The sequence below is a fragment of the Serinus canaria genome, chromosome 1 (assembly GCF_022539315.1).
Source record: "Serinus canaria isolate serCan28SL12 chromosome 1, serCan2020, whole genome shotgun sequence".
Taxonomy (NCBI): domain Eukaryota; kingdom Metazoa; phylum Chordata; class Aves; order Passeriformes; family Fringillidae; genus Serinus; species Serinus canaria.
Genome location: NC_066313.1, coordinates 49,517,675 through 49,578,622, shown reverse-complemented (window position 1 = coordinate 49,578,622; position 60,948 = coordinate 49,517,675). Strand labels below are relative to the sequence as shown.

General features: G+C 43.0%; 2 protein-coding genes across 2 annotated transcripts; one reads left to right on the top strand and one right to left on the bottom strand.

The window, feature by feature from the left end:
- Positions 1 to 802: 802 nt before the first annotated feature.
- SMAD9 (SMAD family member 9) lies at positions 803 to 43,970 on the top strand. Its single transcript, XM_030234731.2, has 7 exons — positions 803 to 863; positions 15,823 to 16,461; positions 22,849 to 23,106; positions 25,144 to 25,281; positions 27,058 to 27,279; positions 31,456 to 31,712; positions 36,184 to 43,970. The coding sequence occupies exons 2-7, from the start codon at positions 16,050 to 16,052 to the stop codon at positions 36,325 to 36,327; spliced, it is 1,431 nt and encodes a 476-aa protein (XP_030090591.1). The 5' UTR covers positions 803 to 863; positions 15,823 to 16,049; the 3' UTR covers positions 36,328 to 43,970.
- Positions 43,971 to 49,274: 5,304 nt separating this feature from the next.
- RFXAP (regulatory factor X associated protein) lies at positions 49,275 to 58,206 on the bottom strand. Its single transcript, XM_050976483.1, has 4 exons — positions 58,200 to 58,206; positions 54,097 to 54,752; positions 51,431 to 51,538; positions 49,275 to 49,504 (listed from the first exon to the last, which is right to left on the bottom strand). The coding sequence occupies exons 1-4, from the start codon at positions 58,204 to 58,206 to the stop codon at positions 49,394 to 49,396; spliced, it is 882 nt and encodes a 293-aa protein (XP_050832440.1). The 3' UTR covers positions 49,275 to 49,393.
- Between the last annotated feature and the right edge of the window lie 2,742 nt (positions 58,207 to 60,948).

The following is a 60,948-nucleotide window of genomic DNA, read 5'->3' as shown; positions in this document are numbered from 1 at the left end:
CAGAAAGGACCTGTCCCGGGGCGGCCCGGCGGTCATACACAAACGCCTCGGCGGCCCCGCCCGGCCCCGAGCAGGGCAGTGATCGGGGCATCCCCTCCGCGGGCAGCTCGGGCCGGCGGAATGGCGGCCCTCGAGGCGGCTGCGCTCCCGCGGGGCGCGGGTCTGGGGGCGAGAGGCAGCGGGGAATATGAGAAGGGCGGGTTCGGCGGGGATGGCTCGTGTGTGCCTGTGCCTGCGGGTGATCTCTGTCACGGGGAGCCCGTTCGCCGGAGGGGCAGAACTCGGTGGGTGCGGAGCGGTGAGCCCGGAGAGGGACGGCGTGCGGTGGGTGCGGGTGCGGGGACGTGCATAGTATGAGTGTGCGTGTGTGAGTGTGTGAGTGTGTGTGTAACTCACATGGGCGTGTGCTCGTCCGGGTGTGCTTGAGCGTGTGCGTGTATCTGTATCTGTATCTGTGCGGATGCGCGAGTGTGTCAGCGGTGCCAAGTGTTCGAGCGTGTGCGAGTGTGTGGAGGTCCGCTTGTGTGTGAGCGATCTCGGGTGTGTGAGATCTTGTGTGTGTGTGACAGCGTGTGTGAGCGATCTCGGGTGTGTGCGATCGTGTGTGTGCGAGCGTGTGTGAGCGCGGCCGGGGGGGCGCGGGGGCGGGGGGACGAGGGGCGGGCCAGCGGCCGCGGCGCTGCTGGCCGCGCTCCAGCCCGGCGCACTAATACAGCCTGGCGGCTCCCGCCTGACTGACGCCGGCCGGGGCTGCTGCTGCCGCTGCCGCTGCCGCTGCGCCCTGGCCCCGCCGCCGCCGCCGCGCAGCTGCAGCCCCGCTCCCGCCAGCGGCGCGCCGAGACCCCAGCCCGCGCCCGTGGCAGGTAAGAGCCGGGGCTCCCGGCCGCGTCCCGGGAAGGGCGGAGAGGGGAAGCAGAGAGGACGGGGAACGGTGCCGTCGCTCCAAACTTCGCGCCGGGGCTGTCCCGCATCCTTCTCCGAGAGGTGCCGGGTCGCGGGGCGGCGGCGGGCGCAGCATCCATCCCCCCGTGCGCCCGGCGGAGCAGCCGCGGCGGCGCCCCGGGCCGGTGTCCCCCCGGCTGGCGGCCCCGGCCCCGCTGCGCTGGGGCGGTGTGCGGGCGGGGGCTGGGGCCGCAGAGCAGCGAGATGAGACAGACCGACGCCAGGACGGCGAGCGAAATGAGGAGCGCGGGGAAAAACATTTTTATGGATGGCTAAACGGTGACAAGTCTTCCCGCTGTCAGGATTTCTTTCTTTCTCCCTTAAGTAGGAGAGGGGAGGTTAAAATAAAAAAAAAGAAAATAAAAGAAACAACTGAGCCCCACATGACACGTTTGGAAATACTTTTCCTTTCAGAGGTTATTTTCTGTTCAAGAAATCCCGCTCCTGGACACGCTCCCGGGCAAAACGGAGCAGAATTGCTGGGATTCGGGGTTTTTATTCCAGCTACGAACGGTGACTCTGATTGGCTTCTTGTCTATTGGCTCCGAAGTTAAAACGTTACACGTTTGTTGGTTAGCAAGTAACCAACATTTCCAAAAACAATAGCTCTCGATATGGCAAATTACAAATCACTGTAATTTTATCTCTGTGCCTAAGTGGGGGGCTCTAAGTGGGGGGAAATTCGGAGTTCGGCTCGTTGGTAACAGTTCGGATATTGTTTGGTGACTTTGTGTTTTCCTAGTTTGATTTTATGGGTAAATTTATTTAATTCTACCCAGGTCTGCTTTAAAAGAGGCATTAGTGAGAATAAAAATAAATGACACACACATGGACACGTGCAGATGCACAGACATGCACTCCCGCTATTAATTACTTGCATCTTATAAATTAGTGAAAGAAATATTTCAGCCCAGAATGGTCAACTATTTAGTGAAGGAGGTCTCCCTTGGCAGAAGTAGGAAATTATGTGCATGGTTTGGGAATGTATTCAAGTTTGCAGTGGTTTGAGAAGGGCACTGCAGATAACGCAAGTCTCAGTACTCTTCAGCATCTCTGATGTGAGGAAATATGCCCCTCTACATGTGCAAATATTTATGTGGTAGGACTAATCTTACCATCTTCAGGAGCACAACACGAAAAAAGTGCTGCAAAATTCTTCTCAGCAACGGTAGGACAAATGTCATCACTCAAACAAACCTCATCTGTTTTAATCCAGCCAGACAACTCCCTTCTTTCAGATTTGATAAGTACCAGTGTCTGGCTGGTTCATCTTTGCTTCCTGTTAGATTCTAAAGCAGACGCTGGGGATGTTTGTGGTTTGTTTTTTGGTTTTTTAAATATTGAGTTAATTTGACTTAGTAGCTAAAATAAACATGCCTAAAAATACATTTTAAGTCAGTTGTATCAAGAAGGATATCTTGCATTTACAGGGTTCAGAAGTAGCTCCGATTCCCATCTGTCCTTTGTGATGGAATTAGAAACATTTTCTTCTTCACTTTATTACCTTGCACGTAAGCTGATAAACAGTAATTCTGCAAAAGTGCCTGGAATAAGGGTCAAGTGTATTTTATAACAAATCCTTATCATATTCATATTATATATGCAAACCAGGAGATTTCCTGATGGATGCATCTAATCCGTGTCAGTATTTGTAAACTGATACGAGGTGGAGAGAGCTTTTATTTATTTGCAGCAACTGAAACGAACATGCACAAGGCAGTCAACTGCACAACTTTGTGAAAAAGTTGAGAATTAGTATTTCACTAAAAAGTCATGCACACACATGCCAAGTATCTGCAGAAGGTGGGGAGATGTGGTGTAGAGGAACTCAGCAGCACCTCGGGTTTGAAAGCTACTCTCATGAAAACAGGCAGCAGTGCTCCATCTTCGCTTCAGTGGGTACAAGATGAGGCCCAGCTCACTAAAAGAGGAGTGTGGAAGTGTCACTATAATGTATCACATAACATCTGCACAGTTAATTCTCCTTTCTCTCCTTTTACTCTTTTACAGGCTTTCTGCATCTCGTGTTTGAATTCTTAGCTATCTGCTGTTATCAACGGGGAGATAGTGTGTCATGCAATCCTCTCTCCTGAGTGCTAAAGTGCTGTAATTTTGATGGCCAGGCTAATCTGTCGCTATAAAGTTTTATTTTTCCATTGTTAAATTCAAAGGACAATGACTACTAATTACAAGTGACCTTTAACCAAAACACTAGCTGGAGTTTATCACCAGTGCTGATACTGACTAACAGTAATTCCAGAATCAGCAGTATTGGGGACCCTGTTTCAAAGAAGCTTAAAAGAACAAGGGGAGACAAATATACATATATGCATATATATACATGCTCTTTAATTTGTCTGGTGAAAAAAATACAGTGATACTGTAGAGAGATTCCATTTTCTGTGCAATATATACCATTTACAAATAATACTTACAGGGCTGGGGAAGACAAAAAAAAAACCCAAATAATGCATCACAAATATTTTAACTGAAAACAACACAGCAGAAATACAGGTAGTAAAGGTTGTTCTGACTAACTGCCTGGTTTCTTTGGGTGTAAAGAACCATTAGTGTTACTGTGCATGAGCAGCAAGGGATAGTAATAACAACAACAATTTGAGATAATCATTGTGGTCCTATTAGTGTCTTTGAGAACAGTTGTGAGAAGCACTAGACTTTGAACACAGTGCAACAAAATTAATTTTTCAAGAATATCCCAAATTATTTCCCATCTTATATTTTGTCTGCAGTGTTTGGTTAATACTGTGGGAATTTTACAGTTGGAAAGGCGACTTAAAGAGACTTGGGCCCTGTGTATTTATTATAGCAGCTAAAAATCTGGCTGTGCTTTTGCAGATGAGTGGATTTAATAGATTGCAGGATCAGAGCCCAGACAGAGAACCTGACTAATACAGGTTTGCATTTTAATTAAAGCAGGTGAAACATCAGGTGGATTGTTCTACAGGACCATTTGCAGGTTTCTGCACCTTAGACAGATTATAAGGTTGAGCAGTTCTCTTTGAGGTTCAGTTCTTCTAAACAGGGGCACAGCAAGAACATGGTGGAGGTGGACATGGAGTGAAGGAGACTTCCCAATCTATGCAGCCACCCCTACATTAAAAACCAAGAAAAAAACAGAAGAAGAAAATCTGAAAATTGATCTCTCTTTTTCTGAGACAGCATTAAGATCGAAGTGTGTTTCTGAGTGGGAGAAGCAAAGCCTTATCTTTCACATCTTTCTATCCAGAACTTGTTTAGTTCCCACTCTTTTTTCTTTGTCAGTGGCATCACCATCCTCCCTCTGCCAAACTTAGCATTATCTTTGCTTCTTCTATTTCCTCACAGGTTGTGATGCTTCCAGATATCTCTTGACAGTTTTTCTTCATGTTACTTCTTACATCCCTCCTTCCTTTTATTTGCAGCTGCCAAAGCATTAGTCCATACTGTGGCAACATTCCAGCTTGGTACTGCAACCTCTCATTTCCCAACAAGATCTCTTCTCCCACCTACGGTCTGTTCCCAGATGCAAAATCTGCATCTTTTGCTTTTCTTCCTGAAACATCTCCCATTCTAGAGTCTTTCTATATGCCTGGCCTTTGTATAGATTTTGAAAATATTCCCCACATCCTGAGTTCCCCACAACCGTTGGCCTCAAATTCACTGTCCATTAAAAGAGAGAAATGAGGAGGAAAGAAAATTAGCAGACCCGTGGGTCATTAGAGTTTGTTCTGCTTCAAGCTTCCTTTCACCCTCATTACCTGGCTACAATGGGAGTCAGATTGGCCACTTCTTGATAAGGGTGGTTCTGTGTTTGCTCTGCCTGGTGGTGAGCTGGGTCACGCAGCTGCCCTGTGCAGAACAGCAGGCAGGAGCTGGCCATGGAGGTGCCCTTTCCAGAAGGCCTTGTCTGCCAGCAGCAAAGCTCCACCTAATGAAGAATCCTTTATAATGCAAATAACCCTGCAGCTGAGGTCAATACATTTTAACAATGCCTAATCTTTTTTTATGTGTGTTTTCTTGCTTGCCTTCCCTTAACAAAAAAAAACCACCCCCCCCCCACAAGAAAACAAAACCAAAAACAAAACCCCAAAAACCCTACTTATTTTTTTCTTTTAAGCATTTCTTTGCAGCATTACTCATCAGATCATGCTTTACAAAGCCATCCCTGTCGATGCACCTGTGGGACAGATGCAGAAATAGAGGCACCCGAGGAAAGGCTGTTTACCCTGAGGCCTGTGGCAGGAAGCATCCTGCACACTGCCCAGTGGGCACAAAACTGACCAGAGGCACAAGCAGTTCATGTGGCTTTTCAAAACTCTCTTTTGGTTACTTGCTGGTCTTGCCTATCCAAACCTACTTGTCTCTGTCAAATTACTCTGGCCCAGCTGCCAAGGTGCAGTTTCTCACCCTGCAGCGTATGGGAGGTAGCTGATTTATCTCTCTCTCATCAACAGATCTTGGATTACTTCACACAGGGCATGAAACCTTCACAGAGACATCTAGAGTAGAGAAACCAAAATCTATTCCCATGGGAGGCTGCAGCTCCCATGCCCGTCCTGCTGCATGGTCGTACAGGACCACCTCAGGCTTCTTGGTGGTGTCCTCCATGGGAGCCTTGGGCTGTAGGGGCTGCATGGGCCAGAGCTGAGTGTTAGGAGGGGGGAGGAAGGGCAGCAACAGCCATGAAGAGATGGAGTATTCCTTGGAATCCTGAGATGGATTTGAAGAAGAGTAAAATATTTCCTCTAAGGACTCAGGGCCTGATATATGCCTTCTGCTCAGTGTTCTCTGAAGCTGGTAGTTAACATGGCATGTCATCTTAGATGCTAAAGAGAATCCAGTCTTTGTTTTTTATTCCCAGGCTCAAATGTAGGCATATGAAACCTGTTTAATCTCCTAAGAAGGTGTTCTGGTTTACAGAGAATCTGAGCACCCACATCTTCATCTGAAGTCCCTGGGAATGGCCAGCTATCTCCTTCTTTCCCCCACAGGGGGGAACTAGATAGGCAAGTTCTCTTTCCTTTTGTTCTTAGCCCTGTTGTTGGGAAATAACTTCCACAGACAGTCCAAGTACATCCAGATATTTTTCATAGAAAATATCCTGGTCCCTTGACCAAGGCAATCCCTGCCAGACCTTTGCATGGATAAAGCACACTAATACTAGTGTTTACCTCTTCTCCACACAGTTATTTGCTGCAGCTCTCCAAGATGTGGATGTGTGGATGCTCCACCCTTCCTCCCCCCTGCAGGGTTTCACAAGCCACCGAGGGCTCAATTAGCACAGATTACTGCAGATGTTCATGCAGGAGAACCTATATGTCAATCTTATTGCATTAGCAATTTCCCACAGTGATGCACAATGGAGGCCTTTTAGGAAAAACAGATTTGCATGTGATGTGGTTTGAACACAGTGAAATGCTAATGTGATTCCGTGGACAACTGCTAGTGTGATGTGTACAGAAAGTGTCTTGTGTGTGAAATCTATCCCCCCTATGCAGCTGGCCAGGCTGTCTCACCTGCAGAGAAGGAGATGTGGCCAGCAGTGCTGTTGCTTCCTCCCCAGGCCTGCTGCCAGTCAGAGGGGAAGCACTTCTGGAAGTTCTTCCTCTTGAGTTTTTTATCCAGGATCCATATGATCTATTGATCTGTATTTCACTTTCTAAGCTGTGAGATGCTAAATCATCTGCCAAAGACGTCTGCTATGTTAACACCGGAACTGAGTAATGCTTCAGACAGACCTCCTTGAGGTGGGATGTGCTACCATACAGTGTGAAGGGAACATTTGCTTTGTCCTTTTTCCCTGTGTGCACTGTAAAGACACAACCAGGTATGCAATAGAGTACTCTCTTCTCACAATTTAAGACACTAAATTTCCAGAATAGGTTCCCGTCACACTAGAGTGCCACATCCTTGGTGAAGTAATTTTCTTTAGATGTATCCTTATTCACAACATTCTTAATATCTAAATCTAAGCAAATCCTTTTCCTAAAATGAGTATTTGGGAATGACTCCAAGAATGCCAGTGATTGATAACAAGGATTACAGGATCCGATTATTGTGGCTGTAAACTTTAGACCAGCATGGAAGCTGAAGTTCTTCTCAAGTCCCCTTCTTCCTCTGTGAAGTGTTTGCTCTGCAGGCACTTGGCTTCATACTTTATATCAGAGACGAATCAGCTTTTATTTTAAAAACGGAAATTCTATTTTTTGCCTATTTCTAACCCTTCCATTTTTAGAAACACCAATGGGCTTTGCTGCAGTTTCTCTGGGAATGGTGGGTATGTGAGGAATGCAGGACCGGCTGGCTGTAAAATGGGAATAGCCAGAGCCATGAGAAGACATTTCATCTTCCTAGGGCAGGTTGATGCACCCCCTCATCACCCCAATGCCTTCTGCCTTCCCCCACAGGTACATCCTCAGGTCTCCTCCATGGCATGAGTGCTCCTTAGCCTGCAGCTCTGCTGGAGGGAAGTAGCAGAGAGAGGGGCTCTTCCTCGGAGGTGCCTGTCTGAGTCTGAGCAAGGCAGCCTCAGGAGGGGGTAAGGCAGGCACTGGGTGGATGGGTCTTCTTCCTGCCTGCAGGGAGCAGGGTGTGAAGCAGAGGAGAGGATGTGTCCCTGTGGGATTGCATCTTAGAAACTTTGGTGGGGCCCAGACAGGGAATACTGTGTGGTTCACTCTTTATAAACATCACAGTCACTGGTTTCCTTTAAAAATTAATACCGAGGAAGGAAGTGCAGTCAGAGAGAGATCATAGTGATAAATTGGTCCAGTTTAATATTTTTACATAGACTTTGATTGTGCTAATTTTTTGGGGTGCCTTCAGATATTGTGGGAGATTTTCAAAGGCAAAATTTGGTGGGAACATCAATCCCTCTGGTTTGGGTTGCCATCCTCAGCAGCTGGATGCAAGCAGCCCAAGGATCAAAGCCAGTGTAGCCCTGTGCTACACCAGAAGAGAGGGACCCTTTTACTTGGTTGTAGTAGGGGATGTAGGGTCATAAGGGCTCATCCCAAGGTGTTTTCCAGTCCATTCTTCCTCCCCAAGGCCAGCACAGTTATTCTTGAAGCAAGCTGTAAAATACACTTGCAGACAGCAGCAACTGTCCCAACACGGATCTATCCTACTCGTATGCTCTCTCTTATTTTTCAAGTGGACATGAAAGACAGATTGCCCCTTTCCTGTCTGCAGAAGACTTTGCACATGGGGGTGCTGTCACCATGCCCATGCACGTCTGCTCTCCCCATCTTATGCCACACCAACGAAGCTTTGTTGAAGCATCTGCCAATGTGCTCATCCACAGTCCCACAGCAGTCCTACAGCAGGAATTGCTTCCTAATCAGGCATCATGGGCATACCAAACATGACCTGGGTACTTTATTTTCTTTTGTGACAGAATTTATACTCCTGAAAAACAGGAGTATAAACACTCCTGATGTTTGTTTGTTTGTGTGGAAGAGCACATAGCTGTGTTAAGGTGTGCAGCTTATATACTTGAATCTTTCCTCCTTTGTATCAAGTAAGAATGTGTCATTCCTGTTAAGAGAAGCTAAAAGATGCTGAGTAGATGAGGTAATACTTGAGTGGTTACATGAGCTCAGAACAATTATGTGGATGCCTGAAATTTTTAGTCACTAGCATCAAATTTGGTTCTTACTTTATTTGGGAGGCAGTGAGTTCAGGTGAAGGATCTACAGGGTGAACAAGTGGCTGGAGAAGCATGAGGTGCTGTGAGATTTGCTTCTTAATAATGATGCCTGCACATAAAGGTCACAGTAGAAGGGTTTTCTAAACAAACTTGAAAAATACTCAAGGAAATTAGTTTCAGAAGTTTGCATTATTCATTCAAGTTTATACAAATAAATAAAATCTTGCCAGGGCTGTGTGAAACATGGATAAATTTCAACTTCAAACACTCTACCTCCTATCATTGGATCTTTTTTTAGTTGGAGCAGTCCAGGGTCAAACTGGGAAGAAATTTAATTTCTTAATTAAAAAAACCCCAACCTTCTTTTCATCCTATTAAATTAAAACCCTAGGTGTTAGGTTCTGTGATTGTGGAAGAAGTTGGGAACACTGCAATGAATAATTCATTCACTGTATTTTCTTGTGTGTGAAAGACAGTGGTTTCAGATAGGTTCATAACAGCACCCTTGTCCCAGGGGTGGGTCCCAAGAATAAGAAGAAGCCTTGAGGGATCCCAGCTGCTGCTGAGGGTGCCATGAGTGGAACAAGTGATTTACATGCTTCAAAAATGTGGCCACTGTTGCTGAGCCATGAGCTGATTCCTGGACTGTGCTGCTCAGGCTGTGCTTTCACACTGCTCTCCTGGAATGAGTGTACATGTGAAACCTCTGCTGCCCAGCTCCAAGTTGCTGTTCAGGCTAAAAAAAAAAGGGTTGGTGCATGAGGCCCAAGGCAAGGTTGGTGAGGTTTGCCACTCATTTGAGACCCACATATTTGTATACACATTTGTTTGTTTGTTTGTTTGTTTGTTTGTTTGTTTGTTTGTTTGTTTGTTTGTTTGTTTTGAAATCCTTTTCCCTGCTGATGTGTAGAAGATCCCCAGAGTGAGTAGCAGTGATGATTTGACTCGGGAGGTTCTTTGCCAGCCCTGGGTGTGTGCAGGCTGCTGCTCATTGGGCACATTTGAAAACATACCAAGAATCATTTAAGAGAACGTGCTTCTCTCTTTCATAGTAGATAGAAGTAAATGAATCAGTGCTAGGTAAAAATAACTAACCAAGAGCATGTTCACTGCATTCCTCTTCACACTGATCAACTGAAACAATTTTCTCCCTTCCAGTTCTGTTGTGATTTAGTCACTGAGTGTCAGACTTCCAGCTATAATTGTCTCACTGCTCCGTTTTCCAGCCGCATGCATCTCCAAGAACTGCATGGCTTATGTCTAGACGACCCTCTGAGAAGTCTCCCTCTGTGGCCCTACTTTGCTGTTGCAGTGACACTGAGACTGATGATGTCAGGCATTCTCAAGACAGATAACCATGCCTCTCACCAGGCAAGTGCTGGAGTGGAGTCAGCACCTTGAAGCTTTATGCTGAGACTAGAAGCAGATACACATCTGCCCACTCCATACACATACACAGATATGCTTTTGAGGGATGTTGGACACTTTGCTTTTACACAGTGGTGTCTTAAGTCTGTTGTCATTAGCATCTGTGAAAGTTTTCCTTTTTGACTTCTGCAGAAAGCTTAGAGTGAAATTTAACAAGGACTGGTACAATTTCTCTGCTGTGCCTATGGGAGTGAAATTCCCCCAGCCTAAAGAAATGGTGTGAAGCTGTGTCAGAGGAGGTTTAGGTTGGATATCGGGGAAAGTTTCTTCACCCAGAGAGTGATTGGGCACTGGAACAGGCTCCCCAGGGACGTGGTCACAGCACCAGCCTGAAAGAGTTCAAGAAGTGTTTGAACAATGCTCTGAGGCACATGGCGTGACTCTTGGGGTGGTCTGTGCAGGGCCAGGAGTTGGCTTTGATGACCCTAGTGTGTCCCTTTCAGCTCAGGATATTCTATGATTCTGTGATTCTATGACAACTGAATTAGAAGAAACTTCATCAGCATGTTGGACTGCACAGGCATTCTGCTGAGGTGTGATGAGAATCTTCCCTGACATGATGCATCGTTTTAACATTAGATAAAATCTAAACTTAACAAAATCTTTCCATGTGGAGATGTCAGCATGTTTGCACTAGACAGAGAGGAGGGCATGTTTAATTTCCATGAACTCCAGAACCCCTCTTATTGGCTTCATCAGGACCTGGCTCCAGTTAGGAAGTTGTAAGCCCACAATAATGTGGGGCTTTTCTCTGCTCCTGAGAAAAGCCCCTGTGGGGCTTTTCTCAGGAGCAGAGAAAAGCTCTCTAGTACTACAGTAGAAGTGAAGCTCTTGGAGCAACACTAGTTGCTGAAGTGAAGCTCTTGGAGCAACACTAGAGTGTCAGGCTCTCTAGTACTACAGTAGAAGTTACTGAAGTGAAGCTCCTGGAGCAACACATTTCTCCTGTTGACCTGAGGACCTACAGGCTATTTCTACATCGGAAGGTGAAAAATAGGCATAGGAGGAAGAGAAAAGATCCTAGTCCCTTCCACTTCATATCCATTTTGCCGGCTCTTAGCCTTGCAGTCATTCAGACTTGAGGTGCCTCATCTCACACAGCATGAGCTGCATGCAGTGCCTGATTTTGATTTTTTTTTCCTAGTTGTTTACCTTTATGTGGAATAGTCCATGCTATGTACACATATATTTTTCTCAAATATAGATTTAGGGACTTGGGGATGCGTAGGACAGATATGGGTGTCAAAAATTTGGACGTGTTTATGTGGCCAAGTAAATTCTCCTGAAAGACTGCTTCTTTATTAATAAATGAAACATGCCTTATACTGTTCTTGGCCTTGAGGCTTACTTCTGTGCAATGGTTGTCTCACCCTTCAAACGTGGTAGCTGTATGCTGCCTTATTAGGAGTGACCCCTGTTCCCTCCTAACTCTTGAACTATGCACAAAAGTGGTTTGGGGTAGTGCTGCTGGCACAGAACAAAGCCATTCCAGATGCTGTGGTAATAACATGCTACAGGTAATAAAGTTCCTGTGCCCAGAGATGTTTCCCACTGCTATTGTGCCACAGCAATAGTAGACAACCCTATGTTTAGTGAGAATGGAGCCAGTGAACTGGGCTGACATATTTCCAGTCTGACCTTCTCCTGCAGGCCACAGGAAAAAAAGGGTGGGTCCATGCTCATGTCCCATACGTCTTCTACCTCTTCCCTCAATCAAGCTTCAGATCTTATGCTATACTCAGTGATGGAATAAAGATCTACAGCATGGAAGACTGACTGTGTTTAGTGTTGACCATTCACTTAGCTGACAGATAGACAAAGCCTTCCTTGTAGTCCCAGAGGAAGGAATTGGGTTAGGAATATATCCTGAACAATGCCTGAGTCATCCTCAGGATAGCACATCATATTGTCACTGAGGGAGATAGAGCTCACCAGACCAGAACTTCCATCATTGTATGATGGACATGTGCTGGGAATATGGATCAAAACTGTAACACTTCCCTCCCCACTGCTACTCTAAACTGCATCGAGCATCAAGAAACACAATGGGTCATCAGCACAGAAAATATATCAAGTGTGGGTTTGAAACATTCCAGTTGGGTAGTCAAGTTGCTTGTTACCAAAGGCATATGGCTTAAGCAACCGCTGTCCTGAAAGACTGTTAAAATTAAATTGTGAACTGACATCTCTGTCGCTGCAGCCCCGGAGCAGAGTGGCTGCCTCACTATTTCGCAAGGGAGAATCTAAGCGTAGCAACACAGAGTTTAGTTTGCTGAGTAGTGTGCAGTATTATGTAATTTAATAGCATTAAACTAGGATGTTCTGATAACATTATTTGAAAGCTGTTTAGTTTATTTAATACCATTTATATTTTATATGTCAGTTGAATTTGGGGAAAAAATATTTTAGAAGAAACTGGGGGGAGCGCAGTAGGAAATTGTGCAATGTACTTATCTGAGACTACATCACATGGTCTGCAAAGCACAGCTTTTGCTTTTATACACATAGTTTTGGCGACTCTCCCACCGGCAACAATAGTGCTCAGACTCATACTGATGTCACTGTTGAGTTATTTAATTTGACTGAACGAGATTAATGTGTTTATTTAAAACCTTGGTCAAAATGGAAAAGAAAATCTCGGGACAATACTTTTATGTGAACATGTATGTTTCCACATCTGAGGATTGTAATGTTGCATTAACTTATCAGGAGCAGTTGTTTACACATGCCAATGCCCAGGAGACCCCCTCAGATAAGAAGTGTGAGCCATTTTCCCTCTCAGCATAGAACAGAGACTTCTACACTGCTACTGGTCTGGTGGGCTTTCATCGCAGGCTTTCCTTGCTTCTCCTGCTGCTTTCAGGGTTGATCCACAGTGATCCCAGCATTGTTTTATTTTCTCATGTGCGGGTGGGTTTTGGTGCCACCAGGAAATGACAGCAATATGATGGTGAATCTTCCGCAGGTTCTCACCAGGGCAGCGAGGGACAGACATGTCCACTGCACGGGATGTCTGGATGGGGCTGGTGCTGGGCTCTGCAGCCTGAGCCTGCTCCTGCTGGAGCCTGCCTGCTAAATTTTATCCAATTTATGTTTTACAAACAGATTGAGGGTTTTTTTTTTCCCTGTGATAAATCACTCTGATTTTCCTTCATTCTCACATGTACCCTCTAAGTGTTTGGAATAGACTTTGGTTTTGTCTAGAGGTATTAGTAACTATCCAGTTAAATACTCCAGGTCATTGGACTTTTACTAAACAGAGCAGGGGAAAAAAAATCTGGAATCTGAAGTTTCTTTTTGTATGGTGGGTTTCCACAGTTCCATGGAATCAATCTATGACTGATGAAGGGCACAAGTGAGGGGGTTTCTGCCATGCTCTGTCAAGAGCCTATCTTGACAGTCGAAGACAAATGGACACACACAGAGGTTGACAGTGTAGAAATTGCATAAGCCAGAGCTCAGTGCTCTGGTGTGTAGCCTCTCTCCTGCGGCTGCGGGGCTGTGTGGGTGCCCGGCTAGAGTGCCCCCGGCCTGACCGAAGCTGGCCACACCAAGTGCCACTCCCGGATTCCCTCCAGAACCCTGGCAGTGGTTACCGTCTGTGGCGTGGGTGGTGCAGGCGGATCTCAGCTACAAGGTACCGAAGAAAAGGAAGGAGGAGGGACACCCGTATAAGAACCAAGGATCTTTTAATCTTCTTTCCCAGTGGGTTCAAGGACAGGCAACAAAGGGGGTAGCGAGGGGGGGTGCTGATAAAGGGAGTGGGTGTGATGGGAGGAGACACAAAGCTAAGCAATAATGAGGACCCAGGGAGGAGTGTGGGTTACAGCTAAGCCACTGAGGATCACACAGGGGAGGGGAAAAACCCCAGGGGCAAATCATACATCAAATTAAGGAATGACTGACACAGAGAATTCTCGAGATAAGGGGAGTGGTCACCATGACAGACAGGGGAGGGGGGTGCAGCTCCAATAGGGAGAAACCATTGTGAGGGAAGTACCTGGGGGGAACTGAGGACCGAACCATTATTGAGTTACAGAAGGAATAACTGATTCTAAAAACACACAATGCCACACTGGTGGGTGCCTGAAGCAAGGTGTGCCTGTTCGCTTTCTTGTTTTGTAGCTCCTTTGTGCATATTTTCATGGTGTTTGGCATATGAAAGTCTTAGGGAGGAGCAGCTGCTGCTGCCAAAGAGTTGATTTAATGATTTCTCCTCTGTGGGGCCAAGTGCTTCCATCCTCCTAGTGCAGTGGAAAGCTTGTGGGACTTTGAGCCCCTTCCCCTATCACTGCTGCTGTTGTGGAGGAAGGGAAAAAGCTTGTTATGTTTCCATGTATCTGCATTTCTCAGGGTGACGGGCATCTTTTAAAGGGAAATGCAGTGGGGCATAGGGATGGACATGAGAACAAAACAGAAGAGCTAGGAGAAAAACAGCTCTAGGCAGTCCTTGATCCTCAGTAAACACCACAGCCTGTCCAAGAGGCTGTGCTGCCCTGGGCCACGTGTGCTCACACTGCTGCATGCTCCAGAGCTGCATGGCACCAAGGGTATCCGAGTATGCCAAAGAGCCAGTCCTTGGGATTGGCCTCTTGTCTCACTGTGTTGTACCTGTGCCTGCACATGGTGTCCCCAGGAGCCCTCTGAACTCTTACAAGACCTGTATATTCAAGGAAATTGCACAAAAATATGGTTTGTGAAGGTCTGCCACTCCCTGTGCTGGGCAACATCTGTCTCCTCAGAGGCTGCATCTAAGTGGTGCTGAGGACTGTGAGCAGGCCTTTATTAGTTGGGCAAAAGGGTCCACAAGGGTGGACTAGGGCACTCATGGAGATGCATTTCTAGAGGCATCCATTTGGAAGCTGGCCCCATCTCCTGTTTTAAGTGCCCTCTGTGTAGTTCAGACCTTTGGACTTGCTATGCACAGGGGGTCCATGAAATATGTTTAAAGCAGTAAATAGCTTGACATACAAGGACATTTTTTCCTCAGAGTTCCAGTCAGTGGAAATATGTAATTTTCAGCTAAAATTAGACTGGCTCCAGCTATATGAAAAAAAAAAAAGGAAAGCCCTCAAGAGCTAAACTCTTTCTGTTGGACTTTGTCAGATGTAGCAACTCCTAGCAAAAATAACTCAGGATCCATCCAGCACAAACTGTGTCCAAAAGTCTGTGATTTGGATCCAGAAAGCTGTGAACTGTTGAAGAGAGAGAAACAGACTGTATAGGCAAAAAAAGCTTTTCTCTTCCATGTAAGAAAATATAAATAAATTTAGAGAATACTAGTAAATCTTTCAAAAGCCTTAAATGAAATCTAGGAGAAGTTTAAATTAATTTTGCAGTTAATATTTTACAACTCTTGGCGGTGCAGTGAGATTGGAGTGGCAGAGAGCGAGTTGAAATCAGAACAGTGTTCTACTCATTGCTTCCATAGAATTTGATATCACAGATTTATTTTCATAGTAGTTGATTGCACTGAACTTACAGCTACCAGCATAAAAAAAAGAGGGTAAATTTTGTTTTGTACTAATAATAATCTTAGTCCTGCAACCATTTGCCTGGTGCAATAAACTCTAAACACAAGTTGAAGGACTGGATACTTTACAATTTCCATGGTCCAACTCTAAAATAAGTGGGGTGGATAGTGTGGAAGAGAGGCTTGGGCCCAAAATAAACATTAAAAACCAAACAGAAAACCACTGAAAATTAACTACACATTTTGAATGATTTCTCTTTCAAAACATTTTATTGAAGGAACAATGGAAATAGTGTGTGAAGCCTAACCATGTATTGTGTTGCTGTTCCAGGCTTCATCAGCAGTTTCTTGATGTTTGGAAAGTTCTGAGACCCACCCTGTTGGACTACTAGTAACCAGTGCCTAAGACTACAAAAACGTACGTGTGAAAGAACCTCTCTTCCTTCCTTCCACTAAAGGAAGTGTCCATCACAGCACTGTGGAAACTCTGTGCAGGCCTTGCAAGACAGGAGAACAGTTTGTGCTTCCCTTGACGCTCGCGCGCAATCTCTGCTTCTTATGCACTCCAGCACCCCTATCAGTTCCTTGTTCTCCTTCACCAGCCCAGCAGTGAAAAGGCTGCTGGGCTGGAAACAAGGAGATGAAGAAGAAAAGTGGGCAGAAAAAGCTGTTGATTCCTTGGTGAAGAAGTTAAAGAAGAAGAAAGGAGCCATGGAAGAACTGGAGAGGGCTCTGAGCTGCCCGGGTCAGCCCAGTAAATGCGTCACGATCCCGCGTTCCTTGGATGGGCGGCTGCAGGTGTCTCACCGCAAGGGGCTTCCCCACGTCATATACTGCAGAGTGTGGCGCTGGCCTGACTTACAATCACACCATGAGTTGAAACCACTGGAATGTTGTGAGTTCCCTTTTGGCTCGAAACAGAAAGAAGTGTGCATCAACCCCTACCATTACCGGCGGGTGGAAACCCCAGGTAATTATGTCATCTGCAAATGATTCGCATCTCTGTGATAGCTCTTGCTTTGGCAGCTCTAGTCTTGGTGCATCCTACAGCAGTGCTCTGAAATGTGAAAAGGTAGGCTCCATCTGATGGAAGGGACTTGGGTCTTACTCTGTCTGCTGCTATGATAGCTCTGGCAGCCAGCACTAGGGAGGGAGTAAGGAACCCCTCTCCCCTTGGTGTCTGCATCCCATAGAACCCCTGAGGGCACCCGGATCTTGTCCAAGGTGCTGAAAGCAGCTTCCTCTCCCTGGACGTGGGGTCTGAATCCTCCCCATATGAACTGGTTTGCATGAAGTCTGGGCACCAGCCTGGCCTCACCACCGTGGTGAGATTTATGTCTCATTGAAATCCAACAGCTGATTCATTAAGCCCCAGGAAACGCTTTCTCTTTAAAGATAAGAGTTGCAGTAGAATGGCATATTTTGCAGTGAATACAAAACCAGGCCAGTTGATTCTTCCTAAAATACCTGGTGGTCTGACTTAAGTGGGATTTTCTTACCTAAATTGAGAGTTTATGTGAGATAAATCCATCAGGTTCCCATAAAACTTTGACATTTTCTACTGATAAACCTCTTTGGACTGCTCTAAAAACTTATGACCTCACTGAAAGGATACTTAATTGGGCTTTATGTCAATGAAACAGCTGTTAAAAAATTGTAGTGTTCAGTGTTGACTTCTATAGGGATCTTGGAAAGCAGGACTGGCAAAGATCTTGAGCAGTCATCCTGTTTTCCTCTGCCCAGACTCCTGAACAAAACCAAATTACCGGGTACGTTCCTGACAGATATTTTCCTAATGAGCTCTAAAAGTCCCATGTGATAAAGGCTCTACAACCTCCCCAGGCAAGTGAAGCTATTGCCTTTCTATCCTTACAATTCAAAATGATTTCTAATGTCTAACCTAGCTCTCCCTTACTGCCAAAATTTACGGTAATTTAATTTACTAATGGATACAGTTGGTAAGTGTATACTTTTTATTCTGAGATTACTCCTTGTCTGGCATGAATTTTACTCTGAGGTGACATTAGGATCAGATAAGTGAACTGTGGGATGTTTCTTTTCACACAGATGAAATAAGGGAAAAACATTTGTTAACATTTGTTAAACACCAGGGGCTGCTTCCTCTTCTGATAATCCTTCCAGTGCAGCAGCGCTGTCCCTGTGAAGTTGTATCCGACCTGCTGTAAACATTGTCAAAACTTTTATATTTTACAGCTACACTGAGTGGTGCTTGTTGTCAACAGTTTTCAGTGGAAAAAGCTGATCTCACACCTTGCTAAAGTAAACTCTTCAATAATTTAAGAAAAGATGCTCATAAAATATCTCATTTTTTTGTTTATTGCACTTCTTTATTTGCATGCTGCAGTCTTTAATGTCTTCTCATTTCTTCTGGTGTAACTTTGGTGCAGTTAATGGTGTCTCCTCAAAGCTTACAGATCTCAACCCCAGTTTTCTCATCTGTTCAGTTCCAGCTAACAAACACTGCTAATGGAATAGTCCAGCAGCTGCCAAAGCTTGCTGTTCTGATCCTGAAACTCAGAAGCTTTCAGCTGTGAATGTGTCTCTGTTGTCTGTCTGTGCAGCAGACTGGCAGTATCTGTACTAGTAAAGTAGAAGGGGACAAGATGCAGGTCTGGGTACTGCTGAATTGGTAACATGATCCCAGGAACAGCTCTCACCCATGTGGACTAGCAGCTCTCAGAGTGCAGGGTTAGCCCACTGGAGGGATTTTGGGCACTTTGGCCACTTGGCCGCCTTGTTCTGGAGGTGAAAGTGAGTGCAACTGTGAGGATACAAGCTGTGCTGTGCCAGTTCTCCACAGGACCCAGGAATTGTTCTCAGGCTGTTGTATTCACTCCTATAACTCTGCTTACAGGGACAACTCAGAAGCTGAAGCTCACAGCTATAGAATATATTTGTACAGTATAGCAGAGTGCAACCCACTCAGGTGTTCTGGGGCAGCAGCAGGAGAGAGAACTTGCACCACTGCAAGTGGTGCAATGCAGCTCCAGTTAGAAAGCAGTGCTGCAAGGAGGTGTTGGCAAAGCAAGAGAACGAATGAGCTTCATGAGAAAGTGGTAGCAGTGAGATCACCACAGAAAAGGCTGGGAGTGGTTGATTTAGGTGCCAGTCTGTTTAAACAACAGTCCTCTTTTAACTGCAGGAAATCTGCAGCTTGGCTGTTGGTGATCTTAGGCTTATATGAGATTCTCTGAGTTTCATCCTTTGGAGCTAAACAATCCCCCCGCTGAATAAGTCAACGCTGTATTTTTTATAATCCACATATTATTTTCATACAAATATCCACCCTTTTGGGGATCATTTTCCATCACTGCAATCTTTCTTGCTGAGTGAACCACTCCATGACCAGATCCATTAACTTCAATCCAGAATGAATGAATTGTGTCAAAGCCTGGCAAATCCCTAGACCTCTGTTACTAGAGTACAGCTTTAAAATCTGGCCAGTGATTCAGGGATTTCATTACTTCTGCTGTGTCCTCAGGCTGCCCAGTCCCATTTTAGGCACTGCTACTGAAACTGCACAGATTACACATGGCTTTTATTGCTGCTACAACTATTCCTGGCAGATTTCTTCTCAGCTCTGCTGAATAGCAAGTGCCACTTAAGAAAAAAAAATCAGGAAATATTTCCTCTATTTGTGCAACATCCCATTGCAGAGAGGAGTTAGGCCACCTAATCTGAAGGAGGTAGGTATGTTGGTTATGCTCTGCTTCCCCCTTCATTGTTGCCTTTGAAGAGCTTCTCAGTGGTTTGTTGACCAGACCAGATCTTTTCTCTGGTTTGTTGTCAGCAGAAGCTGCCTAAATATGTACCCTATCATTTTTATAAGAGATCATTCATATGTAAGTATTGCAAATTTGAGGGTGCACCATTGCTGTAGACAGAATTTTTGACTTAGACTAACTGACTGCTTTCATGAAGCCTGAGTGGAACTAAGATATGAGAGCCTCCCAGGTGGAAGACCACCTCATGGCTTCAGCATTGGCCATGTGTTTGGGAGTAGTCATGGGCACAGGGAAGAAATGGATCTCACAGGAGAGTGGTCTCCAAAAGTAGTAAACAATGCGGAGATGGATTAATGTGTGAGAAATCACAGTATGGATGTTGTACCTGAAATTAAAATGAGGCAGAGAAGTTTGCTTGCTAGCACCTGAAGTTACAGGCACAGCCAGATTCCCAGCAAGAACTGTTTAAGCTAAAGGGAATGGGAGAAAGGTACAAAAAGCAGTGACAGGACTTAGAACATGACCATATTTGTCTTCAGTTGAACAGAGATCATCAACACTTCAGCATGCATAGAAGGAAGGATCCACCTTTGGCTCTTGATGGACAGTAGCACATAGAAGAAAATGACCCCAATGAGTGGAGAAAATGTGGGTAATTTATGAGTACAGACAGGTCCCAACACATTCAGTTACTCAGTTTTATGCCTCTGGTCACACTTCCTTCAGAGTGGTTGAGCCCTGGAGAGTGACATGTTACCAAAAGAGCAAGGAGAACGAGGCCCTGGGGGACACTCAGCCACAAACAAGAACATCTGGGAATGCTTCCCCACCACAGAGGCTTTAGCCCTCTAGGCAGTCACAGAACAGTCAGTGGAAAGAGTGAGTGAGGTAGCAAACAAACTGTTCAGCAGAGCAGAAATTAAGAGTGCCATGGTCAGAGCCGGGAAGGAGTTCAAGGCTTGAAAATTCTTCCTGCTGACTCACTCAAGGCAAATCAAAGGCTTTCCCTGGCAAGAGCTGTTCACACATCCAGATTCTCAGCTTTCATTTAGAGAAGGAGTTGAGTTCTCACAGGGCTGAAGGAAGCAGCTCTCTCAGCTGTGGTACCCACAGTGAGGTGTCAGCCTCTCAACACTGCAGGATATTGTTGCACACAGCTGCCCTTTGCTCAGCACCTCTGCTGGGTGCAAAGGGATCTCCAGCTCCTCATTTTCGAAGGCTGTTAGTCAGAGCTGGCTGATCAGCAGCAGACCTGACAAGCATCATACCAGTTTCATGGAGCTGCTGTGGAAAACTCTGGAAGCAGCAAAGGAAAACTCCAGAAGCAGCAACAGTTCACAGCCTGGAGCTGTTCACAGGAGCATGGGATGGGAGGAATACAGCTCACCAAAATTACATCTGCAGTGATGGTATTGATCTTGTCCCATTATATGGAAGTTAAAGAGTTTATTCGTCTCCACTGGCTGTGAAGAGATCCACAGAGGACTGGGCAGTGCATGCCAGATGTGAATACTTGTAATGCCTGTATGAGTCCTACCTGGATGGTTAAAGCTAAAAGAACAGTAAAGAAGCAGAAATACCTTTCTTTACCTAACAACTTAAGAAAGCGGCAGCAGACTCTTCATACCACAAATAGGGGCATATGAGAGGCAAGAGGGAAGTAAGTAGTCTCCAGAGCACCAATCCTTGTCCTGGCCAGAGGCTAATTAGCAATTCATTGAGCCAGAGAACCATGTATGTGTGGTGTCTTAACAGGTATCCCAGTGCCTGTGTTTCCGGGCAGAGGAGAAGATAACCTCTGCAGTGAAGTCCCTGCCATCAGTCCAGTCTTTTGCATAGTGTTAAGGCCCAGTTATTCAGGTCATGGGTGATTAGCAGATTCCCAGTGATATATTCCAGTGGGTGGGCAGACAAGTTGTTTAACCCTGCCTCTACTGCAGCAAAGTGCTACATTGAGCAAGAAGTTGTAAACCCATTGTTGGTACCAGCCACTGTAAATACCCCAGCTCTGAGCAACTGATGTGCATTCCAAGCAGAGTTCCTGCAGCCTCTTCTCATGCACATGCTTTGCATTATCTATACATTATTTGCTTTATTCAAAAGCAATTATTCCACTCTTTCATTAAGCTGGATAAATGAGAGTTTGCTGTAATTAAAAGTTGTTAGCTAACCTACCTAAAAATAATTTGCCTTCCCTAGTCAGCTTTTTGGCCCAAGCAATACGTTAAAACACGTTCAAACTGTATATTCCCATCAACATTTAAAACCAAGAGTGTACATTGGTATTTCTTTCCATAAACTAGTAAGGATAGACTGGAAGATGATGTGCTGCTGGATTTTACGCCACAGGAACTCTGGATACTAGGTCAGTCAACACAAGTCTGCTGAATTGTCCCTGATGCTGGGACAATTCATCCTTCTCACAATAACTCAAATTGCCTCCTTATCTTCTTTGGTGGCTTTTAGATCTGCATGATACCAGCTGGGAATCCATTCACCTTACCTCTGTTGAAAGCTTTAACTAAGATAATTAGGCATTATGTGAGCTAGTAACTAATAGAGAATCTTGGGGTACAGGAATCACCCATTGTAGGCGCTGCTCTCCCCACCAAGACTATGGAAGACACAATTAAAGTCTCCTAAAGGTTGAACTCTCATATTGAAAATTATTCAGCAAGCCTTCTTTTGTTCTAGCCTAGGGACTGCATCTTCATAGGTATTTCAGTCAGGATTTTCAGTGTTTTGAGTCTTAATTCTACTTTTGCTTCTCATATGTCAGAATCCAAAGTAATTTGGATCAACTTTGGCTTTCTCAAAGGGGAAGTGCTGTTAGCAGCACTGACAGTGTGAGATGAAAGCAAAGAGAGTTTGTGGATAGGCAATATCTTCTACTAGACTAATTTTTAAATGGGTTAATTTGGATTTCAGTTTTCTGGCCTGCATTTTTCATGTCTTAAATACCAACCACTGACATATGTCTTCTTATGCTAGATCTTTTCTAACTATATTGCAAGACCTAAATTGATATTGCTGCAATGTTTGAATTGCCATTTACATTTCCTTTCAAATATCCCACTGTCTGTCTGGCAACATTTTCAAGTACCTGACAACATTTTATATCTGGTGTCTGGCTTCAGGTCTGTACTTCCGTTTGCCCATCTGTAACACGCTGGTAGTAAAATATGCAGTGTACTGTAGAGCACTATAATTGTTATGAAACTTGGCTGTGAATTTGGCACATCCTGGTGATAATACTTAGAAAACTTCTGATGTGTTCAGTTTTTGAAGAAGGGAGGAATAAGTAATTTTGAAAGGGAGAGATGTATCTCGTGAATTTCTGCATGATATTCTTGTGAATTTTATGGTACCTTGCTCAATTCAAGATTCCTTATTTTGCATGTGGAACTGCTGTAACTGGCTGCAGGTCTGGAGAAAAATGTCCAAGAATTCAGCTTTTGATTCTTGGGTTTGGACAGGTTTGTTACTCTTCAATGACTTGTATACAGCCTGCAATATTTGAGCAGCATGGAATATGCCTCTTTTTAACTTACAATAAGATACACCTTCAAGAACACAATTTTAACCATTTTTTCTGTTGTTTTTGTTTTCAGTCCTACCTCCTGTACTTGTTCCAAGACACAGCGAATTTAACCCTCACCTCAGCCTCCTTGCCAAGTTTCGAAACACTTCTCTGCACAGCGAGCCACTGATGCCACACAATGCCACTTATCCGGATTCTTTCCAGCATCCTCCGTGCACCCCTTTCCCACCATCCCCCAGCCACATGTTCTCCCAGTCACCTAACAGCATCAGCTACCCCAACTCACCAGAAAGCTCTTCTGGACCAGGAAGTCCCTATCAGCTCACAGGTGAGAATGAGCTTTGGGACACCCTCACTGAGCCCTTTGCTGGTCATGCCAGGGCCTGGGATGAGGTGGCAATTCTGTGCTCCCCCACAGACTGTAGTTGCAGATCGAACTGTTGGATAGAATGGACTTGGAATGTGATTTCTCATGGCTGTCTTCTATATATTCTGTATATTGTTTCTCAGTCCTTCTGACAGATGCTTAAGAGATTGAGAGCTGTAGTTGTCCCGCTCCTAGAAGTGCCTGTGTGCGATGTCATGATTACTCTGGGGAAAAAACTGAGGAGAGAAGCAGGTGTGGCAGAAAAGAGCATTTACCAGACCTAAGTTAGGGACCCAGGATGGCCAGGGTAGGAACCTTTAGAAACTCCATCAAGGAGACAGGATAATATGGGGAAAATGGTTTGCAGAAAGTTTTTTAAGTTTATGGCAATCCTACTCACTGTATAAATTTCAGAAACTTAAGGTGTTTAACAATCTGTCCCAACACCTGGAGAAGTCACCATGCAAGTTCCTGTGACTTTGGAACATGTTCCACAGTTCTGAGATTAGCAGGCTTATGTCACTCAGTCTCCTGACTTAGACAGCTCTGATTACCTGAAAGTTTAACTGTGCTTTTGCTGTTAATGCAACACAGCTAAGAGCTAGTTTTAATATCAAAACATGGTTCAGATTCACTTCAGCACTTTAACTTTCAAATAGTTTCAGTTATGTCAGCTTTTTCACAAAGATGAATTCAGGTCAGAATCTTGTAATTTAAAATTTTAGTGTCTCAACTATGAAGCATTTAAATTCAGGTCCTTAATGATATAACTATTTCATTTTAAGAAAGAAGTTTATTTTACAAAGTTTTTGTAGCATTTGAACTTCCTTTTAAGTTGAATACTTTCAACACAGTGTGATGTTTTTCCTTCCCTCTTCATTCATTGAATGTGCCTTCATTCATTTCTTCTCTAGATCTCAATTTCTGATTATATCATATTTAGCAACACTGGAACATTTCATCAAGTAGCAAGACTTATTTGTCTTGCCAATATTTTTCTTTCACCTGTGTGTAACTAAGCTGGATTCAGTGGAGCTGGTCCTGACAGGTAAATCAGGCCCATTCCAGCTGTGCAATGACTCTGACTCGTGCATTTAACTGAACCTGGGACCTCGCAAAGCTACTTAATAATGGAAGTGGCTCAACCTGAGCTTCAGTATATCACAGCACACGGCACACTGATAAGCATAATTTGCCTGTGTAACAATTAGGGATGGAAGGCTATCAAAAGCAAACTGGAGTCACATCAAGGACCTTGAGAGGGATAGCTATAACCAAATATAGATGTCAGTAATGCAGGTTTCTGCATCTCATGGAATTGTCTATACTCTCCCTGTAACCAGTAGAGGAAAACAAACACTCCTAGGAAAAGATTCATTGCATCTTCTTGTCTATGTCCAATACACTGCAGATTCCTATTTTACTTTAGTGGATATAAAGAGACCTAAATGTGACTAGTTTAGGAGCAGACATCAAAAATATCCATATAACCACATGATTCTGTGATTGTATTCCTTTCTGTAACTAATTTTCTCTTCCACTATTTCTTGACTTTGTTTTACAGTTTTTTGTTGGAGGGTTATGTCGTCTAAGTGTTAGAAATATCCTATAGTGTATAAAATTCCTAGGTCCTGAACAGTGCTTAAATAGAATAGAATAACATGGCTTACTTGGAAGATTCAGTGTTTGTCTCATGATACAGTTCATAGTTATCAACTCCAGGTCAAGGCACTGTTATGACCATCCCTCTCTCTTTCAAGCACTGCATGTCCAACATAACAGCTTTTCCTTCCCATCTTTGCTGAACATGCAATGGTCCTTATCTGGAGACTGAAGGGAGGTCAGATTCAGATTTGTGCTTTTTCCAGTCTTCTCAAGCCAAACGGTACTGAAGTAGTAAAATACTTACTGGGAAAAAACCAGGAGGAATTTACCAACATATTGACTTTGGTGTCTTTCTTCCTTTCTTTCTCCTTTCTTTTTTCTTTCTTTCTGTAGTGGAAACTCCACCTCCGCCCTACCATGCAAGAGAACCTTCCGGAATCCACAATGGACGGTCAATGGATGCAATAGCTGAGAGTCAGCTAGTGCTGTCCTTGCCCAATGGAGGCAAATCTGCCGATGGAGAAGCTGAAAGTAAATACCATTTTGTACTATTCTCTAAATAAAAACTTTTAAGAAAAAAAATTGTTTTAAAAAAATGTTATTTGTTCAAGAAGGGTTAGTGATCTATAATAAGTTTCAGTCAGTTTTTGCAGTAAGGCTGTGTGCTAGACCCATCCATTAGCTAGCAGGAGAGGTTGATGTAATATTTCCTTGAATTATGTGCAAAGTTACAGAGTTTAGACTTATTTGCATCCATGAACTATTACAGTTAAAAAGCTGTTAATGCAAGCAAACACTGTTATCTACATTGTAAAGATAAACATATCAAATCAGGGATGGTGGGGCAATATAACACACAAAAGCATTATCCATATCAGAACTCCTTTATCACCTTCAGCTCTAGGTTTCAAGTACTTTAAAGCCTTATGCTAGGGACCTTTTTACTGCCATTTTTGTATAAATGTTATGGTACTGGCCGGCTAGAAAAGAAAAGGACATGTTCTAGTGGAGTACAAAGATATTTTGACATAACTCCAAAGTCTTTGTCGTCTTACAAGAATTCTTTAGTGGGAGAGACATTAATGGTCAAAGAAAGGTCTGGGGTCCTGTTTGCACCCCTGAAACAACTTGATGACCTCTTGATGGCCTCTCCTACCTTTGGGCTAGTACTGGCTAGTGCTGATGCCCCCACCATTCACAGCCCATTGCTGCAGAGTAGGAAGGAGAAATGGAGTTCCTCTGCTGGCTTTTGCTTTGGCTTCCTGCTACTGCAATGAAAAATCACTGTTGTTCTTTTAGTCCATCATATTGTGTTCCTAAAGAAGTGTCATTTCTAGAATGAGCACTGCACACACATGCACATTAAAAAAATAATGCCAGCCTTCTGAAACAACAAGGAGTGTGTACGTAGCATGAAAATGGAACAGAAGGAATGTGAGGGGATGGTGCTAATTATGAATGGGGACACAGAGTGGCTGGATAATAACAAGTTATCAGACACCAATACTTATAAATAAATTGTCAAGCTAGTTTAATCTCTTTATCATAGCCTACCATCCCTGATCACTATCCTAGTGAATATTAGTTGGAGGTTTATTAGAGGTTATGCACAGAGGTGCTCTGGGGGCAGGCGGGCTCACATGCCTGTGGTGAGCAGGCAGGATAAAGTTTCCTACTAATTCCTGTAGGACAAATGAGGCCAGAGATTCTGTTACGTTTTTAAGTCCGTCTCTGACTTAGAAAACCTGGGCAGCGATAGATCCAAAAGAAATGACCTTGCTGACATTTCTGTTTACAGTCCCACATGGAAGCGGAAAGCCTGAAAGCGTGCAAAAATTGGAGTGATTTATTACTTCTGATCTCCAGAGTTTGGTATTAGGCTGAAGGCCTAATACCAAAAACTTGGCTCAGTTTTGACTTACTTTGAGCCCATCTGTCATCCCTATCTCCTGCTGGTGTGCAGAGCAGATGTATCCCTTACTATATTCAGTGTATATTTCGGGCCCCAGTTCAGTGAGAAATGTCAGTGTGGTTGATTTAATGCAGTGGAGTTTCCACTTTTAAGAAGAAGTGGGGCTCCTCAAGGCTTAGAGTTAAGCTGATGCATCAACCTTTTGCATGTTTGGGACTTCAGTCATAAAATCAAGAAGCAATGGAAGATTCTGTTGGGATAAAGTATGACATAAGTGACTGTTTAGATAAAGAGATGGGGGGGCTGAGAGTGGGAGGGAATGAAAGAAAACAGAGAAAGATTGTTTAAAAAATTTTGCTGAAACCTGAGCAGCTGCTTAACTTTATTTCCTACAGACTTTCGGCCTGTTTGTTACGAGGAACCTCAACATTGGTGCTCAGTTGCCTACTATGAACTCAACAACCGGGTAGGGGAGACTTTCCAGGCCTCCTCTCGAAGTATCCTTATAGATGGATTTACAGATCCTTCAAATAACAAAAACAGGTTCTGCCTGGGTCTGCTCTCAAATGTAAACCGCAATTCTACTATAGAAAACACCAGGAGACACATAGGAAAAGGTAAGAGGGAATCCCCTCTCCTCAGGAATAATATTTAGAACTCAGAAGATCCATGCATTGCATGAACAAACCTATCTGATTCATCAAACCTGCTTGCCTTAAAATCAGACCTCTGACATTACTTCTGAAATAGAAGAAAAGCAGAGGATTCTTTTCTGACTGGATAACGATCAACAGAGTAACTCCTTACAAAGGCTATTTACTTGGCCAGCAAAGAGAAAAATGTTGTTTATAGTTGTGTGTTCTAATTTAGCAGTATGTATTTTCATTTTATTTATTAGAGCTTCTGGCAACTGGGAATATTGCCATTGAAATGCCACTAAAAGGATAATTGCTGGTGCCTCAGGGCTGCTTCTCCTCCCACCAAATAACAAAGAGAGATGGATGAAACACTTAGTAGTTGAGTTACTTCGCTGAAGAACTCTGGTGGAATTGTGTTTGTAGCTTTCCCCTCCCCCCAGCCAGACCAATTCCCTGCTTTGTCAGCTTTTCACTGGTAAAACTAAGGTTTGCATTCTCCCACCAGTGGCTGCTGGTGCAGCTCTGTGTGCTCCAGTTCTGGAGCACATATACCCTCAGCATGCAGGGTGACATGCTGCTGGTGCCAAGCACGAGGAGACCATGCCTCGACACACCTGGCCACACACACTCTGTCCCAGCTCCCCAGGGCTGTGTAGGGCTTGATATTCTCCCAGAACTTACTGTTGTTTGTGGTGGTGAGTCAGAAGCCCTGTGCCAGCCACTTCTCCATGCAGATGAAGCTTTGCCTGTTCTGGTACATCCAGTCTAGACTCATTATCTTGCCAACCCAGCCTCTCACCAGTAGCTGCCTGGGAATGCATTTCCCACTGGGCTAATTAACTCTAATTGTTCCACTCCTATTATCTTGTCAACCTCACCTCATTTCCCAGGCCTAGAGCAATATTTTAATTGGCTCTTGATAGTCTAGTGTTGAATGACTGAATACGAGGAAACTCTGAGACAAATGTGATACATTTTTTTGCAAACAGCAGTGAACCTGAAGGCTAGAGCAGGCAATTTTGTGCTAAGCTCTTGCACTTTTCCCCAGAATGAAAAACACTTATGTTGCAGGTGCTACAAGTGTGTGCCATAGTGGTTTGTTGTGTGCAGTGCAAATGTGTTGTACATCTAGTTTTAACTTAGAAAATAAAGCAAAGCTTTACATCCTATCAGTGTAAGTTGTCAGAGGGATGTAGATCAAAGCTGAGCCTGGCCCTAAAAGAAGAATGACAAAAGATCCCAACTGTCACGTGGCAATGTTACAGTCTGTGACTTTCTGCCCCAAAAGATGAGGAGACAGAACAGAAATAAAGTTAGGTAAATGCTAATGGCCTTCATTCATTTAAATGTGAAGATCAGTCTTAATTGATTAGAAGTTTTTAAGGTCTTGCACTAGGAATGTGCCCAAAGGAAGGGAGCAGATTGCCCAGAGAGGAGGCTTAATATATCAGAGATCCTTAATTTCACTGCTCTTCTCTGTTTATGCAAATCCTAAAAAAACATATACAAGTGGAATAGAAGTGGCACCAGTGCAGGCCTGCAGAAGAGCACAGAGCGGCTCCAGAAGCGTATAGTTCAAAGGCATGGTGGACAGATGAAAGCTGCTGAAATGGATACAATTGTCACATGTTAGCACTGGAGAAAAAAGAGTGAGTAAACAAGATTAGCTCAGTAGGATAAGGATATGTGATTGAATTGTCATCTAGAGTATCAGCATGAAACCATTTCCTGGAAATACCACATCAAAGCTAAAAACAATCCAGAACACAATGCAACATCTACGAGCAATTGGACCTGTTTCAACAGTCAGACTTCAAGGACAAAAAAGTAACTTTTGATCAGTCTCAAAAAGATGTGGATGCTTGGAGACTGCTGAATTTTCAGTTTCTGCAGAGACAATGAAATACCACTAAAACATATGGACCTTTTAATTGGTCTTCTACAAATATGTATTTAGCTGCTTGATTTCCTTTAGGGTGCTTTCCTCTGGTGAATGAATACTAGAATAATAGGAATACACACTGGTTAGTGTTGTATTTACTGCTTTTAAAAAGTTCACAAGAAGAAAACAATTTGTAACCTCTGCTTTCAGAAGTGACATTGATTTTTTTGTTATTGTAGCACAATGTTTGGGCAATGCCTTTGAAAGCATTCATTTTTTTTTCAGAAAATGGGTTACCTAATATACTTTGAAAACTCAGCCTTTAAAAATTTTCACCTTAGCATCCCCTGTGGTGACCCTAAGTCAGTAGCTACTCCTGAAGATTTGAAATGTGGTGCATGTTTACATCCTTATTCTTCTGTCTCTACCCTCTGTTCTCACTTCATCTGATTATTTCAGACAGCTATATGGACTCCATAAAGATTCTTTCTGTCCTTCCCTTTTATCCATTTCCATGGGAAGGAAGGTCAAGTGGTAACAGTCATGGTGTGCAGCACCCCACAGTGCCTGGTGCAGTTGGAGCTGATGCTTTCCTGTCGCTGCTGTTCCCAGCGCAGCCTCAGAGTGTGCGCCTAGCACAGCCCTGCTACTCACAGCTCATTTCAGATCTTGTGGCTGCTCAGAAGTCAAATGATGGCTTGAAGACAGACTTTAAGGTTCCCATCTGAGTCACCCTGGAAGACTATGGGAGAATGTATTTTTTCCCAGATTATTTTCCCACTCAACCTGCTTTCCCCTGTGCCATTCCCACTTCTGTTTAGAGGTTGGTTTTGTCCTAAGGATGTGCTGCTGCCCCTTGTTGTTATGACTGCAGAATGATGAACAGACTGGGAATATGCAACCAGTCTTTGTTTGTATGAAAGACAGCAGGAATAAAACTAATTACAGCTGCATTATTAAAGCACAGTTACCAGTAGCTTTGCAGGCAGTCTACTGAGGCTCTGTGAACATTTGTGTGTGTTTGAAGAGTATACCTGGTATTAGAGAGGAGGATTTTATTTTATTTAGTGGTGGTTTTTGCAAGAACAAAGAATTGAGTTTTTCCATCTCTCTTGGCCCTGGGAAAGGTTCATTTCCCCTCATCTAGCCATGGGAAGGGTGACTGGGCATTTTCAGGTTGTGGCTTCATGCTCACTTTTCAAGCAGTCAGGGTTCCCATTGCCACACTTGTACTGATGAAGATCTCACAAGATCTCACTGAAAATAAATTTTGTTCTGTTTGTTTTTAAGTTTATTAGCTGGTTCAGTTCCTCAGCCTGAACAGCAGCCCAATCCTCAGCTGTTGCTGCCAGCATGAAAGCAGGTGTGTCAGCAGGGGCAGGGAATGGGAGAGCCTTTTCAGCACCTGCACAGACTTCCATGGCATTAAGCTGGCTCTGAGCCTGCACTCTGTAGCAGATGGAGTGAATCATCTGGTCACAGTGCCTCTCTCTAGCTATCAGCTAGAGAAGGCATCTACACAGTTATCATTTTACAGATGATCCCCAAATTCAAGGTTGCTGAATTAGGCTAAGATAAATTCTCCCACCATTTTGGGTATGTTTTCATGCAAGCAGATATTCTTGGTGGATCAGAATATTTGAAGGGATAGAAGTGCTTCCACCTTAATTTCCCCAAGTCACAGTCAAAATTTGAGTTAGTATTGGTAAGTCACTTGGGCACTGAAAAGTTCTGAAGCAAATCAGTAATTTTCTTGCTAAAGGCCATTTGGAACAGCATCTGATGAGTAAGTCACATCATGTAAATGCAAATACATGGTTCTGATGTGGCAGATAAAGCAAAATACAGAAAAGTATTTTAAGTACATGCCATGCTGTGTTTTAAATGTCTGACAGTAGGATCCTGTAGTAAAACAACAGCATGCAGTGAAGTGGGTCTTGGCGAGTGCACATTTGCTTAACAGTGAAAATATATTTAGCTGTGTAATGCAATAGTAATTTTTCCAATCTTGGATAATTTTGATTGATGTTTAGGACATTGTTGATGTGTGTTTGATGTTTATGTTTGCATATTTTGTCATAAAGTTACTACTTTAGTACAACTATGCTTTACCCATCTATGCTGGGTAAAAGTAAAGAAACCAGCACTGAGAAACAAAGATCCTGGAAGGATCCTGGGCTGGTATCCCCAAACCAGCAAAATAATTAATTACTGGCATAAAGTGTGTTGTGAAAAATGGAGACATTATACATGTTACTTTTTTTCTTTTCAAGGTGTTCATCTTTACTACGTCGGTGGGGAGGTTTATGCTGAATGTGTCAGTGACAGCAGCATTTTTGTGCAAAGCCGCAACTGTAACTACCAGCACGGTTTCCATCCAGCCACAGTCTGCAAGATCCCCAGTGGCTGCAGCCTCAAGATCTTCAACAACCAGCTCTTTGCCCAGCTTCTTGCCCAGTCAGTCAATCATGGTTTTGAAGTGGTGTATGAGCTGACCAAGATGTGTACGATTCGAATGAGCTTTGTTAAAGTAAGGATTCTTTGCTTTCTCTTACATCCTTGCTCTTGCTTTCTCTTGCATCCTTTGGTGTAAAACTAGACCACATCAAATCCATTCCAAGGGAGGATGTAGATACCCAGCTTTTGAATAGCAATTCATACTGCCTGTTTCCAGTATTGCCTTAAACTTATAGGTGCTCAAAATCAATTGCTTTTATGGCCAACCTGAAAATCTCTTCGATTACAAAATTTAGGTGCTTCATAGACTCTCTTTGGAAAACAGGCAGAAAATGCATAGTGGTGTTCCCCCACTGATTGTTCAAAAAACTCAACTCAGAAGAACTTAGCAACATATAAATATTGTAGCACATATCTTAGGCAGTTGTGATCTCTCCTATTGTTACTGGGGTTGGCAATAGAGCTTAATAGAGCCATTGAAAAGAATGTCCTTATTTATTTAGGCTAATTTACAGTCTCACCAGTACAATAGATTGGTATATATTGTCTTAATCAAGAAACATGGGGTCCTTCTTCATCCCTCACTGAGCTTGCAGAGAATTGTTGTTTGCCATCTGCCCAATCCCTGACAAATATTGTCTTACTTTCTGATGACATTCACTCTGGCCAGCCACACAACCAGAAGGGCTTCTTGCAAGCAGAATGGAAAACCTAAAAGAATATTTTACCTTCCCCCTGTTATTTGGAAGAGACAGGAGGCTACCAAATCCATTACTGTTCTGATGTCCTTCATATTTGAATTTCACAGTCTGACTGCTCTGTGGGAAATCTGTCAGTCTTTGTGGGACTTTCGCAAGTCTTCTGAATGGCCTTCGCACCAGAACAAGATCTCTCAACTCCTTTGAGCACTTAGGATTTATTTGCATGCCTGTTGTAGCATCTAACCCCCAAAGAATGACAAGTTTTTCGAGATAGTTTCCAGATGATGCTAGATCAACTTGCTGTAGTGCTGCTGGGGAGAGCTGGCAGCAATGTTCAGCCTGCAGACTAGAGCAGTTGCACCATTAGAAGCTCTTGATCCTGCTAGGTACCATAAAAATGGCTTGAGTATGCTCCTTTTTCTTGCAGATTTGTTTTTATACAAATGACTGAATCCTCATCTAAGGTACCAAAAAGTGCTTGAGGCTCAAGTCCAGTTTCCTTAAGTTCTACAGAGCTCATGAGTTCAGTCCTACAAATCTTTCCAGTCAAACTTTTTCTAGCCATCCTTGGGGACCCATCTTCTTAAGTCTTCAAGAGCATTAGGAGTGCCCTGTAATCTTTCCAGGAGTCCAAGCCAAAATCTTGATGCCCATGCCCATGCTGTTGCTTTGTTCTTGGGAGTGAACTGATATCTTATTCACATACAAACATTAAGGCAAAAAAAAAAGAAAAAAAAAAGAAAGCAAGAAATCCAACAAACAGCATTTTCTTTAATGGAAGGCATGAATGGGCAAGTTGTTTGTAAAGGCAGTGGAGCCAGTTACACAATATTTTCATTATCTCAGCGATTCAGGGGCAAGCTCTTTGATGTGTTATCTGCCTCCATGCCCAGCATGGCAGCACAAATGGTGGTGTTGATGCACTATATAATTCTGCTGCCATATTATCACCTTGCTTTGTTGAAATAATAGCAGCTATTACTGTGCCTCAGGCACCGGAAGACCAGTGCAAGGAGTTATTTTGAACTCTTTCCCATGATGTCTGGAAAATTGCTATGCAAATCTCATCTAGGCTCTTTCTTCCTGGCCTGCAAATACACTTTCCTTTATTCAGTCTTCCCAAAATATTTCCCTCCCAAGGAGTGAGCTGTCCTGTGTTCAGTCTGGGGTCAGGAGTGATCCTGGATGTTGGGGATGCAGTGCCCAGAGGGGCCTGCTGTCTGTCAGAGTCCATGAGAGCCCTCATGCGCAGGGCAGTGCTGTGGCTTCTCTGCTGACTCATGTCCAGATACTGGTGGTCACCTACAGCCCAAAGGGCTGGAGACCCTGCCTCTGACCCCACCAGTGCTTGAGCTACCAGCTGGGAGGCAGGGACAGGTAGGGAACAAGATATGAGAAACTTGACGGGGCTGTGCCATCTTCTGGATGCAGGGCATGGGACAGGGGGAGGTGAAGGTCTTGTCCCCTCTCATGCCCTTTTTATGCCCACAGAGCAGCTGAGAGGAACTCAAATGTGGGTGTATCATCAGTGAGAGTAGCTTCTATCCACTGAGCACTGCTGTTAACCAAAGCAGGATGGCTCTTGCCACCTCTCCACAGCTGAGGCAGCTGAAGCACAAAGGGAAGAGATGGAGAATTTCTCCAAGCCGAGGTCTGAACCCAGCTCAATCCTCCCCACATCTCCCCAGGTCTTGGGGCTAAGGGAAATACCCAGCAGACTTGAAAGCTCAGCACTCTGGGACATGGAGCCTAGGCTGGAGAGAGCTGTTGCCCACAGGAGGAGGAAAGTGTTGGCAGGAGCAGCAGGACACATGAGGGTACTAGTATCCTCTTCCCACCATCTGTGGAAAACACCACTGCAGCTTTGAAAGTTGTACTCACTTCATTCCCTAGTTAAGAGAACTCCAGCTCTGGGCTCTTCTCAGTCCTGGGGTGAAGGTGGCTACCTGCAAACCAAGAGTGGTATACAGGGAGCACCAGGGTTCTTGCCCTCCTGGCATTTCCCCTGGGGCTGCTCCAGCCAGAGACAACATCACTGGGAATGTTTGGGAGTTGCCAGCAGAGGGAGATGGCCAGCCACCTGCCAGGCTCCCCCAAATCTGGCACATTGTGCTTGAATCCTGTAATTGCTGTTCCTCTAGATTTTCTGTCCTGCCTGTCAGCAAGGTGTGCCAGCTCCTCTGACAGCAAGGTGTGCCAGCTCTCCTGGCTGTGTATCTTCACTGCAGTTGAGTACTTCTGACTTCACCATCTCAGAAGTCTGACTGTGCTGGCATTTTATGCAAACGTTTACAGAACATAAATCTGAGGTTCTGTGAATGCAGGCTCTTTCTAGTCTGATAAATGCTCCACAGCTCAGAAAAATGCTCTCTGTTTGGAAGTACTCTTTGGGCTTTGGTGGGTCCATACCTTACTCTTCTGCTTTCTTTCCCCTTTTCTTCATTAATTAGCATGGATTTTATCCAGACCACTTATGGTGACATTTCATTTAATGTTGATCCTAGTTTTCTAGCTATCATCTAAAGAAGTATCTGCACTGGCAGCCACAGTTGTCTGAGCTGCTCAGCACTCTCAAATTTTGGTGACTTTGGCAGCCATCAGTCTTTACATACCTCCATGTCCTTTTGTTGTGACTAGAATACCAACCTGCCTGCTTATCGTAATGACAGGTATGACTCAGTGTCTGGTCAGCATCCCACAAATGAAGATCCCCATCCTGTAGTGGGACTGTGTTTTGCACATTGCCCTATGGAAATCTGAGATCAGTTCTGCCAGTGAGACATCTGGTGAGCTGCAAGACTCTGGGCTGTGACTCGCATGCCTTGTGTTGCTGTGACGTCAGGCTTCCTGCCTAGCACTGCTTAGACACTGTGCCTGCTTGAATCATAGAATATGCTGTGTTGGAAGGGATTCATCAGGATCATCAAGTCCAGCTCCTGGCCCTGCACAGCACTATCCCAAAGAATCACACCCACAAGCATTATCTGAATGCTTCTTGAACTCTGTCAGGCTTGGTGCTGTGACCACTTCCCTGGGATGCCTGTTCCAGTGCCTAACCACCCTCTGGGAGAAAAGTCTTTTCCTAACTTAAATCTGCTCCTTGAAGCATGGGTACTTCGGGTTTTCTCTTCTCCCTGCCAGTACCCCATCCCCACTTTCTCTCAGATGCCTCATATCCCTTATCTTCCCCATGAGAGCTGGAGAAATTACTGCAGGACTTCCTACTGCAGAGAGCTGGGAACTCTTGTTGGCAAAGAGGACATGTTCAAGGATAGAAAACCTATGAAAAGTATTTATACATAGGCTAAATATGGTACATAGGAACTGCTGGAAATTTCCAGAGGTTAGACAAATAATTAGAAATTCTAAATTCTTAGAATCACAGGATGAATCTCTACCAATACATGAAGCAGTACCCAGGACTATCCCTAGTTCCTGTTAATGAAAGAGGCTGGCCTGCTTTTTGCTGGTGCCAGACAGCAGTCTGCCAGACTTCCCTGGACATGTCCCTGGGATGCAAACAACAGGGACCATTCCCCACGGGCTGTTTGCAGACAGCCAGGCTTGGAAACAGGCCTTTCCATGCTAGTTGTTCTCTGCACCTGGAAGTGTGACTGAGATTTTTAATTTAATAGCATCAAGTCCCTGGTAATTATGATAACAATGACCTCAAAAAGGAGCTAAGTTTCTAGAGAAAATTATCCCTAGGATAAAGCAGCAAATAGTGGGAACTTGGGTGTGAACTGTCTGCAGTTGTGTTAGACTATCAGCACTGGAGTTATGATTTAATGTTCTGAGTTTTTTTTTTAAAAAAACTCACCTCACTTTTTGGTCCTTTTATAGGGCTGGGGAGCAGAGTATCATCGCCAAGATGTCACAAGCACGCCCTGCTGGATTGAGATCCACCTGCATGGACCATTGCAATGGCTGGATAAGGTGCTGACACAGATGGGCTCACCTCATAACCCCATCTCCTCAGTCTCTTAAGAATCATCTCTAGAATTCCCTTAGGATGGATGCTATTGCAGGCAGTGGCTTATAGAATTCCGATGAACAGAAGCTTCTATATGTAGATGTATGTAGATGTAAATATATCTATACATAGTCTACTCTCTTTTTAAAATTTTTTTTTCATTTTGTGTTTTCTAGTTACTCTGATGCCAGTACAATGAGTTTAGAAATTCGGGTATAGCATATCTGTTCTCTAGTACAAAATAAGCCAAATTCCTGCAAAAGTGTCAAACATTTCCTGTGAGCATCTTCATTCCCCAGCCAAGCCAGTAAACGGTGCAAATTCCCAGCACTTTCACATGGGTTCAGAAACCTGTCTCTCGCTGCTCCTACTAGGTGAAATTCACCCCTCTGCAGGAAACCAAAATAAGATCTCTGTGCCATTTATATTTATCTTACATCCTGATTTCAAGTCCAGAAGAGGACCTGAGGTGGTGCACAGGACTTTTACATAGAGATGACTTTTATCTAGTGAACTGAAGGACTAAACTGCCATTCCAGTCTGTCTCCCTACTGCAAAGCACGATGCACCAACAAATCCTCTGAAGAGCTGATGCACACTGTCTCTCCTGGGATTTGGCAGGAGAAGGGAGCATGTTCAGCACAGGAAACTTATCTCAGAGCATTCTGGACAATCTGAGAAGTCTGATACTGCTAACATAGTAGGGTATGGTACTGCTGCACTGAAAAGCAACAAGCTCCTAAGAAAAAGAATAATAATTTAAATATATGGCCATGAGTTAAAAAAAACTAATAACCTTCCAGTGCTTTTTTGCAAGGTACATACGTACTTGCATATGTGTCCAGCATGTAAACTAAGTCCTGTCCATTCTACAGTATTGATGTAGTTTGTTTTAAAATTAGGACTGTCTGTATTTAGACTTCTGTGCTGATATCAAGGTACACCTAAAAGGGATTTGAACTGTGATTCAGAAAAGGGACATTAATTGTGCATTGAAGAAGCAAATAATTACTTTGTCATTCATCTTGGGAACAGAAAGCCCCACACTCAAAGGATGCAATGAGAAGGAGATGGGAGTCAGCCATGTCCATCCCCTGTGTTGGGCCAGTCCTCACGATCTGACAGCATCACTCAGGTCAGACTGAGAGGGCTTCCTTGCTGGTCACTCCATACATACCTATGGATGGTTTCTTGTCTTAGGTACAGGCTTCTTCATTTGCTGAGCTTTTGCCTTGCCTGCAGAGGATGGTGAGGCATGGTGAATCCATGAACAAGTAAAGAGTGAATCTATGTGCAGAACCTTGTCTGTGTTCCTTCTGTAAGCAGGGAAACCTATTGGCCATACCCTAATCCCATCCTTGCAAAATGCTGTTCACTTGGAAAACTTTCCTGAGAAGACAGGTGAAACTCTTAGTACATTTTGATGGCCTTTCCTTTTGCTGAAAGAGTTGAGATTATTTCTTTCCGGGCATAACAGTCCACTGAAAATAATTTTTATTTAAGAGTCAAAAAGACTGAAAACATCTGCAACATCATTCCTCCATTGAACAAGTAGAAATATTAGTGGAAAAAAAATGTTTTTCAGAATATTTCTTTTCTTCTCACACAATATCTGGTGCTAGACATTTGCTGCATAATTAGAAGAGTACTCCTGAAATCTTCAGCTGTATCACAAATGTAAAAGGAAATAACATTCACTGGAAAGACAGTGAGTAAACTGACAGTGTTATTTCATTTGAATGCATCTTCAGCTGCCTGCAGCTATAGCAGGGCACAGAAGGATAAATTGTTGTTAAGTTTGAGCAGTAATAGCAAGATGTATAGGAAATTTGTAAGTGCAAAGAACCCTATTCTGTCACCATTTGACATCAGCAGGGTCACTGTGAGATAGGAAAAACTTTACAGTCTCTTGCAGCAATGAAATCCAATATCAATAATAATAATATACAGAAATTCCAGGTGTGCCATTTACTATTTAGCAGACTTTAGAGACATCAGTTTGGAAAAATGCATTTTCCTCAGCTCTCTCTTATTGATCAGATACTGGAAATGTTTTTTAGCATGTTCATTGCCCCTCTTCTCCAGTTGCACCTTTGCTCCAGGATGAGCACCTTTTGATTTTGCTCATTCTTTTTTTTTTTTTTTTTTTTTTTTTTTAGCAGCTAAGGATAGAGGACATCACCTTTACTGTCCAGGATCTAGTTCTGTCCCTTGTCCTAGATTCTACCTTGTCTTTTAGGTTGAAGCCTCCTTCCCTTTTAATATAGAGAAAAGTCTAGGAGTTCCTTTTAGGCATTCCCAGCATTGTCACCTTCCTCACAGAGAGCAAAGGGAAAAGTTCTGAGGTGCGTCTGCTCTTGGGCAGCTCCAGAACTCAGTTTCCTGTCAATGCTGCAGAGAAAAATTGGATGGCCAGTGAAGAGAAACAGCTTCTTCTGGGGCATTGTTCCATCACAAGGTATTTCAAGCAGGTGAAATACACTCCTACCTGAGCATGCTTGTGTCTTCCCACTGAGTATAAGGGGAACTCAGGGTCATTAGCTCAAATGCAGACTGCTACACTGGATGTATTAAAAAATAGATGAGAGGAACTCTAATGAAGGTGTGGTGATTTTCCCAGCCTAGTAATGATGCTTGCTCAGCCAGTGTTTGTTTGGTTTAAATGGAAGTTGGTCAATTTGGAGCAGTTTTTCCTTTCCTTTATGTTTACCTTTAATCATTTTACAAATAGGATTTGGCTTCCATGTAGTCCATACATGCATCTCATTTAAGGTAGTCACTTTAATACTGCCTTACTAATAAGAAAAGAGGCATTTCTGGAGCATGCTTCTTATGACCCATTTAAAACACCTGTATTAGGATGAGATGAATTTCAGCAAATTTAACTATTTGCTAAAAACTAGATCAAAGCACTCGATTCTGGGCAATTCTGACAACAGCCATCTGGTTTTAGCCTTTGGAAAGGCTGCTACCACTGTGTCCTTTGTTTCCTATTGTGATGGTTTCTGGAGGCTTAGCCCACGATGCTGTGTAAACACACAGAAGCTGACAGCTCCTCCCCAAAGCCCACAGTACATGGGAGGAGCGGTAACAGTGGATGAGACAAAAAAGTAAATAAGATGACACCTGCCCAGATAAAAAGTAAGGTTAATAAACCATTTATTTCCCTTTCTTTTTTAACAAGATTTCTTTTACAGGCTTCTCTAATATATATGAATTGCAATTGGTTAAAATTCAGGTTTCTTACAATTTACAGCAATATAACTTTGTATCTCTAATGTCTTCCCCACTTTGGAAGGAGATAATTTCTGCTCAAAGGTCTTAATGAACCTTTAAACCCATAGTCAGTTTAAGGTCTTTATAAATGTTCTACACATTAATGCTCAGCCTTTGGAGACAGTCTTCCTGAGAGATTTAAAACCACTTACAGCAAGACTACTTAGTTGAAGGCAGATTTTTAAAATGGGGTTTTTTTGAGTCATCAACAGTTCATAGCCTTTTAAAAGTTTCTGTGGAGCACTACCATGCATCAGCAGGCAGTGGTGGGAGCCTGATGAGGCAGAGACATATAGCACATTCAGCATGGTATGTAGACGACTTGTTTTCCTATTAAATGGTCAAGAGAAGATTATTTTAGTTGCTGCCAGCTCTTCAGCATTACCAGTATTAATGTGCTGTTTGCATCCAGAGGTGACAGAAGCAAATCTCGCACCCTGAGTGCCTGGAGCCATTCCATGGCGCTGCTGCTTGGGTGGCTCAGTCCCATCCCCTTGCCTAGGAAAAGCTGCCAGGTACAGCACAGCAGTGGCTGTAGCATTGCAAGGTGCAGCATGTGCTTGTCCTCCCCAACAGCTGCTATTCCACCAACATGTTTACTCCTCATCAGAATGCTTTGCCGAGCTCAGTCTGAAGGGTAAAGTATCAGAAACATAAAAGGCTACTGTGGTCCAAAGTAGCATCAGCTGGAGTTGAGGAAATCCCTTCCATGTCTCCAGCAGCTACTGCGTCACGACTTTCACTGTCCAGAGCAGCCTTGTCCGAGCAGTTCCTGTCTGGAGCAGGGTGTCAGACTTGATGCCATGGTGAGATCCCTTCCAATATTCATCATCCTCTGGGTCTCTATGGAGATTCAGTAATAACTGGTTGCCACAGGAAAGAGCTCTCTGTTAGCAGCACTTTCAGGATGAAACACATTTCTCCTTAGCTGTTTCTTATTAGTGTTCCCTCAGCATAAAATAAGCGCTCCAAGCATCTCTCACTGTAAACATATTTTCACCACACCCCTCTTAAAATGCAGAAAACAAGGCATTTGTGACTGTAACCTTATCTAATCTGCTCTTGTTCTTCCTGACTTACTACACCCACCTCTGTCTATCAGCTCTACAAATGAATCTCACCAGGGACTAAGGAGTTGCACAAACAGCTGGATTTACAGAGGCAGCTCAGGCAGAGACTTTGCTTCTTGACTGCATGGAAACAATTAATAAAAAAGCCTGATCAATTTAGGAACTTTAAAGGGGTATCAAATATAAGACTAATGTTCTTGGATCAAGACTGCTCTGGTACAACTATAAAATATTTTTTGAATACTTTAGTACTACATGGTACTCAGCAAAGGAAAGAAACATTACATCCTCTCTACTATTCACCCTATCTTCCCATAACCTAGCTTAGTACAAGCAAAATCAAACACAACAAAAAAAGATCAATGAGTCATAGAGTAATTAAATACCATTTTCAAAGCTGAGAAGAGCTGCCTAAAATGTAGATTTATATCACAAGAAGGTCTTGTAGTTATAGGACAAGTGGGTAATGACTTTACTGAAAGAGGGTAGTGACTTTACTGAAAGAGGGTAGTTTTAGTTAAGATATTAGGCAGAAATTCTTTATAGTGGGGGTGGGGAGACACTGGCACAGGACAAGCTGTCCCAGAGAAGTTGTGGATGCTCCATCCCCAGAATTGTTCAAAGCCAGGTTGGATAGGGCTTTGAGTAACCTGGTCTACAGGAGTGTGTCCCTGCCCATGGCAGGAGGTTGAGACTTGATCATCTTTAAAGGTCACTTCCAAGCCAAACTATTCGATGAAAATGATGTCCCAGATGCCCACCCAGAAACAAGATTTCCTTGCTCTGGAGAAACCTGGAGAACTGGCTATTACTTGAACATCTGAACTGATGCCCTTCTGAGTGACTGGAGACCTCACTGAAGGGGCTGAGAAAATTTTTATAAAGGATTTACAGTTCATGGGTGTTCCAGTAGCCAGAATTGCACTGAGATGGTGAAGAGACTGAGGAGGAGGAGGGAGCATACAACAAGATAAGCCCAGTGGTATAAGGCAGTACATGCTCAGGCAGCCACTCAAGGCCTGTTTTAGGAGCAGCTTGAAGTACCACAATCCTTGCTTGGGTTTTTCCTATACACTTGGCCTGGGAGAATGTGCCAGCTTCCTGATTAAGCCATCCCATGTAGTGGGGCAAATGGTGTCCCATGTGCTCCAGAGAGTAAGCTGGAAACCACACTTGGAAGATTATCCTCTGCCTTGCCACATGACTAATGAAGAGCTCAGCTTCAGGGCGCTGTTCAAGGACACTATAAACACATCCAGTACGTGCTCCTCAAAGAAAGATGCAGTCTGAACAGAAACTACACAACTCAAAAAATGTGGACTATATAGAGAGAGAGCATCTAACCTGGGAATTGCGACAAACCAGCTCATTTCAAGGTAAGGTGGGAAATTGAAGTGCCCAAAGGAAAACAGTAAGCAGGAACCTTCATGAGGACTCCTGACTATGAAATCAGATTTTTAACAGTACATAAGGATGGACAAGTATGTTTCCCTAAGAGCAACTAAGAGATCAAGTTACCATGAAAAAAGAGCTAGACAGAGTTAGTCCCATCTTGCAGGGGAGAGAGATTCTGTGAGACTTGAGACCTGTGAATTAAAAAGTTCTAAACCTGGAGGCTTCCTTGCAGCCACTGAAACAGGGCTTGTTCCTCATGGCAGCTCCAGGAGTACCTTTCTGCAAGATACAGGAAGCCTGAGTGGGCATTTAGTCTTTGTTCAGTTGAGAGAAATTGCTTTGTGTCTCTAGGACAGACAGACACTTCTGCATGCTGGGGACCAGCACAGAACACAGCCTTTGGTTTCTACCCATCATCTACCCATAGGAAGCTCCAGAACAGCCAGGAATAGCCAGAATCCTGTTACGTGTTCACCCCAGGGCTGTCCAGACACCCTGCCCAGGCGTGCCTTACATTACATTGCCATAGTGATGCCACATTTCTCTTCCAGGGAGGTGAGGCACATGAGAATCCTAGCAAGAGGACACCTCCACTTGCACCTGGGCCATGCTTGCAAACTTGGCACCTGTATAGATAACAAATCTAATTTGCAGGCCATGTCTCTCACACAAGGTAGACATAACCACTATGTCCTCCAGAATCAGCTACTCTTCCATTACAGTCAATGTGAACATTTGCAGCTAATTGTGAACACATTTTAGATCTTCAGTCATAGTGTTTTTATTATCCATGGATGCTGCTATTTTATATTCCGTGTTAGTAATCAAATAATATTGCATATGAATAGCATAGGATGAAATAGACCAACCAGTTAATAATTTTAAATACAGACCTCATCAGCAAAGAAAAGCTAGAGAAGCTTGGTAAAGTCTGACCCCTTGCACTTTCACAGTAGTGAGTGAGCACATCATATTCAAAGTGGTTTATTTGATGCTAAAGTGTGTGTTGTCTTATTAATTCACAGTATGTCCATAAGAAGCTTTGCAAATGAGAGCAAGGGAACAAACATGATGATGAGCAGAGATAATTGCACATTCAGGTACATTTTTTTCAGTTACTCAAGCAACTGGAGTTTTTAATTATTTGTAATACATTTAAAGTACAAGTTAAATGTACCACAGCCTGCTTTCTGCAGATAAGTCAGTGTTAGCAATTTAAACCTTCATTTCATATCACCTCTGTGATATAAATGATGTTGAGAAGTGAGACAAGAAAGTGACAAAACAGGCCTTTTTGTGTGGATCAATTAAGTCATGAAGTTGCAAAGCTCTATGCAAGAGGCTAAAATCGTGGATTTGAGCAAGGAGTGTTAACTATGGGGTTGTGTTAACTATGACCTATCAGTCTGGTGAGAAAAGCACTGTGAGTCATCCATAGATTAACAAGAGTCAATCATGTCTATGAATAATTCTGCCCTCTGTTTTCCATCAGAAGCAAAGCAAAACATCTGTACTATCCACAAGTATTACTCATGGTTTGTGACATTCTGTCAACCAGCATAGGTCACTGTATAAAGAACAATACTTGGCTTCTGCCTCTGGAGAATGAAAAATCACAGACATAGCTTCAGGAGTGCGAGAGATCTGGGCAGCTCGGAGTCTTTCAACCAGCCCCAGAGTACTCTATTCCATGCCGTGTCGTACCAAGAAAGATGGAACGACTGCTAACCAAGGGGACACTTTCCCAAGCATTCCTCCTGCTGCATTTGATTTGAGGCATTCTGAAGACAACACATTTAGTCTGAACAATACACTTTTTAACGCACTCCACTTTCTTTGGCCGGAATTATTCTATTGTAAAAGGGATTATTCACGTCTTGTGTTTTACTGTTAATAAAGATATTTCTGTTTTAAGAGCTCCTTCTCTGGTTGTCTCCCATTCTTCTCTTTTAAAGAGATTGGCTGTAGGTCCCAGTGTGACCACAAGTAACTTTGGGAACTGGAGCATTTAGAAAGCCTTTATCATACAAATCAGACTTAGGCAAGAGGAATCAGTAATTGCACCAAGTGAGTAATGGGATGCTTGACACAAGAAAATGCATGGAAAATTAATTCAGCAAAAAAACTCCATGTACATGAATCCCTCACTGTCCTGTGATAGATTTGATGATTCAAGAGGTTGGTTCAGTTTTCTCTGGATGAGGACAGCTCTTATCTGACAGGCAGTCAATGAATAGTGATGCTGCCCTGTGACAGAAGCCTTCTCTCTGGACCAGACTGACATTAGTGGAAAGACAGACTTGCAGCTGCACAGTTCTTGAACTGCTCAAGGACAAAGAGAGATATAGTAAGAATGTATGCTTAGAGAAGTGTTGTGTTTCCATCCTCCTAAAATTCAGATTTTGTTCTGTGATAACAGAAGGGAGTAGACAACATAATGAGACCTCAGAGCTACAGCAGACAGTGCTGGCTTGGGAATCCCATCCAATCTTCTGCCCAAACAGGAGAGCACTGCTACCAGCACATGTCCCAGTGTCTGCACAAGCCTAATGGTGCTGCTATCACAGACTACCAAAAATACAGGATAGGTGAGCTGCCCTCTACTAAACATCTCTATGCACATCTTCAGCAACTGACATTTATTTTGACTTAGCCAACTTGTTCAGCACTGTCATAACAAACACTCTCTGTGCCAATTTTATGTCCTGGGGGTTTGGGTTTTAAAAAAATTTAATCAGATCTGTCCACCCAAATGATCTGCTCACCTTTTAAAAGTTGATCATTTAAACCAAAATCAAATACATTATTCTACAATTTTTGCCAATTATGTTTTCACGTATATTCTTATACACTGAAATGTAATCTAATTTTGCTTAAATCTAAAATAACTTTTTATAACAAGACCTTGAAACACAAAATTTACTTCTAGTCAGAACTGTTTTTTTTAGTACAGGAAGAAAAATGCATACAAATTTAACAAAACAAAAAAGAACAGACTTTTTTTTAAAGAAAAAACAAAGACTTTACTCATTTATTGGTCCAGAAATGTTTATATGAAGTTTTTCAAGTTCTTTTTTAAAGAACAACTTGCACAATGCTAAACACAATAAATCCCCACAGAACAAGTTGTACAAATACAAAAAGCGGTGCATGTAAAAATCCATAAGACTAACAAATACTGCTGAAGAGATTATTTAATGGATCAAACTGCTACAATATAAAAGTAGTACTTGATAATAAGCACCTAACCCATTTGGATAACCTCTATTCAGAAATGTGGCTTAATACAAAATGATTTTTATAAATAAAACAGGGGATTTAACATTTACATAATATAGTGTTTGGATTCTTAACCCAGTCTGTGGAGGGATAGAGTGCAAGAAAGTAAAGATAGTGCAGAGGGCAGTCTCACACCTGAGGAGTTGCTGCTGTACTAATCACCAATGATTAGGAACAGGCCTGCCCTTAATGGGCCACAGCTATGTCCAATAAGACCAGTGCTACAAAAGAGTGGGTTAGCTGGTTGAGGAGAGAGTTGGAGATCGTTGGTTGTGCTGTGAAGAAGGAGTTAGTGCTGCAGGGAGCTGCCTGTAAGAAATCACCAAGAAGGTATGGGAGCTTTGCAATAAGATGACAACACCAATGAATTACAAGTTCATTTTAATTGGCTGAAAACCTGTGAAGTTAAGCATTGCAGCTGATTAGACATCTGTTGTCTTAATAAAAGAATTTTAACTTTACATTTTTGAGAAGAAAAAGGATAGATTTTGAATTATTTACTATTATGGGTTATAAACTTTATAATTTAATTTAGTCACTTAAAAATTAGTGGTATTCTAATCTGTAATTAAGTTATATTTCACATATAAGAAGTTAGTAATTTCAAATAACTCCACGTAACAAGGTCCAACTCTCAGTTTCATACTTTTCACCTGATACCTTTTAAAGGTTTTTGCCATTTACCACTTTAGGAACTTTTAAGTGCAAATTCTTTTACATGCTATGCACAATGAAGCATTTCAAACCTACTCAACTTGCAGGAAATAAAGAGATCACCTACTTGTACTTTTCTGAACTGCTGGATTGACTTCTTGATGGCATGTTGTCTCTGCCTTTAGTGCAAGATTCTACAGGACATAAATTTCTCATATCCCTGAGCAACTGCTGTTAGCTAATCCCACTGGACTGACTCAACTTCAGAACCATTCCACAATGTCCACAGAAAGTAACTGACTTCCATCAATGATTGTCATCAAAGACTGACTTAACTGTATATGTTTATATAGAAAAATGTTAATTTATTCCAATTTTGGTAGAAAAGGGTGTACAGCTAAACACTGCTACCATAAACAAGCTTTTATTAAGAAATTAAATATTAAAATTAAGGTTTAAAATTAACTGGAAAAGACTTCTCCAGATTTCACAGGAAACATCCCTGAAACAGATCATGCAGCCAGTGCTACATGGAGTAAAAGGGTAGCATTAATTACATGAGCTCAACTGGGAATTCCGGAAAAAATCATGGACGGGCCAGAAGGCAAAGATTTTGGAGCATTGCCAGAGAAGAGAAGGAGACTTGTGCATGAGAAGCAGCCCCACACAATGAGTTACCAAAGATGAAAAAGGATATGCCCTATTTAGTAACGGATCCTCATGTGTGGCAGGAAACCATCAGAAGTGGACAAGTCATTGAGGCTGCTGAAGGAGATGGTAAGTCAAGCCAGTTTGCAGAGGTGAAAGCCATCTGAACTAGCCTGAGAGATTGCTGAATGAGAAAAGTGACCTGCTTCTATCTCCATCCTGACGGCTATGGAGGTGGCTGCAAAATGGAAGACCAATTGGCAATGCAAGGATAAACCCATTCTGGGCTGGACTGCACCTGCACTAGGGCAGGACATCAGTGCACAGGTCAAAAACATGACTGGAAAGGTATATCAGGGAGATGTGTACGTGCCTTAAAACCACTCCACTGAAGAACAGGTAGATAAGCTGCCAAAACTGAATTAACTTAGGTACACTTGGACCAGGAGCTGTTAATAACCTTATTGGGCCATGAAACATCAGCTGCAACAACATATGATCTTATCAATGAGGGACTGACCTGATCATCGAGGCCATTGCACAGATCATTCATGAATGAGAAGCATGTGCTGCAATCGACCAAGCCACTGAAGTAAACTTTCCCTGGAATAGAGGGTAGCAGCTGGGTTTCCAGTATGGTGAGGCCTGGCAAACTGGACCACTGCCATGAACACACCAAATACGTGGTACATACTCACCATGGTAGAAGTAACAACTGGCTGGCTGGCAACATACCCTATAAACCATTGCCACTGTTCAAGACACCATCTCAGGTCTCGAGAGACACATTTTTTGGCAACGTGGTACCCCAGAGAGAATTGAATCAGACAATGGGACTATTTTTCAAAACAACCTAACAAATTCTTGGGCAAAAAAACATGGCATTGAAGGGACATCACATCCCTTATCACCCTAAGCCTCTGGAAAGATTGTATGGTATAATGGACTGCTGAAGACTGTGTTAAGTGTTTGGTAATGGGGCATGGAAAGATGGAGATGTAACTTTAACAGAAGCCACTTGGCTGGTTAACACCAGATCTGCAAACCTCCTGGTCCTGCCCAAACAAAACCCCTATTCACTGGAGGAGGAGATAAGGTCCCTCTACTATACATGGGAAGAGGCTGGGGAAATCGAGGTGGATTTCTCTCCCTATAAGGAAAAGGCAAACCTGTTTATGGGATTGTCTTTGCTCAAATACCTGGCTGTACTTTGTGGGTAATGCAGAAGGATGAGGAGACCCAGTGCGTGCTCCAAGGAGATTTAACTGTGGGGGGGACATAATTTGTGGTCTAAGTTGCAAAAGTAAAGCAGCAAAAATGACATGAACTGATGAAGCTTGAATTTTGTGAGGAATTAGGAGAGTGGGAGGCACAGGATCAGTGCTGGCGTCCAATAATTAAGTGTGCTGCTTCTCCTGTCCTGAGCACCCATCTTGATGTAATCTAACCCAAGTCATGTCATGATTTTGGACATCTCAAGAGGTGGAGGATGCTTTTGAGATGAGAAAATAATACATATCTGTGAAAGGACAGGGGATACAGTTAATGAAAATTTACAAATCTGTATGTCCAGCCAAAGTCAACAGATCATAGTCCTTCTGCTCTGGTGAAAACCTCATCTGGTGGACTGCATCCAACTCTGGAATCCCCAACATTGGAAGGACATCCACCTGTTACAGCAAATCCAGAGATGGGTCACAAGCTGATTAGAGGGATGGAAGACCTCTCCTATGAGGAAATGCTGAGAGAGTTGTGATTGTCCAGTCTGGAAAAGCAGAGGCTTCATGGTGACCTAATTGCAGCCTTCCATTACTTGAAGGGAGCCTACAGGAAAGATGGGAGAGGGACTTTTTACAAGGGGATGTAGGGACAGAGTAAGGGGGAATGGGTTCACACTGAGAGTAAATTTAGATTAGATATTAGGAAGAAATTCTTTACTGTGAGGGTCGTGAGGCCCTGGAACAGGTTGCTCAGAGAAGCTGGGTATGAACACACCCTCCCTGGGAAGTGTTCAAGGCCAGGGTGGACAGAGCTCTGAGTAACCTGGTCTTATGAAAGGTGTCCCTGTTCACAGCAGGGAGCTGGAACTTGATGGTCTTTCAAGGTCCCTTCCAACTGTTGAGGAATACATCTGGTGCAGGTAGTTGATTTGTAAGCTACAGTTAGAGATGCAGATGAGATGGAAATTGAGCTCTGGGTGGGATTGCAGACAGGAGGCAGCGAACTGCCAACTCTTTGTACAACAAAAGGCATGAAGGTGAGTGGCTAGCCAGGTGAATGGACACAGGGACGTGGCAGGAATGGAAGACTCAGAAGGGAAGACTCAGGAGAAAGAGCCTTAGACTGTGATAGTATAAAAGCCCAGGAGTTCCTCTGTCTGAGATCCCTCCTCGGAGGCACCAGCCCAGGCTGTTTCTGTGTTATTACACTGTTAATAAATTGCTTTATGGAACAAGGTTGCATAAAGACCTGGGGTCAAACCAGTAAGGAAACCTGGTCTGACTGCAAGCCAGGTGTGCTGGGAGTCAAGTGGGGCACCTGTCAGAACTTTCCGTAACACCAGGCCATTCTATGATTTGCTCACAAATCTGCAGACTCCCAAGCAGATCAAAACCTCTAAAGTGCAAATAGGAAACAGATACATAACAACAGCAGTTTCCATTTTTGTTTAAACACTGAGATTTTGTATTTATACAAAATACAGATCGTGTCCCTCCTTCAGCACCAGACTCATCTGCAGATCACTGATCTTTCCTCGTTACCCAGGTGCTCCTTGAAACTGTTGCTGCCTTTGCTCCAAAGCTTGTTGACTTAACAGTTGCTGTTGTTTCTGTAGAAACTGCACTACTTCTGGGCTTCTGAGTAGGGACTGAAAGAGAGAGAAAGTGAATTTTACTCTACAAAACTCACATATGTTAAATAGCTACCACAGTAATATTTTTCCATTACATGAATTTGCACGTTACCCACTGCTGTTGCTTAATATCACAAAACCCCTGTAAGTATAGCAGACAGGAGTAATTTATTGACATACTGGAACCAAAACAACTTTCAGTTGTGCTTCTGTTCAACAGCTGTGCTTCAATTGAGCTAATTTCTACATTTCTCACTGCAGATTGCTCAAAATCAGTTTAATAAATGAATAAAATATTGTAATCCTGCAGCAAAGCTCATGTGCCTGTTGGAGTTCAAGCATCAGGACTATGCCCACAGCACATATTTCAGTTTTAGGCAGTCTTGTGAGGAGCAAGGAGTTGGACTCAATGATCCTTGTGGGTCCTTTTCAGGTCAAGATACTCTACGGTCCACAATTTTCCGACGTTTCAAAACAGCAGTCCATCCACAGGGAATGACTTAAAAAACTCCTCTGCATTCAATCAAAAGACAAAAGTATCTAAAAGTATTTGCATTTGGCTCCTGGCTTGAATAGTTGCAGTCTGTAATCCAACTCTGGTTGTTCACTCTCATTCCTGCATGGTGGCAGCACAAGTGATTGTAAGGTAAAATGGTATATCAGGTTGGGAATTGATTCCTTCCAAAAATTAATACAGGAAAAGGGTTATTTTTCAGCTGAATGAATTCCCTAGATGCTTGCTCATTATCCATGGTTACTTCAATGATAAAATCAAAGAGGTACTGCAAGTCAGAGGAGAAAGAGAGAAGCAAGAAACAGATCAAGGACAATCTGAATTTCAGGAATATTGGAAGGAATCCTGAGTTCTTAAAGAGCCTTGACATAATTAGTGCAAAAGCTCTGAAAATCTATTAAAAGAGCTTCTGGTTGCTGTACTCCAATAAAAAAATAATGTTTCATTCATAAGATACCTTTCAAATTTAATTAAAAGCCACATCAATAAAACAGCCAGGAAAGGGGACAGCAAGCCAGTAAGGGGGGACATGAAGAACAAGAGATAATATGAAAACTACTTTGTAGTTCATTACTTGTTTTCCTCACAAAAACTGAAAAGGTATGAATACTCCTCTGAATTTCAGACACAATCACTAAAAAAGTTCTATCATTGAGAAAGAATTATCAAGAAATACATCTAGGTAGTTGTATACCTAAGACTGACATGATGTTTCTTTTAAGGCTTTCCAAATTTCTGAACAAGCACTACAGCACTATAATGAGGATTGTTAAATTGCGTTAATTGCACAGGTAACAGAGGAAGACAAACAATCCCAATAGCTTTTAAAGAATAGGGATTGCAAACACATACAACAAAGAAAGTTGTAGTGAAGAAGCTGAACAAACTGTAGGTACTGCATGATTTCCCTGCACTGGGCTTAACTTGTTAAAGGAGGAACCAGTGTTCAAAAAACTTGCAAGACACACCATTTACGCAGTCTGCAAGTGTTATAAATCACACTGTTTGCTTAGAGTTTGCTTTATTAAGACACATACACACAACTTTGAGCTTGATATGATACGTCTACAACTTCTAAAACACACCATAGTAAAGCTTACATCAGACCTAAAGTCCATCCATTGTTCTACCTAAGGCTTTGGTTGAACAAGCTAAAACCATCTCTATTATACTGTAGGCACTATTTACCCTAAAGAAACCACCACATCTGTTACTACCAAAACTTCAGATCATTAAATTCAGTCATCTTAGTATTCTTCACAGAGAGACTGAAGTGTACATCTCTGAAGCATGTTTCAAATCTGAAATTATGCACTTGCAGTGCATACTTATTAAACTGATTTTCTTTTTTCACAATGGTGACAGGTAAACACTGTTACATTGCCTTTACTTATTTGAATTCTTAACCTCTCAAAAACAAGACTTACCAGCCTCTTTTTATTCAATACTTGTTCTAAAAGAGTAGGTCTTGCTGGGCGGTCTCCAATGGATCCTGTTCTCTGTTTTGTGACAGACACTGAACCTTCAACACTATCCTGCACATGACAGAAAACAGAAAACAAAAAAAAAAAAATCCAGAAAAAAAGGGGAGGTCAAACTATGAACACTATGAACTCTGATACAGTTCTACACAGAAAATCCCAAGAGTAGAGAACATTTGCCTCCTTAATCTGCAGAGCAAAGTAACAGCACAGGAATGGAAATCTCTCTATTCAAGACCTGGCCTTTTCTTTCCAACTCCTTTCACTATTTCACCAGCAAGAGTGAAGCAATGCAGCTGAGTTAGTCTTCTATACTGCAAAACTGAACAGGTTACTAGGGCTAGCTAATGGCTTCAATTTATTTGACTGCATTTCTTATAAATGAAGTTAATTTACAACAGGTCAGCCTCCAACTTGCGGAAATGAATTATATTTACCATTTGTAATTGGGCAGGAATGACAATAATCCTTGTAGTACGAAAACCAAAACATACTTTAGAACACTATGATGAACTCGCCATAGCCACAGGCTTTTTTTTTTTTTCCCTCCAAGTTTATTCTATTGAGTGTACAGTCACCAGTCACCTGAATTAGACATACTAGTACAACGTGGCTCTACAATCTGCTCTAAAGAAAATATGAAAGGTTTGGGAAATCTCAACCAATGCCAAACACTATGTGTATTACATTCAAAACTTACTGATACTTCCATCTACTGGAAAGAGTTTAAAAGCAAGAAAAACAAAAAACCATCCCAGTACCTTTCACTTCTATCCTCTCCACAGAAATGAAAAATGAAACTTCTACTAGGAACTTCTACCGAAAATGGCCTCAATAAAATATCACTCTAAAAAAAGTAAGTTTAGCACTAAATACCCTGCTTCTTCCTGCAAGTTCAGGCCCTAATTTCCTTATATTCAAAGCAATCTCCACTTGCACAAACTGGGAAAAGAAAACCCACCCTCTTCCAACATGCAATAATGACTATTTTATGCTACAGATAAAAAAGTTTTAATCCATCACTAGGTGAAATGCAGCATTTTTACCCTTCTCCCATACTGTCCCCTCTCCTAAACTAGCACAAGTATTTGTGTAGACACATCATGAACTGAGCAAGATGAACTATCAGGGAAGAAAGAGAGAAGAGGGAAAGTCATGCTGGTATATAAATCTAGCATTCATTCTCCTCTTGAATAATGTGTGCAGCTTCTCTTATCTCACTGAAATGAGAAGTAGCTACTAGAATTAGAAAAGGCTTACAAAACAGCATAGATGATAATAGTGTAACTTTTTCACTGGAAACAAGCATGTCATGCCTTTTCAATGTTAGAAGGAGAAAAAACTCAGAGTAAGTATCGTAAACACAAGAGGAACTGTTCTAATGTAAACACCTGGCAAATTAGGTTGACACCAACAAGATTCAAAAACAAGGTGAGTGTTCACACCAGGTAGCAGACCTGAAAAAACCACCAGAATGTAACAGAGGCTCAGAACTTACAAGAGTTCAACAAAAACCCAAAATACTATATGGAACACTTATCAATTATAGTTACAGAATACATCAGGAAAACCTCAGCAAGTCCTTTGAGCTGAAAGAGAAGATGAGAGAATATTCCCTAGCAGCATCATGTACACGTCCCTTTTTTAAAGCACCTGCCTCATGGCATTTACGGATATATAGAAGAAGATTCTTTCGTGTGACACCCAGTATGGTTACTGTTATATTTACATGAAGAAAAATGGAAACAGGAAAGATTTTGGTGGTCAGTTTGCAGTTAGATCAGTTCCCAATAACACAACTCCAAACACAGCTGTGATGACATAAAAGGGTTGCTTTTAGCAGGAGCTCCAGGTAAGATATTTTTTTTCTCCTGACAATCACTGTTTTAGACCTGCCCCTTTGAGCACAAACCACTCAGCGCCTTCAAGAGTAAAACTATTTCCCTTTTTCTGTCTCATCTAAATACAAGATCTGAAACACTAACTGTACAAGCAACCATCAGAGAAGTGTGAGGTCCTAGTTGAGTCACAAACTGTAGGATTTAAAAAGTTGAACGTTACCATCAGTTTTCCCACTGACAGTATTTCCCCATTCAAACAATACCTATAAGCTTATGCAGATTACGTATGAACTAGCAGTCATACTGGCAGGTCGAAATATTTACCTGCCATTTAATAGAAAAGTAACAACCAAAAAGCATCCTGAAGAACCTACACAACTGATTTTTGTACACCTGATACCCAACAGCCTTTGGGACTCTAAAATCCCACACTTTAGCGCCAGCTGAGAAACAAGTCTGACATCTCTCTTGGAACTATACTTTCCTACCACGGGAAAAAAAGCCACGCTGCAAGCAGAGCATCTTCTAGCGATATTGCTTTTCTAGGAATCTGGTATACCTGTAAGTTTCTACAATTTACGTCAGAACTGAAAACAAACGGAGTTTGCTCTGGCAAACAGAAAGAAGAACGAGCTGCAGGACGCCCAAAACTTCTTCCTTTTCCTCCGGCCGTCTGACAGATCCCTACAGACCCCCAGGAAGCCCCAGCTCCGAGGGACCACGCGGCACCCGAGGGTGGCCTGGCCGAGGCCCCGCCGCCCCCCGCCTCACCTCGGCCCGCGGGCCGCCCCCCGCGGCCGCCGCCCCGCCGCCCCCCAGGGCCTGGTCGCTCTTCTTGCGCTTGTACTTGTCCTTGTAGATCTTGTTGCGGTGCCGCTTGCACATCCAGGGCTTGCGCTGCTTCACCACCTGCGTGGTGGTCTCGCTGCAGCCCTCGTACGTGCAGCTCTTGCACTCGCCGCCCGCCGCCGCCTCGCCGCCCGCAGCCCCCGGCACCGCCGCCTCCTCCTCCTCTAGCTCCTCCAGGCTGGCCGTGCTCTCGCCGCCCGCCGCCTCGACCTCCTCCTCCCCCACCTCGACCTCGCCGGCGGCCCCCAGCTCGTAGAACACCATGAGACCGCCGCTAGCGGAGGGCGGCAGCTGCGGGTCGGCGTTCGGCTGCAGCACCACCCCCGCCGCCCCGGCCGCCGCCTCCTCGCCGCCGCCCGGCTGCATCACGAGCAGCGTCAGCTGCTGCTGCGGCGGCGACGAGGAGGAGGAGGAAGAGGCGGAGGAGGCGGGAGCGGCGGCGGGGCTGCCCTGCAGGGCGGCGGTGCCCGGCCCGGCCCGGCCGGTCCCTGAGCGCGCCTCTCGCGCGCAGCTCGCGCGCCTCCGCCGCACTGCCCGCGCGCAGGCGCCGCGCGCACGGCGCACGCGTCCCGGCCGCGCTCAGGGGCGGGGCCCCGGTAATGGCAGCACCGCCCCCAGGGGGTTGTGGGGGAGTTTGCTTCGGGGCAGTGGCGGCCCCGGTGGTCAGGAGTTCTTGCGGCCGTGTCAGAGCCGCCAGTGTGCTTTGGCCCTGGGTGGTAGATCGACCGCTCGTGGTCGAAAGGAGCGATGGAAGTCGGAGGGTCTGCAAGGAATCAGAAAGTTATATTAGTATACCGCGCGCTTGGCGTGGGAATTGGTTTGTTAGCCCGTGAGCTACTGTGTAAGCACGGCAGTGGGTTTGGATACAGGGGCAGGGTGAAAGGAAAGAGCGAAAAGATGAATTAGAGGGGGTGAGGGGTTAGAGAGAGGAAGAGAATATTAAGAAAGGAGAGAAAAGAGAAAAAAGAGGTGCTGCCCAAGTTTGGAGGGGGGTACCTTTTCATGGACAGGTTTCTCGCTTTCTCTGCAAATTAATTATCGCGCACCGTCTGCTCTTTCAGATCTTTTGGGAAATAGCTCAGGGAGCTTTGTGAAAAACGACAATCATTTGTTTTTAAAATTTTAAAAGTTTAATAGTAATAAAATGGCTATAAAAATAGCAATATAATTAGAGTAATAAAAATTTGGACAATTAGGATTAGGACAATATGAGACAATAAAAACAAGAGTTACGGACGGTCCGGGTACCTCTTTTTGGGCAAAATAAGCCCGAAAAAGGACACATGTTAACAGAGAATTAACCCTTAAAAACGATAGCCTGTTGCATGTTCATACACCTCATACTTGATGCATAAATTCCATTCAAAGGATTCTGTCTGGTCAGTGTCAACTTCTCCCTCTAAATCCCTGACGGCGTTTTCAGGCTGAGCGAGGCGAGAAGAATTCGATAAGAGAGCAATAAATTCTTCTCTGAAAGATTTAGGTGTCCTGTGGCTGCTATCTGGTGCGAGTCCTCTCTTTAAAAAAAGTATCTTACACAGCATAGTTTCTATTTTAACATTATGTTATAACCTAAAACTATATTTAACACACTACTTAAGAAAATTAATACAGCATAACTTTCTAACAAAACACACATATAATATTCATTTTAATATTTGCGAAGAGCCAGTCATAAAATACGCATTTTTCACAGCTTCAAGGAACTTTGATGGTCTTGATCTCCTCCCACAGCCCATGCCCACATCTTGCCCTCATTCCCATGCTTGTGTGATACTGCTCATCTCCAGGAACTACACAAGGCTGTTAGTCGAGGAAAAGTGCCACCCTCCCTCCGCCTGGCCTCCGTCTCCAGCCACGTCTTGTTCTTTCTTACAGAGCATTAGCATCAGCAATCCTCGTCTGTTAGTGTAAATAACCCTTGGTTGGCTCCATTGCTATTCAGCTATCGGTTTTGAGACATACACATAATCCCATCATCTTCTGGGAGTCTATGCCTGGTCAGCCTGCTCAGCCTCCTGTCCTGCTGTGGTCTTGTGATGGCTGCCTAGACCCAAGCTTTCCTGCTGCTGATCTTCACAAGTGCTGTCTCTAGGCTGTACTTGTATCCTTGCTCTTCATCCACTCTCACTTGAGAGTGCAGATACAGGGATGCAGTTTGGCTTCTCCCACTTAGCCTTTTTGTTGCCTCTAGTGACAGCCCATGCGGCTGTCAGCATGCTGCTCCTTGCCCTTTCTTCCTTTGGATATACATTCTCTCCTTGGGTTACTTGTGCATGGCTGCAGAGAAGTCCCACTGACTTCCATCTCCTTGATCACCTGCTGTTGGCCCTTCTTTATTTGTCTTACTTCCTTACTTTCCGTGGGTTCTTGCCTTTCTCATTGCACACAGCAGTTCATCCCATATTAAAGAACGCTACTCTCCCTGGCAATTACTGCAGCTCTCTTTTCCTGTCACTAAGATAAATGATTATGCTGTTCGCAGTTGTAGCCATTCTGTTTCACCCTCAATCTTGTCATAATACATTTCTCTCTCATTTGTCAAAATAGTTAATGATGGTGTAGTCCTTGAAAAATTGCAGTGAACTGAGTAACTCTGTCCTCATTGCCTCTCACCAAGCAGTCATGGGCGAGATGACCTCCAGATCCAGGGTTTCAAAAGGAATTACAGACTATATTTGTCAGTGAAGACCTACGTTCCCCACATCTGCTTCAGTGTCTTTCATCTCTGTTACACCCATGCTAGGACAACTTGCCAGAAGTTTTCTTTAGGACTCAGCCTTGAATTGTGTCAATGATGAAAAATACAGAAATTACATGTAGCCATGTCTTCCTCCTGCTTCTTAACTAATTTGATGTCATCACAAAATATTTGGGGTTTTTTTCACATTATAGGACTCTTGAAATAATTTTAGTTTATTTCTTATGCTTTGAATGCATCTTGAAAGAATGTCTTCCTAAAATTCCAAGTTCTCCTGACATTAATTAAAATAAAAATCCAGAGTAATAATGAATCAAATCACATTTTTCTCCAGCCATACTCCCTGCATGTTTCCACATGATAACTAATTAAAAGAAATAGGAAACTGATAACCTTTAAATTCTAGGGAGAGTTGTTTGGGCCCTTCATCCTTATGTGAAGCCCCACTGAGACAGCAGGGTTTGGCATGGGCCAGTCTGACCAGCAGACCAAAGCAGTTAAAGACTACATGAGAAAATTATTCATGGAGTTAAGGTTTCCAACCAAATGCTCTGCTGAAAACTCCCTCTCTTGTAGCATAAGTGGAATTCTACCTTAGACACTGGTAACACTTGGGGATTTCCAGGCAGACTATGCCTGGAAGCACACTTCAATTCCGTGGTTCTCATTTTCTCTTTTGAAGAAAAAAGAGCAACAAAAAGCCACGGATAACTAACAGTGCATTACAAAGATATTGAAGGGGTTAATTAATTAACAAATTGATCTGATATTTACTGAGTCTCTTACTGTACTGGAATGCAAAGTGTTACCAATTTTTTTAACCCAGAACCTTGTAATCTGCTTGTTTGAGGGCACAGAAACATACACAGGTAGTAAATTAGTGACAGCTAACAAAGCAAGTTCTTCTTAAAAAACTGCCACTGGTGTTCTCTTCTTCTTTTCTGCCTGGTTTGCTCAGAAAAGAGAAACACTCCAGTGGAAAAGAAATCAAAAAAATAGTTGTTTCCTTGGGCTGCACTTCTGAAAATATGTCTGCTGGAGAAGGAATGTCATGTTTGAAAAATTTTATCACCAGTCCATCATTGCTATCCAGTCAGGTACAGTCATATCGTGTTTTGTATTCCCAGGTGCAATTAAAAGGAGAGGACAAATACAATTATTGAAATGTAAGAAGTTCATTTACTGAAATGTAATAAGTTCATTTGTTCTCAGGCTAACATCTCTTAATAAATGTTTAAATAGATTCTCTTATTTTTTTGCTGTCTCTTCTTTTATGTTTATGATAGTTCATTTTAATGTTCTAGATTTCTGTGCTAGTTCTTACCATCCATTTCTTACTTGTCTTGGAAACAACATGCTTTAAAAAACAGATACCAGTTAAGATTCATAAAGGCAATAATCATTGAAGAAGCTGATTTGTCCTGCTTACAAACCAAGATAGTACTAATGATTATAGCTGAAGTAATATTTTCAAATTGTTAAAGTTGCTTTAGCAGTCTTCCAAAGAGATTATATGAATTTTGTTCACTTGATATCTGTCTGTGTGTCTATCTATCTATCACACAAAAATGCATTTGCCTTTATCATGTGCTGTAAGAGCACAGGCCATACTAAGAACTTCTGTGAGACATGGGACCCTGAAATTCTTACATCCAGTGTTGTGATATCCCTGCAAATATAATCTAAATGCAAAGTGTCTTGTAACCTTATTGCTATTGGTTATTTGTGCTAAAATTAACAGCTTGAGTCAAGGAGAGCATTTGGGTTTTTAAAACAGAAATGAATGGAACTTGAAAGATAACCAGGAATGAATGAAGACTGCTGGAGGAAGCTGAGAAGTAATAGTTTTTAAAATACATCTCTTTAGAAACACATTGTTTGATTGAGGGAATCCAAATGCAAGTATATAATCAAGAGAGATTTTTCTGCTTTGTTGTACCTTGTACTGCTTAGCCAACTCCCCCTTTATTCTTCCTCCTTGCTCTTGGTGTTCAAGCCAAATTGAACAGTGATACAGCCATGGAAAGATTCAAAAGCTCAGCAGTCTGAAAACAAATCTGCCCTCAAAGGAAGGTGATGTGCAGAGTGATCAATGTGCTCACTGATTCAATACCCAGGTGCCAATGAGTGCAGGAATCTTACCACAAATAGCAAAGCAAAGGAGTTTAAGCTACTGTAATCAGTCTGTTAAAGCTTGTTTTTCAGGTAAATGTACAAAAATTTGATGCCAAATTCATCAAATCTGATAAACATCTCTCTTTGCACTGTTCAAGTATACAAAATGAGGGTATTCAGAAACTCATTAAGCTTTATGAATTACAGACAAATTTATTTTTTGCAATCATAGAAATAAAAAACCGAACTAAATGGAAGTTTAGTTTGCATTATGATATGTATTCTGGTTTTAGTATATGTGTTACAAAAAAGGCCATTAGAAAGAGGTTTCTTTCCCCATGCCCTTCTCATTTTGCATGGTTACCTTTGTCCCGTGACAACAGATAAATTAAATAGGTATGCTGAAAGAAAATCTCCCCTTTCATATATTTACACATAATTAGACATAAGTAAATCAGCTTTTTAATAAAATTAAGATTTACACAAGATAGTAAATTTTTTAAACAAAATTTTTAATAAAATTATGATTTACAAGATAGTAAAACCAATCAAAACCAGACATGAATAAAAATGTGCAGGACAGGCATTAGACTATACCTCAAACCTCACACTGAACAGTTATTAGCCCCTGTTCTCTCCACAGCTTTAGTTACTGGAACACTACTAATTTTCAAGTGTTTCTTTGATGTTCTTTTAAATTTCTGAAGTAAAACTTAACTGCAGGCCATTTTGTTAGTCTAGGTGATTTCCATTTGCAGTGAATGGATCATGTTTACTGCTTTTGGCCACTGGGTAGGATCAGTGTCATTCTGGATGTTGTCCCCCATGCAGAGCCAGCATCCTTGGACATGTCCAGAACTGTCTCCTAGTCTATGTGAGTTGTTATATATGCCTTTGTGGTATGGAACAGTGAGTACCTTGGCAGAAGTCAGCATTGCTAATTCTAATTATTACTGTTTCACAGGTTGATTCCCTCTCATTCTAAATAATTGAATTCAGGCCTACTTTAAAATAATTTTTCTCTCCTTATAGCCAAAAAACAATGAATAACAGAAAATTGCTTACTGTAAAATAAGTAGGTATAGTCACTATGGTTAATAAAGCAGTAAATATAAAACATGGGATACATTTGCAAAAATGAAAAAAGGAAGGCAGTGAGCTGAGTTTTAGACTATGGAACATTGTCCTTCAGTAGAAGTAGGGAGAGCCTTGCTTATTAAGAAAGTTAAAACTAGATGGAAGCAAAGCTCTAGATAAGGGAAGCAATCCTCTCCTGGCAGGGAAATACGTGATTAGCTGCTCTGTCCATTGCCAGCGACTGTGGCTGCCAAATACAAGCAGCTCATACCTGTGTCTGAACGTCAGCATCTTTTCCTTCTTATCTTGTAACAACTGATAACATTGATCATGTGTTCTTCATGCTGACATTCATAGAATCACAGAACAGTTTGTGTTGGAAGGGACCTTACAGATAATCATAATCATCATGTCAGGGAAGCTCTAACTTCCCTGCCATGGACAGACACCTTCCTCTAGGCCAGGTTGCTCAAAACCCCATGCAGCTTTGGCCTTTAATGCTTCCAGGGACAGGGCATCCACAAGTTCTCTGGGCAGCCTGTGCCAGAATCTCACCACCTTTATGTTGGGAACCCCAGAGCTGGATGTAACACTTTAGGTGGGGTCCCACAAGAGTGGAGTAGAAGGGCAGAATTCCCTCCCTTGACCTGATGGCCAACCCCCTTTTGGTGCAACCCAGGATATGATTGACTTTCTGTGAGTAAACGCTGCCAGTCCTGTTGAGCTTCTCACCAGGGACTCTGTTTCATGATCTAAGGGAGTTACACCATGGGGTCACTCAACAACTTATTCAAAGGTTGTATTTTGTGAATAATATATCACTTTAATCAAGCAGTGAAGTATCTTCTGTATAGTTGTCACAAGTATGTTTTGCATGTCAT

What these genes read in the sequence shown, in the direction of transcription:
- SMAD9 (XM_030234731.2), top strand. Translation starts at nt 16,050, where the DNA reads ATGCACTCCAGCACCCCTATCAGTTCCTTGTTCTCCTTCACCAGCCCA. An exon ending in TGCCGATGGAGAAGCTGAAA is followed by an intron (nt 25,282 to 27,057) that starts GTAAATACCATT and finishes TATTTCCTACAG; the next exon opens with ACTTTCGGCCTGTTTGTTAC. An exon ending in CAGGAGACACATAGGAAAAG is followed by an intron (nt 27,280 to 31,455) that starts GTAAGAGGGAAT and finishes TTTCTTTTCAAG; the next exon opens with GTGTTCATCTTTACTACGTC.
- RFXAP (XM_050976483.1), bottom strand. An exon ending in GGGGCGGCCCGCGGGCCGAG is followed by an intron (nt 51,539 to 54,096) that starts GTGAGGCGGGGG and finishes TGTCATGTGCAG; the next exon opens with GATAGTGTTGAAGGTTCAGT. An exon ending in TATTGAATAAAAAGAGGCTG is followed by an intron (nt 49,505 to 51,430) that starts GTAAGTCTTGTT and finishes TCTCTCTTTCAG; the next exon opens with TCCCTACTCAGAAGCCCAGA.